The sequence below is a fragment of the Cnephaeus nilssonii genome, assembly GCF_951640355.1.
Source record: "Cnephaeus nilssonii genome assembly, chromosome: 4".
NCBI classification, from domain to species: domain Eukaryota; kingdom Metazoa; phylum Chordata; class Mammalia; order Chiroptera; family Vespertilionidae; genus Cnephaeus; species Cnephaeus nilssonii.
In genome coordinates this window covers 31,905,837-31,967,739 of record NC_137075.1, presented here as the reverse complement: position 1 = coordinate 31,967,739, position 61,903 = coordinate 31,905,837, and the positions used below count along the sequence as shown (strand labels likewise).

The window sequence follows — 61,903 nt, the reverse complement described above, 5'->3', positions numbered from 1 at the left end:
GATGTTGGGACATTAACGTAGGCTGTTTCCCAGCTCCCGCTGGGGCCCCCATGCCCAGCTCTTCTGGGAAAGCAGTTGCCAGCTGATGTTGGGTCACTTCCCCTTTGAGGCTGCTCTAGTCAGTCACCGTGAGACTGTTCGTGGCTCTGTGGGAGGCGTGAACTTCTGAGGGATCCTGGACATCCTCAGAGCTGCCTTAATATCACCCTTTGAAGGGTGTTTTGGAAACTCTTTGGGAAGTCTCTACTGACAAGCTTGTGATTATTTCATGGAGTGTCTGTACTGGGAGAAGACTGTGCCAGCGTCACTGAGGCACTTCCTTGTAGGGAAGAGCAGGTGGCAAAGGAAATCTAATGGGATCTGCACAAAACCTTCCCATCAGCGTAGTTAGCGGGAAAGAGGGGACTGCAAAGCCTGAGTGTGGCAGAGAAAGATTTGACAAAAGGTTCAAGGCTCTCAGTGTTCCTGGCAGAAGAGTTTACTTATGAGCTTGAGCCGCTGACCCTGGGGCCCTGGATAAATGCGAGAAAGAGCTGGAGGTGGACATATTCCCTGAGACCCTCTTCCAAAACTGCTCAGACTATCCAAGTATTCAACAATAGGAGATGGTAGTATGATATATTACAAAATATAAATCGTGGGATAAATCATGATATATTCATGGGATGAAATGCTATCCAGCTATTAAAGCTTCCAGGTTTAGAAGAATGCTTCATGGCCTGGAGCAGTTTGCTTCATCTAATATTAAGAGGAAAAAGTAGAATGTAAAATGATGTAAAGTTGATACTAATCCTGTTAAAAAAGGGCAACTACCAGAACAACTATTTTATGGGACTCTTTTTCACCTTTATATGACTAATTTTTTCTATAATGGAAATGTTAGTTTTATGAGCAGAATAATATTTAGGGCTCTTAATCTTTATAGACAGCACACACTGTTAAACACTGTAGTAGAGAAGAGGTAACAGTTTGGCAAAAACAATTTCCTTTCCTTCTAGGGGACATAGGTGAACTACATTACCCAGCGTCACTTAAAGCCAAGTGTGGCTGTGTGACTGTCATAGCAAATGGGATGTGAGTGGATAGGATGTGGACACCTTCTAGTTCTGGCCCATAACATGCTCTCGTGCCTGATTATCCCCTTCCAGTTTTTGATGCAGATGAACCTGGGGAACTTGGAAGCTATTTTAGGGTCCGTTTGCATGGGTTGACCATGTAATTTATTGTCCAACCTGGGACACTTGAAGTAAATAGGGGAACTGCTCATTTTGGACTATGTGTGAATAAGAAACAGACTTTTATTGTGTTAGTCAAGGAAATGCTAAGTTTATGTGTTAGAATCGTTAGGGCTAGCTTAACTATTATATGTACCAACTTATTTAAGTCTGCCTTTTTTGACATAGAATATTTTAATAAATAAAATTATTTTAATAATGATAAAATTTAGAGTATTTAATAAATTAAAATGTGGAAGAAAATGTCAGCTTTAATCCCACTACCCCAACTGACAGTTGTATTTCCAGGTTAGGATTTTTTTTCCATGTATATTTTTTACATACATGTGTTTACAATATATTTAGTTTTGAATCCTGTACTTTAAATCATTCAACATAAACCTTTGCCTCATTTTATTAAAATCTATTTGTGAATATCATTTTAGAATCTCATTCATATTTTACAAATAGGCATTTAAATTATCTAAATAATACATAAAAGTTGTAGAAAAATTAGGAAAATGAATATTCAGGAAAAAGAAAAAAGATTAAAAGGAAAATATGTGTATAATAAAAATTTGATTGATGATTACAATCATGAGACCCATAATGTTTTGGTCAACAACAGACTACGTATACAATGGTGGTCCTGTAAGACTATAATGGAGCTGAAAAATTCCTGTTGCCTAGTGATGTCATAGCCACACTTGCTCAAGGCATTACTCACATGTTTGTAGTGATGCCAGTGTAAACAAACCTACTGGCTGCCAGTCGTGTAAAAGTATAATACATACAATTCCCAGCACATAATCGTTGATAATGATAATAAACAAGTGTTACTGGTTTGTATATTTACTATTCTGTACTTGCTATTTTTATTTTAGTGTGTACTATTTATACTGCAAAACAGTATGCGTATTATGCAGGCAGCAACCTCATAGATCTTCTGTTTACCAAGTCTCTTGATTGCAACATTTTATCTTGTGCTTGACTTAACTTGTGTTGTTTTGTACAGTAACTTGCTATACAGGTTTGCAGTCTAGGAGCAATAGACTATGACATATGGCTTAGGTGTGTAGTAGGCTATACCATCTAGGTGTGTGTAAGTACATTCCCTGATGTTCACACAACCAATACTGATACTAATGTCCTAATGACACATTTCTCAGAATGTATCCCCATCATTAAGCTGTGCATGACTGTATATGCTCTCCAATATGCTTTTGACTTAATCATACCTGGTGAACATTCTTCTATGTGGCAAATTGTACTTCTATGTCTTAACTTTAAAAGGTTCCATAGTGTTCAATCATATGTAACATTTTAAAAGCTAATCCCCAAATTTGTGCTAGACATAGTATTGTTTCTAACTTATGTAACAGATGTATAAAAAATAATCTTGTCCAAATTTCTTGGTGTGGTTAATGGCTAGGTAAAAGACTGCCTTTTTATTTTTAGGACCTTTGTGTACAAGGTGTGAAAATGTTATTTTCTCAATGGCCATACTGAAGCTAAGTATGATTATTATTTGTAAATTCTTCTTAACCAGATAAACAAAAAATTATTGCTATTTGAAATCACATTAATTAGTAAACTTTGACTTATCCCCAAATCTTTAGTTTTTCTTATAATTTGTCTATTAATGTTCTAAGCTTAGCTTCCTTCCTTCCTTTCTTCCTCTCGCAATTTGGGACCCTTTAGGGGATGCCAGAGAGCCAGTTTCAGCCTGATCCCACAGGCCGCTCCCCTCAGGAGGGTGCCAGACACAGGGCTCATGGCTGGTGAGTGCTGCTGCGGCAGCACGAGCCTCTCCCAATTGGGACTGATTGGGTGCGAGCCTGCGGCAGGCGCAGTGGGGCTGGGATAAGTGGGAGCAGCAGGTAGGAGCTGCAGGCGGCATTGGACTGTGGGTTTTGGCCCGATCCCTGTAGGCCACCCAGAGGGGCCCCGCCCATGCATGAATTTGTGCACTGGGCTTCTAGTTATTAAATAACAGTGTGATGAATATTGTTGTGAGTAACCCTCCCACCCCACCACACACTTTAGACCTTCCATAGAATAAGGGTTCTAGAAATAAAAAATCACTACATCAAAAGAGGGAGAAATAAATGTAAACATACTTAGAAATCATTTTAAGGAAACGTGTACTGTCAAGAGCAGCCTTGTCCTCATGATGCTCAGTCATCCTGTGTCAAGTGCAGAGGAAGACACCCACCAGGCACTGTCCTTCAAGGCACACACCTTGCCCTTGGGGTTGGGTACTGGTGGACTCTCTGCTGCTGGCTCTGCCTTACACCTGGGGCCCCAGGGAGCTCCTCATGGCTGACTGTCTGGGGGCTCCATTTCTTTTGTGTGATGGTTCCTCCTGGGGGTCGTGTTTGACTGAAGTGGCCCTTTAGCTCCTGCACCATCTACCCTTCACCTGCTCATCTCACATGTGCACTCAGGTCTTCTCTCACCCGTGCTTCTACCAGGGCTGGGAGCCCCAGAGAACACTTGGCACATGGATGTAGGGAGGGTCTAGTGAAAATGAGCTTTTATTTGCTTTCCAGCTATGTTTAAACGTGCTGGGTTTTGTTCCTCATATCCTTGTGGTTCATTTGCTATTCTTTTTAAGGAAATTGTTTTTCCTTTCGATGTGGGTCCCACTTGACTCCTTGTTTGTGCAGCTGTTGTGAATTCATTGTGTTCTGTCACACCAGCCACGGGTGGTGCTGTTTGGAGGATACAGGACTCTGAAATAGGGTCGTCTGGGTCACAATGAACTGCCTTGCACTTGAAATGTGGCATTTTGTGAGTTTGCGGTCTGAGTCTAATGTCCCCTACATGTTCTGTAAGTAAAGATAAGGCTCCCCTTTGCTTGCTTTTTTCTCGATTCCTTTATTCTAATGCAGTGATGGCGAACCTATGACACGCGTGTCAGCCATTTCTGATGACACGCGGCCGCATGCCGAGGATGAAACATTTGCGACTAGAGTCTTGGAGTTAGTTTTTTCCTCAAAGTGACACACTACCCGAGTTATGCTCAGTTTTTTGGCGAAGTTTGACACACCAAGCTCAAAAGGTTGCCCATCACTGTTCTAATGCTAACCGTGTCAAGTCACACTCGACATCCGAGTGCAAAAGGTTAAGTTTTCCCCCCATAATTTCAAAATTATTATTTCTTGTCTTGTGTTTCAATTTGCACGTCAACTTTTTCTCCGAGCCTTTGAACCCGAAAGCCACGCTGGCTGTGGCTTTTCACACTCAGGTCACTCCTGTCCTCCATCCCAAAGTAATCTGGTGCCTCAGTGAAGACTGTAATGTATTCAGAGATTCTGTCCCCGAGGCTCCTTGTCCCTGGTGAGGAACTGGGCCTTGTTGCTCACACAGTTTTCCTCACAGAGCTACTTGAGGGCTTTTGGAGGGCAAAGTTTCAAGGACTGATTCTACTTTTAATACAAGCAGTCAGCCTAAGAGTTTGGATGACTTCTCTTTGTTCTTTTATAAAATGGATAGAAGAAGACTTCTGAAATCTTATCTCCGACTGGACAAAATGCTTCTGCTGCTTCGGCATCTTTCGGACAGTCTTCCCCAGAGGTGGAACACGTGAAGTGTCTTCTCATTTTCTTTCTCTATACCATGCATGACAGTTCCTTTGAGGGTCTGTCATTGCTCTCTTACCTTTGATTATTTATGCCCCCTCCCCACCTTCAATTTGGAAACCACAAGTATGTTCTGCAATGTTGTAGTGATTTATTAAATAAGTGTGGGATATCAAGTACCTATTAAATAATATTTGTGAAGTTCTGGAAGCATAGAATATCAAAGATGAGAGGATGTACCTTTGGCCCAAAGCAAATGTTTATTTGAGTGAATCTTGTCACATAGAACGATGAGTTCTAGCAATTTCCGTAGCTAATTTCTTGTACATTTGCCTATGATATCACATTTTTCTGATAGATTATTTCCTCTGAGCTATTGGGATGCTCCTTTGGGCTATACTTCCCCGTCCCCGGACATGGCTCAGGCCCCCATTCTCCCAGGTTTCCCCACGGATCCAGTTAATATTGGCAGACAGTTGTCTCTATCTGGTCTCCCTCCTCCCCACTTTACCTCTATCTCACCTGACCTCACACCTGCTGATCACAATTCTGTTTCTGTGACCAAGGGCAGAAGGCATCGGTGCCTCAGCTTAGCCATGTGTTGGGACAGAAGCTTGGCTGCTTTTGTGAGGTTGTTATGAATGAGTTTGTGATTTGTTATTGCTTTTAGTGTCATGCTCACAGGAGGAAAATGCTGGGATGGAGCTACTTCTGGGGTCTGTGATGTTAGCTAGATGTGGGGCCTCTTCTTCTTGACTCAGACACCCGAGAACTCAGAAGGGAAAAGTAGCTCCAGCATTGCTGGTCATGGCAGAGGAGGTTGCTGCCCACTTCTTCCAAACAAGTCTACTATCATTAGAGATTTGTCCCTTTTGTATCACAATTTACTTTTTAAATTGTGGTAAAGTATACATAACATCAAAATTTACCTATTAACCATTTTTTAGGTGTACAGTTCAGTGGCATTAAATACATTCCCATTGTTTTGCAACCATCACCAATGCCCTTATATTTCCACTGCACCGACCATTCTTCTCAGGACAGTGAGTGAAAGGTTTGCGAAGCAGGAAACAAGACACAGAGTCCAGGCCATGAAAAGGGGGGGAGGTTTCAATCTTGCGCTCCCGGGCGAAAGGTCCGAGAGTGGGCCAGGGGAGTTCGCGCCAAAACGGGGCTTAGGTACTTCCTTTATACAGCTGTTTAGTGAGGGGAGGGTGGAGGGCATGAGAGGTGTGGAATTCCTGCCTCAGGCAGGGGTCTGGGAAGGCTGGCAAGGGTCTGGGAAGGCGCCAGTTATCTTTGTCACCATCTACCTTGTGGGTGCTTGCATGGCTGTGGTCTTTCCCCCCTGCCTCGACCTAACAGTGAGTTTTGTAGAAAAGGCAGAGGAGGAAATGTCCAGGCCTCTCTGTTCCATTTGAACACATCCCCCAAAGCTGTGTGGGGAGGAGAGATGGGGAATGGGTGGCTGGGAAGTAGCTCATCCTGTCCGCCAGGATGGATTGTGGGAGGTTCCTTTGCCCTGAGGAAAAGACCCCATTTTCCTGAAGGAGCTCAGACCCAGTCCTGGATACATTTGTTTTGTACAGAATGATGCAAAGTCAGTTATTTTGACTCTAGATATGGTCATTTATTAAGTTATGCCAACCCCGGCTGTCCCAGAGAAGAAAGTCAGTCATAGGGGGTCTCAGTTTGATTCCCCTGCTGTGTGAAGCGTCTCATAGTTCTATTTATCCAGGACAGGAAGCTGGAAACCCTGGTGAAGACTCCTGGAGGAGTCCCATTATTACTTCCATAGGAGACAATGCCCTGGGCCACATTGTTGCACACCATCGGGCCTCCGGAGTCCCCCTGTGGGTGATAAGAGGGAGGGTCACTAAGCCAGGCCCCTGAACTTCATACCTCCCATGCTTGGGGCCCTAAGGTCTGGCCCTCAGAGGAGGGGGGCTGGTGCAGGTGCAGAAGTCAAGCTCCTGGGTCTCTCATTGGTTAGGCTTCAACCTGACTGTGGTGAGTGTCTCTAGCTCAACCCAAGTTAAGGTACCTTGCCCTTTCCCATGAAAACGCTGCATGTGTATCCATTGTGTGTCCCTTGCTCCTCCCCTCCCCTCAGAGACTGGGTTGATGGGAACCTCTCCACCCACACTTTACTCTGGTCTGGCCCCCAGACAGGCTGTGGGGATATAGTCTGTTCCCACTGCCCTGTTCTGCCCAGCCCCCCTGTCTCAGGTAGTGTTGCAGATGCCAGTGGCCTTACCAGGAAGGCAGACTTCTGCTCCCTCCGGTTGCCTACACAAATTTGTGTTTGGCCGTTGAAGGGCTCAAAGCGACGGCTGCATTCCTGATCCCTCTGCACTCTCAGCTGCACATCCTGAAGTGTGTCTGTTCTCCTGTGCTGGCTGACCAGGCCCCAGCCAGCCACAGTGCACAAGGACCCAGGACTCAGTCTGATCTGGGACTGAGGCAGAGCCACTGGCCTCACAAATCGATTTCGTCTGGCTCTATTTTCCAGCTGGCAGGAAGAGGGCAGGCACTCAGGGAAGGTCTATGCAGCCCTCACCCACCACCCCTGGGACTCTGCCCCTGCTTCCTCCTCCACGAAACCCCCATGCTGGGGAAGGAGCCAGCTCAGGTGGAGGACCAGAGGGTCAGGCAGGTGGTACCTGCAGTAACATGATGTCATTCAGGAGTCTCTGCTCACTATATCCAGGGTGGCGGATAGCTCTGAGCACAGACAAGCGCTGTTGGGTCCTTTCCTGTCTCCTGATGTTGTGGGCCCCCAGGATGACATTTATAGTTCTGCAAAGAAATGGTGGCTTAGGGGTAGGTATGAGCTGCATGTGCTAAAGTCCACCAGCTGTGCAGGGCAGGTGAGAGCCCAGGGCAGCAAAACTGCAGCTGAAGGAAGTGAGGGGACAGGAAGTCTCTGGGGTTGAGATCTCTGTGTCCTCTGCTTCTCCAAAGCCTTAAACTGGGGGTAGTAGGGGACACAGGAAACTCAAGGATAACTTGATAAATAAGATAAATTAAGAAATAGCTTGAAGTCATATTTTGAGTTTTAATGCATGCTTTTTGTGTCATTTTCTCCTCCAGAATTTATACTAGCCTGTTACCCATCCCCCAGGACTTCCCCAACCTCTTCTCACCCTCCCCCGCCCCCCCCCCCCCCCCCCCCCCCCCCGCCATTGCTAGAACCTTGCTTTCAGCCTTATGTTCTCATGAACACTAATTCCTGAGCCTGCCTAATGGCCGCTGGAGAGCTCCTTAGTTAGTTGCTCACCTTCCCCAGCAGTGAGCTGCTGTCATCACAAAGTCTTCTCGTACCAGGAACCCCCCACAAGTGCTCACTCTCCCTGGAGATTGTATCACGAGGAATGCCATGTAGGGGCGGGAATGGGGCCGGGCCTCTTGGCCTCCGATGATCTCCCCTGGAAGGAAGTATTCAGCACTTATCTCTGTGCTCGCTGAACCAGGGGTGAGGGCACTAGTGTGGTGACTTCAGAAAGGCTAGATTTGAGGAGGCTACAGAGATGATGCAGGGAAAGGAAGATTAGGATTATATATTGAGAATTGGGGGGTTTGCAGGGTACCACATTATGGGAGAGGCTTCAGGGTTTTACAGGAAACATTGCTGGGTCCCCATCCCAGAACTTAGCTCCCCTCCTTTCCAAAATAAGAACAACCCTTGCTCCAGGAAAGGCCAGTTGAGCCTCTCAGGTGGGGGAGAGCTTGCTGTCTGCAACCAGAGCCCTCTGGAGTGGCTTCTCCCTGAGGTTCCCTGGTATTTTCTCTTCTTGGTCCTTCTAAGTCCAGCTCATGACCAGCTCAGACTGCTTTTTAGGAATCTAGATATGACCTGAGGGGACTGTTATTGTGTATCCTTCTCTCCTTGGCTTTGGCATATGGGCTGCAGAAAAATTGATAGAGCAGAGTTACAGAGCACATTCTACATGCCAGGGGCAATTCCAAGAGTTCCATGTACACTAACTAACGTAACCATCTTACAACTCCATGAGGTGGCATTGCTGTTATTTCTATTTATAGATGAAATACCTGGGAACTGTGAATGCAGACACTGTGCCCAATGACACACAGTGAGGAAGTGCTGAGGCAGTGTGGGCCCAGAGTCTACGGGATGGGATTGGGCCTCTGGGGTTTGGACGGTCACTCACCTGCCCCAGCCCCTGCGGGTAGGAGAAAGGCCACCAGGAGCAGGAGTTGCTGCATCTTCCCAGGAAGGCTGACCAGTCAGTTGCTGCTGGTGCTTCCTCCTGCCAGGCTTTAAATCCCCAAGAGAGGAAGGAAGGGTAGGGTGGGGACTTAAGGGTTCCCATTCCAATTTTTCTGTTGGTGTAATAGATTTCATCACCCTTGGCTGGCCACGAGGTTGGTCTACAAACCATCAGTGACCTGGGGGAAGGCAACACTGGATCTCCCACAGCCGCTGAGTCATGTTCAGCAGAAATGGGAACCAGGGCACAAGGAGAGAAGCTTTGGGCATGGCGCCCCAGGACCCTAAACCCATCTAATTCAATAATATCCCAATATGCTAGCTGCCTACTACCTCATTTCCTATCCCTCTGGGATGAAGCCTGCCTGAACTCACCCTTCGGGCCCTGGCCACCTGCTGAAACCCTGGCTGCTCCCACCTCTTTTTAGAAGCTGTCAAGGCAGATTGAGTAGCTCTCTCTGCTGGGTGGGTGGAGGGTGCTGGCAGGGAAGGAAAATGGCAGAACAAGGCTGTGCCCCTGATGGCAACTTTCTTAGGTCACTTGAGCCTGAAGGAACTCTCAGTAAGAGTTAGGACAGTTGAGGTCTTCTGTTTGCCGCTTCCTCCTCAAGGTGAGAGAACCTTTGTGTCTCAGAGGGTTCTCTGTATGCAGGCAAGGCCTGGTGGGTGGATTCTGTTGAGAACTGTCAGAAGCTGGCTTGAAACTTATAAGATCCTATTTCATCCAGGATATGAGACCCATCATCCAAATCCCCATTCTCTATCCAGGGATGGGGATGATTTAGAAGGTACATCCTTGCTGTGCTCCCTATAATAACATAAATCCAAAGAACTGAAGTCACTCATTCAACACTGAGAATGAGACCCGGTAGAGTATTGCAGAATAATATAGTGGGTTAAGTCGGGTTGGAGAGCAGAGAGGGCATTTTGACTAGGGGGAGACATATGAGCGATTTCTGGAATGTTACATCATCTATTTGACATTAATTGTAGTGATTGCCTTATAATTATTCTTTAAACTGTACCTTTATGTTTTGTGCACTTTCATATCTGTATATTTTGCAATGAATTTTTTTAAAATAAAAAGTCTGTTTGTCCAAGAATGGAGATAGAGAAAATATTGGATGGGAGGAGCAGTATGAGAGCAGATGGGGCAAGCAAGTTTTTAATGTTTCTATTTTTATTTTAATAAAATTGTAATATTTGTACTAGTAAGACTGTGATATGCTTCACAATACCCATAGCTGGTCACACCTACTTTGGACTAATTCATTACATTTCTGTCAGTTACAATTTTTTTCTCCTCTGGGATGTTGGGACATTAACATAGGCCGTTTCCCACCTCCTCCCTGGGGCCCCCATGCCACCAACAATGCAGCTCTTCTGGGAAAGCAGTTGCCAGCTGATGCTGGGTCACTTCCCCTTTGATGCTGCTCTAGTCAGTCACCATGTAGCTGCCCTTGGCTCAGTGGGATGCCGTGTACTTCTGAGGGATCCTGGACATCCTCAGAGCTGCCTTAATGTCACTCTTTGAAGGACATTTTGGAAGCTCTGGATAGTCATATTTTTTGAGTGTGCTCTTTCTACCTTAAAAAAAAGTTTGCTATAAAACAGTATGCATGTTAGGCCCACAGCCTTATACATCTCACATGTACCATGTCTCTTGACTGCATCCTTTTTTCTGGTGCTTTATTCAGTCTTGTGTTTTGTGAGGTGTGTGGTGGGCAAGGTTTGTGTAAGTGCACCTATGATCACAAAATCTCAGAATGTATCCCTGTCATTGAGTGACATATGACTGTATACTGATGTCTAACCTGCTTTTGCCTTAAATATACCATTCTTCCCTATGACAAAATGTAATTTATGTCATAACTTTATAGGTCCCATAGTGCTTGATCATATGTAATTTAAAAAAAGGTTTTAATTGATTTTCAGAGAGAGGAAGGGAGAGGGATAGAGAGATAGAAACATCAATGATGAAAGAGAATCATCCATCGGCTGCCTCCTGCACACCCCCTACTGGGGACCGAGCCAGCAACCTGGGCATGTGCTCTGACTGGGAATTGAACTGTGGCCTCCTGGTTCATGGGTTGACACTCAACCACTGAGCAACACTGACTGGGTTCATATGTAACTTTTTAAGCGAATCCCCAAATTAGTGCTAGACATTGGCATTATTTCTAAGATTTGATTTTTAAACAAATCTATAAGAAATAATCTAAATTTCTTGGTGTGGTTGATAGCTAGGTAAAAGACTCCTTTATATTTTTTTTAAAAAGGAGATTTATGTACAAGGTATGGAAATGCCATTTTCTCAATGTCCAACTGAATTTGAGTGTAATTACTTTTGTAAATTCTTCCTAATCAGAAAAGTAAAAATTTATTACTATCTTAATTTGCTTTGATTAGTTGGTGTGCTTTGTCTTTTCCAATGTTTATTTAGTTTTTCTTTAGTTAATATTCTTAGCCTGGTTTTATTTCTTTTTAAAATTCCCTTAGCCTAGTTCTCTAGAGCAGTGGATAATACAGCTGTGAATGGCTTGCATAATCCTATCTAATAAAGAAGGAATATGCTAATTGATTGCCCTGGCCTCAAAGATGGCGGTGCCCATAGCCACAAGATGGCGGCGCCCTGTCCCCTCAGCCGCTCTGGGCGCCTGCCTCCGGAGTCCCCAGTCCCCTCAGCTTCCCAGCTGCCCATGGCCGGCCTGAGGCACGGGCAAGCCTTGGATGGCCACTGCCCAGCTGACACCCAAGGCTCAGGCAAGCCTTGGTTGGCAGCTGCCCAGCTGCTCAGGGCCAGCCCGAGACTCAGATAACCAGGGCTGGCTGAGGCTTGTGCTGCTGGCAGTGGCAGCAGCAGAAGTGTGATGGGGCATTCCCTCCCCTGATCACCGGATTGCCTCCCACCCCTGAGGGCTCCAGGACTGTGAGAGGGGGCAGGCCGGCTGAGGGACGCCCCCCTCCAGTGCATGCATTTTCATGCACCGGGCCTCTAGTACATACATAATATGATGTGCCTCATTTTACCAATTCCCTATATTGATTCCAATTTGGAGTCTATTATTAAATAACTAGAGGCCCAGTGCACGAAATTCATGCATGGGTGGGGCCTGAGGTGGGTGGGGGAGGCTGGGACACAATCGGCCCTCTGGGCAGGTGGTGGGATGCCCTTGCAGGCCTGGGATCCGGATCCATCCTGTTGACATTCGCCCTGGTTGTTGGGAGCCACCTGGCAGCCACTTTTATATCCTTTCTTCCTTGGGAGCATCTAAGGAGGGGAAGTGGCTGTGGTGCCCGAGGCCGACTTCCAGGAGGCTGGCGGCACTGCTGTTGGGATTGTGCTGGTGGCGCCGGTCCGTAGGTGCCTGGCCTGTTCTTCAGAGATTGGACCTGCAGGATTACTGAGGGAATGGCTGCTACCAGGCCTGTGGGCTGCTGGGATGGGTCTGTCAGCTGAGCGGCACTCCTGCTGTGGGAGCGCAGTGACCACCAGGGGGCAGCTCCTGCATTGAGCGTCTGCCCCCTGGGAGTCAGTGTGCATCACAGTGACCTGTCATTCCGGTGGTTCTGGTTGTTCCGGTTGTTTGGTTGCTTAGGCTTTTATATATATAGATCATGTGATAAGTACCTTTATGAATAACTCCCTCCATATGCATGTGCACACACACACACACACACACACACACACACACACACACACACTTTAGATCTTCCATAGAATAAGGGTTCTAGAAATAAAAATCATTACATCAAACAAGGAGGAATAAATTCAAACATACTTAGAAATCATTTTAAGGAAACATGTACTGTCAAGAGCAGCCCTGTCCTCATGCTCAGTCATAATAGTTTTTCTTCCAAATGTACATCATCCTGTGTCAAGTACTCTCATCAGGTGTCAGGGGAAGGCAGACCCACCAGGTGCTGTCCTTCAAGGCACATACCTTGCCCTTGGGGTTGGATACCCGTGGACTCTCTGCTGCTGGCTCTGCCTTACACCTGGGGCCCCAGGGAGCTCCTCATGGCTGACTGTCTGGGGGCTCCATTTCTTTTGTGTGATGGTTCCTCCTGGGGATCTTGTTTGACTGAAGTGGCCCCTTAACTCCTGCACCATCTACCCTTCACCTGCTCATCTCACATGTGCATTCAGCTCTTCTCTCACCTGTGCTTCTGCCAGGGCTGGGAGCCCCAGAGAACACTTGGCACATGGATGTAGGGACGGTCTAGTGTGAAAAATGAGCTTTTATTTGCTTTCCAGCTACGTTTAAACGTGCTGGGTTTTGTTCCTCATATCCTTGAGATTTATTTATTATTCTTTTTAAAGAAGTTGTTTTTCCTTTCGATGTGGGTCCCACTTGACTCCTTGTTTGTGCAGCTGTTTGGAGGATACAGGACTCTGAAATAGGGTCATCTGGGTCACAATGAACTGCGTTGCACTTGAAATGTGGCATTTTGTGGGTTTGCGGGCTGAGTCTAATGCCCCCTACATGTTCTGTAAGTAAAGATAAGGCTGCCCTGGCTGCCTCCTCCCTCACCTCTGGACATGGACTCCACTGAGTGGACTGGAAAACTCAGGACAGGTAGGTGTCCATTTCACACTGTCATTCTGGAATCAAACACGATCAGGCATGTGAAATTGTGTGTGCAATAAAGAAAAAAACACTGAGAGTTTAACTCCTTTTAAGACAAAATTTCCTGTGGATTCCAAGTACAGACCTATCTGTGTTAAACCGATCTGCCTGGTGGAGGAGAGGAACCAGGAAAATTTAGAGGAAATTTCTCATCACGGCAACTGCCCCAACGGCAGGGACAGAGCCTGTTTGTTCCTGCCACAAAGATAGAAGGACATTTGATCTATTGTTGGATGGCAAAGTGGTACTTTGCAACCATGCAGCTTGGAGTCCTCTGGCTCACAAAGGTGCCATAACCCAGGTTGCCAGCAGGGGGAAGCAGGACCTGTGGCCAGGCCAGGCTGAAAGGGCTGAGCTCTTGGGGGATGCTGGGCTGGAAGGCGCTGAGCTGGTCCTGACCAGATGGGAAGTAGATTCTGTCTCTTCTGATAGGTATCAGGTGGGCTGGCAGTTCAGGTCTGGTGAGGAAGCAATAGAGGAGAATTCACGCTGGATATTCAGAACTGTGGTAGGTAGGTGTGAGAGAGGCTTGCTCAAAATAGGTGGTCTGGGTGGGGGGTGGTGGTGGGAGAAGAATCTGGTGTCCGGGCACTCGGATGGAAAACAGGGCTGGGAAGGTCAGCCAGGGAGGAAGGAGGCTGACTGAGCTCAGTGCTGTCCCAGGGCAGGGCAGGGAAATGGGACCTGAGTATGCTGAAGGCCATCATAGGAGCATCTGAGCCTCCTGAGAATCCTGCTCCCACTGGAGAGAGAGGCCCTGGAAACAGGAAACAGTGCCCATGGCATGGCCCTTTGGCCTCTAGGTCCTGAAGTTATTCTCCTTCAGCCAACTTGCATGGGGTTTAGGGAGGATGGGGGCTGCAGGGAGAAAGGAGGAAGCAAGTCCAGAATTGCCAGCAGAGGGCGCGTGGAGCAGTGTTGTTGCCTATTGAAAGGGGTTCACTGAGTAAGACTTCTGTGGCATTGGCTCTAGAGATGTGTTTATTTTGGCCCTGTACTCCACACTGCCCACCCCATGGGATTCTTGCCTCTGCCCCCAGATGGATGGTCAAGCCAAGAGGAAGGCCAGTCTCACGCCTGCTGTTAGGAGGCCCTTCATTGTTCTCTGTATCCAGGGGAGGAAATCTGAGATGTTCATGAAGACTCCTGGAGGTTTCTTTTCTCCACAGGAGAAAATACCCTGGGCCTGTTGTTACACGTGAGAGGGCCCTGGAGTCTCCCTGTGAGCCAAAAGAGTCTCCCTCTGGACTCCTCGGGGTCCTGCCCTTCCAAACGCACAGGGGCGGGTGGTCTGTGTTTGGGGCTGTGGGGGGATCTGGGCCAGGGCCGGCATTGTTGCCTCCTTTGGTCCCCGGGCTCCAGCTTGACGTTGACTGTTCTTTCCAGCTTGACCCATGCCAAGATTTTCTCTCCAATACCCAGGGACACTCTGGGGATAACACTGCTGTGGGGTGACTGATTCTTCCTCACCTCCACCCCTGATCCAACCAGGTGAAAACATCAAAGACTGGGCTGTCCAAACTCTCAGGATGAGGCATGAAGAGATGGCTACTCCTCAAGTTCCATCTCCTGGGACCTGTCAAGGTAAATGTTGGAAACCTGATCCCAAAGCCAGTCTTTCTCTTCTCTGGATGTCCTTCCCAAATCTGGTGACCCTGCTGTAGTATCTGGGGAAGCATGACATTCATTGCCCATCACTGTGTATGGTCACTTCCACCTCCTGCAGAGTGGTTGGTAGAGTGCCATCTCCATGGGCCCTCAGCTGGCCACAGTGCCCTTCTGTCCTGGCTTCACCGATCCTCGCCCCTGAGCAGGCTGAAGGGCTTCACAGACAGTGGCATCTGGGCCGGGGCACCGAGGGATACCTGAATCACTGGGACTGGTTTGTGGCCAGGATGGAAAGGAAGGAAGGGAAATGCTTCATTCAGTTGAGGGGAAACAATATGGACTCATAAGAGTAAGAGCAGCAGGAGTTTTTGTCCCCTGTAGTAACATGATGTCATTGGAGAAGTTCTTAGGATTATAGTGAGGGTGGAGGATGGCTCTTTTCGCCAGGATGACCTGCTGGGTCTTCCCCTGCTCCTTGATGGTGTGGGCCCCTAGGGAGACACTGACTGACCTGCACAGAGAGCATAGTGATGAGTGGGCAGGAGGGAGAGTCATAGGAGATATAGCCCTGGAGTCATGAAGGCAGGTGACAGCTGAGGGAGGGCTGCGGCTGGGGGAAATGGAGGCCGCAGGAAGACAGTGGCTGAGCGTCTCAGCTTCTCAACGACACTGAGGTTAGGGAGCTGGGAGCTCACTCTCATGCACTTAGGAAATATCACAAAATTGCTTGAATTTGCATTTTGACCCGAATGCATGCATCCCTGGTTCACCGTTGCTTCATTTGCCCAGTGTGGTCCCTCCCTCTCTTCTTAACTATGTCACTTTGCTGTCACCTCTGAGCCCAAATCTTACCTGTCTATTTCCCAGCCTCTCATTGCCCCAGTCATGATATCAGAGGGCTTCTCTGATGAGCTCTCATTGGCTTGAGTTACCAGGAGCTTGGGGAGCTGCCTTGGGCTGCAGCCTGTGAGGAAAGGATAGGGTCCCTGTAGTGGTCTCAGGAGTGACGAGCTGTCAGGACCAAGTTCACTCACCCAAGGACACACCACATCTGGTCTCCTTCTCATCTTGAATGTGAATGAAGGCCATGTAGGAATGGGGCTTGGCTTCTTGTCCCCCAGTGATCTCCCCTGAAGATTAAGGCTTGAAGGTGGGTGACTGGCAGTGTCTGTGGTCAGGAGGGAAGGCTTAGAAAGGAGATGATTGAAGTGGGTGGACTAGGTGCCCTAAAGACAATGGAGGGAGGGTCTCTTAGATCCTCCTTTACCCCAGGAACTTTCTCTGAACCTCGGGCCTCAGACTCTCCCCGCCCCCCCCCCTAAAAATGAGGGTACAGTGCCTTTCTCCAAGTCCTCCTAAGACACAAGGCCTATCTTGCAGATGGTGGAGCCCCAAGGGGTGAAACAGGACGCAGTCTCCCTGATGCTATGAGCCTGTGTTGACACCTGATTTGTGCTGTTTCTAATGATCTACCCATGAGCTCATGGAGTTGGATTTTCTAAAATCCTCTTGTCCTAGTGCTTAATACATCCTAGGTTCTCAGAAAACATTTGTTGGCTGCATGAATGATGGACTCCAATTAGCTTTTGCCTGATGTCTGGTGGGATTCAAGGCCACAGGGATGGGGAGAGGACACAGCCAGAGAGAGTGGAGCAGCCGAGGGCCTGGGAAGCAGGGGAGGTGGGGCTGGACATGGGCGGCTCAGGCTGAGCAGAGCCAAGGCAGCCAGGGAGCTTCTGTGCAGTCATCCCGCCACATCTCAGGTCAGTCACACCTGGCTTCTCTCCTGGGCATGGCGTGAATTCACTTTCAAGATGAGCAGGAGACCAGGTGTGGTGAGGAATTTTAATAACTTGTCTTTTGTATTCTCTATCGGCTAGCCGGTTTGGCTCAGTGGATAGATAGAGTGTCAACCCATGGTCTGAAGGGTCCCGGATTTAATTCTGGTCAAGTGCACTTATCTCGGTTGCAGGCTCCATCCCTGGCCCTGGTTGGGCACATGCAGGAGGCAACCAATTGATGTGTCTCTCTAACATCAATGTTTTTCTCTCTCTGCCTCTCCCTCTCCCTTCCACTCTTTCTAAAAAAATCAATGGAAAAATAACCTCAGGTGAGGATTAACAAAAAAAATCCTCAAAACAAAACAAAAACAAAAAAGGAAAACTTGTCTTTTGTAGCTTCACATCTTTTGCCAAATGCCTTTCTCTGGAAAACTCATTTTCTAGGTGATAAGAGAGCGGCTAACAACTGCTAGACCTTTTAGTGCACACCTTCCTCACAGCCATCCTTGTTGTGTGTCTATCCAGCATCAAACTTGTTAATCTGTGGGATGGGACCAGGCATTCAGGAAGTTCCTGGGTGCAAATGGAGGAAAAGTCCCTGCCAATGCAGGGCAGAAGGGACAGGAGTACAGGGGGTTTGATGGGGGTGGGCTCAGGCCTCTGGAATGGGGATGGTCACTTACCAGTCGTACCTAGGAGGCGGGAGGGGGGCAGAAGAAAGACCAACAAGAGAAGGAGTGGCTGCATCTTCCCCAGAGGCCTGCCCAGGTCAGAGCTGCTGGTGTTTCTTGTGTTTAGACACAAACCCCTGAGAGGAGCAGGGGAGTGTGGCTCAGTGACTTCTCGCACCTCCTGGACCGCGCCCCTCTAGTTTTGCTGGGTGTCATCACACCAGGTGTTTGTGGAAGTTCTCAGGCTTGGTTCGGTGACAATGGCACTGCCACCACATTTGCACTCCCACTGCTAAGCCACAAGGTGCAACAAGGAGTAAGAACGTGAGGGCCTTGGCTGCAGCCAGCAGGGGGCTGGAACCTCAGAAGTCCCTCAGTGACTGAACCAAGCCTGTTTCCATGTCTGGGCTCCTGGCTCTTTCCATGCTGATGAAATCGTGAATAATCATTTAACAGTCCAGTTCCAGGCATATGGGAGATGTGGCTCCTGCCCTTGAGAAGCTGACATCGGCTGCAGTCTACTGAGAATCTGTGGCTGGGGTACGAGAAGGGAAGGGCTTTGGGGAGGGGCTTGCTCAGTGGTGTGAGGTAGAGGGTGAACGCGCCTGAGGACCAGGTGGCCTGCACACACCCAAATACCCCAAACGGTAGTTCCCATTCCTCTTTTACCACCACTCCAAACTCTTATTTTTGGAATATTTAGCATCTCCTTTGTAAATGTAAATATTGTATGACACACCGGGCTTTTATTACCGCACAATTTTGAACAGAAGTCCTGGACTCTTGTTCATTGGCTCCAGTGTCCAGAGAACCCTGTCTCTGATGTCCCTGGCCTAGCAGTTACATACATTTGCAAACACATTATCCCAACACTCTCACCAGTGTGACCACAGAAGGAAGAGCAATGGGAAGGGAGGCACCAGGAGTTCTCAACAGCCCAACCCCAGTTCTGTGCAAGGAGCAGCACCTAATGAGCACATAGAGGAACTTGCTGAAGGATCACTGATGATGATTTCTGCGTGGTGGAGGTCTCGGTAGTTTTCATTTTCTTATCTACATGTTCCACATTTAACTATTTTCTGTGATGAATATGTACTACTTTTTTATACCCAAAAGACATTTTCCCATAGTCAAAGCACCCCTATCAATGGCAGATGTTTAGCAAAGTACTTCCTTTTAGCCTGCCCTTCTGAAGTTGTATGTTTTAATATGAGATTCCTGTTCTTAATTTAGTCATAAAATAAAGATTTGGGTTTTCGTTCCATACAGAGAGACAGACAGACAGACACACACACACAATGGGAGGTGGAGAGAGGCTGGCTGAGACCGAGATGAAAGGGCACCTTCAAGGTCGGTGTTGGCTGCCAATGGATGGGCTGCCAGGACACCAGGGGCTGCACTGGGCTCTGGGCTCAAGACAGGGCTGTGGACGGCACTTGAGCTGGGCCTGGGAGTAATGAAAGGCCTCCTGACAGTCTCAATCTGCTCTGATTAGTGGGGGGAGTGCTGCATGGGGTGAGCTATACCTTTCCATAACGTTCCCACCCATTGCTCTTTGGGTGGAGAAGTGGCCCCTTACCCAAGAGCTTCTTACAGGACCCTCCATCTAATTTCCGGATTATTTTATGCTGCATATTGGCATTGGGGCTTCGTGGGGAAGGGTGTAAGTGCGGCTTGAAGTAGGAGGGCAATGTGGATGAGATAAGAGGGTCCTCTAGAAGAGGGTCACTTTTGGGGGGGCAGATGTCTCCCCTTTCCCGATGGAGCTTACCTTAGGCCTGGCAGGGAGCTGGCACTGGGAGGAGTATGGGGAAGGAGCTAGGTAGCGGGGCAGCAGGAATTTTATTCTAGAGGTGGAAGGTGCGGTTCCATGAAGGAGGAAGCTCTAACAGATGGGAAATGTGAACAGATGGTTGCCGCACACACAGCAGGTAACTAACACATGTTTTGGTGAGTACAGGAGGAATCAGTGACTTCCACTCTAGAGATGCAAGTTTATTACGTGTCTGGCAGCCTCCCCTCAACCCCTCTGCATAGTGCAGTTCTAGCCTGCGCCCCAGAGGAGACGGATAGATCAGTTCCGGGGCGCCTCAGTCTGGTCTCTGCAGTTGGAAACGTCTCATTGTTCTTTCTATCCAAGGCAGAAAGCTGGAAATCTTAGTTTCAACACGAGGAGGTTTCCCCCCTTTTTTCCCAAAGGCGACAATGCCCTGGGCCATGTTGTCACACACGAGGGGGCCCCCAGAGTCGCCCTGTGGGCAGAGAGAAGAAACACTGAGCTGGGCCTTCTCCTGGCCCTGTCCTCCTTGCTGCCCTGGGGGTGTCTGGTCCCTGTTAGGAGCTGCATGGGAGATCAGGGTCAGGGCAGGCCTTGTCCCCTCCCTAGGTCTGGTGTTTTCCATTTGATTCTGAATGTCTCTTTTCCCCCCTCTAGGAAGCCTTTGCCCAACCGTGGCTGCGCGACAGCCTCTCTGCTCCCCGGAGAGACAGGACCAGAGATTGGACGGTGGAAAGGCAGAGGTCATAGGGCTATGGCTAGTTCCCACTGCCTCAGGTTACCTGCAAGCTTGGTTGTGCCCAGGGCTGGGCCTGGACAATGTTGGAGATCTCACCTTAAAAGTAGACTGACTCTTTCCTGGGTCCCCCACACAGATCTCTGTGGCTCTGTTGTAACGGCGTCTGTAGCAAGAGACACACTGCTTGTCCTCCTGGATTTCCAGCTCTACCTCGTGCAGTGTGGCTGTGGAGGTGTTCAGGTCGAGTCGCCCCCAGCCGGCCACTCTGCACACCATCCCTGGCTTCACCTGCTCTCCCCTCCTGGGCAGCCTGAGGAGGCTCACAGCGGCAGTCAGGGTGGCCTTCCTCTGCAGCTGAAGGCAGAGGACAGGAATTCTCATTGAGCTGGGGCCCAGGACTCCAGGACAGTCATAGTCCTGGGACAAGGAAAGGGCTCACACTGGGAGGGACGACAGGAAGGAGGTCACAGGAGATGAGAAACCCCAGGCTGAAGGTGTGCAAGAGCCAGTGGAAGGATGAGCCCTACCTGCAGCAACATGATGTCATTGACTTTGGGATGATAGTTTGGGTGGCGGATGGCTGTTTTCACCGGGATGACCTGCTGGGTTCTTTCACGCTTCTTGATGTTGTGGGCGCCCAGGATGACTGTGATGGACCTGCACAGAGACAGCCAGGGACATGGAGGCACAGCAGATACAGCCCAGGGGCCAGGAAGAGAAAAGGGCAGCTGGGGGCAGTGCAGGATTGGAGTGGAGAGGAATTCTAGGGGGTGGGGTGGGGGACTGAGCATGCCTGTGCCCTGTGCATGTTGGCAGCTCAGACTAGGTGTCATTTCCTGGAGCAGAGCTTGGGTGCTCAGTCGCACCCTGAGCTTGTCTGTCTCTAAGCAAAACCGTGAATTTCTCACATTTGTACCCTGGTCTTCAGGGCACAACCTTGGCCTCCTTCCTAAGTCCCTTTGATCAGTCCCTCCAGTCTTCAACAGGCCACTTGCATTGACCTGTCCCTCTCCCCAAAGCTGACCTGTCCTCTGAAGTTCCCCTCAGTGACCCTAGGTCTGCAGCCCCTGAGAGGTGGGTTCCCTGTGAGGTGTCTGCAGAAGGGTGGGCCCCAGGCTGCGCTCCTCACCTTCCCCAGCAGTGAGCTGCTGTCAGCACAAAGTCCTCACGCACAAGGAAACCCCCACATCGTTTTCTGTCTGAAATCCTGATCCGAAGAAATGCCATGTAGGGACGAGAGTGAGGCTTGACCTCATGACCCCCGATGATTTTCACTGCAAGAAAAATTCTACTCTGCCTGCTGTGCCCATGGAGCCAGAGGCTGGAGAGGGGGAGACTGGGATAGACAGGGGCGGGCGGGGAGAACTTGGGTGGCAGATAGTGATGTCTGTAGTCATCAGCCATAACCAGGAAGACGTCCTGCAGGTTTCTTGGGCAACATTCCTGGCTTGCTATGTGACCTGACCCACAACTGAGATACTCCCTCTGACAAAGAGAAGAGCAATCCTTCCTTCATTCCTGTTGCAGCTGTGCACACGGGCAATGGGATTTGTGTCTGGAACAAGAAATTTCGTGCCTGTAGATCCTGGAAAATCCTTCCTGCCACGCTCCTTGGGCCTCTCTCCCTTCTTTTTCCCAAATTCAGAGCCATTGCTGGTTTGTACTATTCTGAATATTGGGACTGAAAAATTACCAGAGAGAATTTGAGATCAAACCAGACTCAGGGGACCAGGATGCCACCAACTCTGGGATCAACTTGATCCCCAGGTTCTTTACAAAGCTTGGGGAAGGGGGTGGAGATTGAGGGAGATTTTAAGACACTGAGTTAGAACGTTAGTGGGCCTTGCTTTGATTATGGAAGCCTGCCCCCTTCACCTAGCTGCGATTTACTGTGGAATTATTTCTCATTTCAAGCGTCCAACCTTCTTTCAAATGCCTTTGAAAAAAAGCCCAGTTTCCAGATGGCAAGGGACGGGGAGAGCACCCATGTGTCCTCCTCAGGAGCAGCCGTCTGCCCTGCTATTCCTGTTGAGTTTTCCTTCAGCATCAGTCTTGCTGGTCTTTGAGAGAGGTGGGATCTAGAGTTGAGAAAGCACCTGGGGATGGACCAGGGCCAGGATGTGTCTGAGTGTAGCATGTGAGCTGGGCTGTGCCAGTGCCGCGTGGCATTGGGCTTCTGGTGGGGGTCAGTCACTCACCTGCCTGCGCCTTGGGGGCCAGAAGAAAGGCCATCAGGAGCAGAAGTGGCTGCATCTCCTCAGGAAGCTGCCAGGTCAGAACTGCTGGTGCTTCGTCCTGGTCTTCTGAGCCCAGGGTTCTCTAGTGTTGTGGCCTTTATCACACACAGCTCTCTCAGTAACCACATAAGCACTGGCAGCCATTGACTCAGTGGTGACTATGCCAGCTGAAAACAGGAACCACAGGCTACAGATAGGGCGGTTCATGATGCTGCATCAGCCAGTAGGAGGTGCCTGAGCCCCCAGAAACCCGAATGTCATAACACATGCAAGGACCCCTCGTTTCCTTGGCTCTCTCTTGACAGTTGGGGTGATTGTTTATTGAGGTCCCCTTTTTGTGAGGGTCAGCAGTATTGGAGATGAGATTTCTTGCTTCTGCTGGAGGAGACAAAAGCATCAGTGATCAGATAATGATGGTGAGGGCTGTGGGTGGAGGGATGGACAAATGGTGTGGCAGTGATGCCGAAGAGGACTTGTTCTAGTGACAGAAGAGCTGATGGCTTAACAAAACCAACAAAAACATTTATTTTACTCAGGAATCTGCATTTGGGATGGGTTTAGTGTGGATATCTCCCCTCAGCTCCCCTTGATGGCAGAGGAGGCTTGAAGCCTGGAGCCTGCCCAGTGGTTGGTGCCAGATGTCTGTGGGCATGCCCGTTCCTCTCTGTGAGGGCCTGTCATGTAGTCTCTGCATAGGATTGTTCAGTCTTCTTTGCAGCATGATGGTGGCTTCCACAGAGTGAGCCTCTCTTCCAAATTGACCCTGGCAGACATATCCTTTTTCTTTCCTAGGCTTTGTAGCCATATGGTAACCTTTCTACCTTATTCTACTCCTTGGGGGCAATCAAAAGCCCTCACCCACATTAAAAAAGGAAAGAGCATTGCAGTCATGTAATAGAGCCTGTGGGATGGGAGATACATGGTGGCAGTCAAAGCAGCGCACAATCTGCCCCCTGCTGAGGCACATGTAGAGTCAGTGAGAGGAGCTGAAACCACGGACCCCTGTAAGCCGCGGTCACAGCCTTTGGAGAGATTGGGGTCTGCTCTGTCCAAACCACGTGTATGAGGATGGAAGAGGGTTGACTCTCCCAACAGTTACTCTTTTCTTAAGTGGGAATGAATACCAGGAAGCCAAATAGTATTTTCCCAGCACTGTCCAGAGGACTATTACATTTCAGATATCTTTATACCAAGCTAATATATGCATTTAATTTGATTCCAATAAAAATATCATTTTTTTCTTCCAGTGTTACACAGTAAGGGAGAGGGTAAGCCTTATTAGATATTAAAAACATTATATAAAACCTCTTTCCTTAATCCTATATAATAAAAGGCTAATATGCAAATTGTCCCCTTGGGTGGGAGTTTGACTGACCGGGAGTTTGACCAGGGGGTAGGGCTGGACAGCCACCCTCCCATGTCCCCTCCCCGTGGCTGGCCCGGCCCAATCGTCCCAATCAGGGTAGGCCGGCTGGACCCCACCCATGCACAAATTCATGCACCAGGCCTCTAGTACTATAATAACTATGTGCAGTGACAGATGGGTATTAGACTTGTGGCGATCACTTCATAAGGTATACAAATGTTGAATCACTATATTGTGTACCTGAAACTAATATAATATTGCAGTATTTCAATATGTCAACTATAGTTAAAAAATAAATTTAAAAAACAAAAGATAAAGGAGAAAAAAAGAACACATTGTAAAGGCCATAATACATGTGTGAAATAAATTTAAATGGTAAATGACAAAACCCCCCCCCCCCCAAAACGAACAAATAAACAAAAAAACACACCTCTTTCCTGATTCATGAGTAGACAAAGGCCCATTAAATAGAATAGAAAACCTAGAAACATTCCCAAGTACATAAAGGTATGTAATTTATAATAAGGTGGCATTTCAAATCATTGGGAAAAAGATAGACTTTCTAATAAATGATATTGGAACAATTAGAAAATATTTTTTTCTTTGTTTTATTTTCCAATCAGAGTTGACAAAGTCACTTTTAAAAGATATTAAGTTGGAGTCATATTTCATATAAACCACCAGAATGAAATGCAAATAGATAAAGACACTTATATATCCTATATAATAAAGAGTTAATATTCTATTTAGACTGAACAGCAAAACTACCATCCAGAGGACATTCTGGATGAAGCTGGGGCTGCGAGGGCCGAGTCCCTTGCATGAATTTTGTGCTTTGGGCTTCTAGTACAAAATAAAACCATACATGCACAATGAATAAACATGGATGAATTTCTTTATAAACTTAGAAGGAGTAAAGCCTTTCTAGCAATGACTCTAAATACAAAAACTTTAGAAGAAGTGATTGATAAATACATTTTGATATGCAAAAATTAATTTGTACAAGTTTCCACTTTCCTGACCACGTGAGCCTCCCTAATTTGAATTGGATTGTGCACAGGCAGGAGCTTTTGGTAATGATAGGGACCATGTGATCGTCTGTCCAATTGGATGGGTGTTCAGAGGCAGATTCTAACTGCCATTAGCAAATACATTGTAGGATTGTCCTACCATTTGATTATGTACAACTGAATTGGTGAAAATGGGGTGCCCAATGGCGGAAGTGGGGGATGCCTTTCCCAACTGGGTGCTGGGGGTAGGGTTCTTATGATAGCTTTAGAAAAGGAATTTTCTAAAGCTATCATAAGTGAATGGGTGAATTTTATTTGCATGGAGTTATATCCCTCAGTTGCAAAGTTCTCATTTCCTTTAAACTGGACCTGGAAAAGGTGCAGCTGGGGATTCAGCAGAGCTAGAAGCAAAGCCAGTGCCCGAGGTTGCATTCCACGGTGGAGTTAAGTCCCGCAGAGCATCAGGCTAGTTGTAACCCATTAGTTCACTGTGTGTGGGCCGTGTGGGCCATGCAGGGGAGCAGGCCCTCTGCCACAAGAGAGCCAGGAGCGCAAGAGGGCGAGGGAGGGAACTCTGTTTTTCCGGGAGCTTATGTAGCTCAGATTTGGTGCCATCGCATGGGCCACGTCTATTCTGGCCAATGACCTGCTCCCAGGTGTGACTGACAAGTAACCACCTTTCCTGTGGCATTCAGACCTTACTGGGCATGCTTCTATTCATTCTTTGTCCAGTCCCTTCCCCCAGGATCTGTGGGGAACAGACCTGGAGAGTGTGAAACTGCAGCTTTCTGGCACACGTGGCATGCCTATATTATCAGGCCTTCCCTTTGCTCCATCCCTGTCAATTAATTAACAACTGGGATAATTATAACAGTATCACAATAACATTCATGCCTGCTACTTTTACTGTACTTTAAATTTTATTTTCCAATTACAGTCCACTTTCAATATTATTTTGCATTAGTTTCAGGTATACAGCATAGTGATTAGATAAATTATATACTGTACAAAGGGTTCCTTCCAATATTTCCAGTACCCACCTGGCACCATACATAGTTATGACAATATTATTGGCTGTATTCCCTATGCTGTACTTTGCATCCTAGTCACTATTTTCTAACTACCAATTTGTACTTCTTAATCTTTTCACTTTTTTTCCCCAGTCCCCTAAGCCCCTTCTCCTCTGGCAACCATCAGTCTGTTCTTTTTATTTATGAGTCTGTTCCAATTTTGTTTGCTCATTAACTTGTTCTTTAGATTCTACATATGAGTGAGATCATATGGTTTGGTCTTTCTCAGTCTGACTTATTTCCCTGAGCATAATACCCCTAGGCCCACCCATGCTGTCACCAATTATATCTGCTATTTCATGGCTCATGGAAATGAGGCTGCCGTCCTGCCTGCTCCCCACCTGCTGCTCTCTCCCCGAGGTGAACAGGAGGCGCCAGTGAACAGTTTGGGGGCTGCACGTCTAGAAACGAAAGATATAAAGTCATTTCCAAACCCCATATGCTGCTTGCTGTTCTAGAGACCCAACTGATTAAAACAATTAAAACAGAGTGTAATGAGCAATAAAAATAAAACACAAATACTCCTGTGGGATCCGGGCCTTGTGGGTTCATGTGAGGGAGGGAGAGGAAATTCCATTCAGATCAAAGTCAACACTGTCAGTTTCACTTGTGTTCAGGTGTCAGAACCTGTATTATGTTCACTGTACATTCCCAATGCCTGGCACTTAGTAGGTGCACAATCAGCATCTGTTCACTGATTGCTGGAAAAACTGTGCTTTCCAGTCCTACTGCAGAGAGCAGCCCTTTCTAACTCAAAAGGCAGGTAGAGCCCATGTGGCGTCCCTCCCCACAGCCTGAGCCTTGAGGCCAGCAGTGAGGAACAGGCTGCAGGGACAAAGGCTCCTGAGTGACCAGCAGTCAGTGGACTCTGAGCACATGGTGGGGACACTGGGCTGCATGTGAGTGTGGAGCTGGCTCTGCCCAGTGAGAGATGGGGCCAGGTGTTCTGCAGACACCCTGCCGCCCTGTCCTTCAGGGCCCTACAGGGGGCCAGCACAGGCCTGGTCCCCCGGTCACCCTGTGCCAGGCATAAGCTGGGTGGCAACTCAGTGAGTAGGCCCTGCTGGAACCTGGGCACTCTGGGTGTCCTAGGTGGGAGGGATATGGGGGAGCAATGAGCTCAGATCAATGTGGTCTGTGGGGCGCAGGGGTTGGTGGACTCTGAGGAGGCTCAGTGGTCAGCAGGGATGAGAAGAAGGGGCAGCCAGGAGACTGGAGGCCAAGCTAGGCCCTGAGCTCAGAGGAGGGCAGAAAAGGGGAGGGAGAGAAATTCAGTCCAGGAGGGAATGAGGAGCTTCTCAGGACTTCCCTCACTCCTCCACCCCCGTCTCTCCTCACCAGCCCCCAGGACCCCAAAACCTGCCACTCCCTGGTTGTGGTAGAACAATGTCCTGCTCAGGAAGGCCCTCCTCTTCCCAGTGTGGTGGGGCCTCCTGAGCTGCAGCCCAGGCTGTGCCTGCTTGGTGCCCAGCACCCACGGTGCTAGACCTTCACACTGAGCCCAGCACCTGAGAGATTCGTTTTCTCCTAATGGTGCTCCTCTCTGCCCTGGCAGAAGGGCAGGCCCTGCAGGTGCAGGTTTGGCCAAGAAGGAGCTGGTAACAGCTCAGCATGAGGTTTGGGGGTTGGAGGGGGGAGGGGAAGAGGAGGAAGTAGAACAGAAAAGAATTGTGCTATTGGCCTTCTGAGCACAGAGCTGGTGCCTGTGAATGAGGGTCAAAGAATAAACAAAAACCCAGCTCTTCCCATCAGCTGAGAGATGTTTATTCAGTTGTTGGCACCACCTCCCTCCCCGCAGTGTGATCCTGGATTAGCTCCAGAGAAGATAGTCTGGGTCCTGCAGTTGGAGGCTTTTCATGGTTTCTCTTATCCAGGGAAGGAAACTGGCGACCTTGGTATAGACTCGTGGTGGTTTCCCATCATTGCTTCCATAGGAGACAATGCCCTGGATCTCATTTTTACACAGGAACGGTCCCCCGGAGTCCCCCTGTGGACAGAGAGAGGGAAGAACTGAGCCAGTTCTTCTGGCCCTGCCCTTGACCCCTCACCCCCAAGCCCCTCTCAGAGAAGGCTGCCTTGCATGGATTCCACCTTGGAGATAAGCGGACAGGCAGGTCCCTGTGGTCCCCTCAGCTTGGACATTGTCACTGCTTCACTTCACCCCAGGTGGCGGCTCCCTCTGCTCTCCCAGGTCCCAGATCCTCTGGCTACGAAGGGGCTGTGACTGCTGTCTACTGTGTAAGGACCCGAGAGCCGGCAGGTGGGGCTGACACCATTAACCAGCTCTGAGGAGCCACCAGGTATAAATTCTGCACACCCAGGGAATAGTTATCTAACTGCATTGCCCCAGCTTTGCCAGAGTGTTGTTTGCACTCCCGCCCCCCGCCCCCTCCCACCCCTTGGGGGAGAATCGTGTTTGGAGTGACCAGAGGCCTTTGTATGCTCTTGGAGACCCTATTTCTCTCTGCTCTGGTGGCTCCCCTCTTTTCTTTCCAGGGAGAAAGATCACAACCTAGAGGGTGAAGGATTTCACTGCCCTGCCTGGGTCCCCAGGTCCTACTCTCTACCCAAACACCCTTCTCCCCAGAACCAAGCTAGGCAGATGTTCAGTGTCACCTTAAAGGAAGCCTTAGGTTCTCTTGGGTTCCCCACACACAGTTGAATGTTCTTGTTGTAATGGTTAAAGCGCCTTTTACACTTCAAATCGTCCTGCAGGGTCAGCTCTACCTCCTGCAGAGTGTCTGAGCAAGGGCCCTTCCTTGTGACCCGCCCCCAGCCGGCCACAGTGCAGTTATCTCCTGGACTTGGCAGGTCCTTGCCCCTGGGCAGTCGGAGGGGCTTCACAGCACCAGTTTGCTTGATGTTTCTCTCCAGCTGATGGGGAAGAGGCAAGGGAGTCCAGGTCAGCTAGTGGTCTCTGAATCTGGACACTGAGCGACCCTTGAGTCACTAGGACTGGTCAGGTGGCCAGAATGGGAGGAAAGGAAGGGACAGTTCACAGTGAGAGGAGATACAATGAGATCCCAGAACTGCAAGAGCAGCAGGAGGTTTCCTCACCTGCAGTAACATGATGTCATTGGAGATTTTCCTCTTATTATAGTCTGGGTGCGGGATGGCTCTTTTCACCAGGATGACCTGTTGGGTCTTCTCCTGCTTTTGGATGTTGTGGGCCCCCAGGGTGACACTGATTGACCTGTAAAGAGAGCAGAGTGGATGAGTATGTGTGTGTGTGTGTGTGTGTGGGGGGGGGGGGTGCGGGATAGGTGGAGTCACAGCAGGTACATCCCAGCAGCCATGAAGGGCAAGTGACAGCTGGGGCAGAGCAGGGCTACAGACTAAGGATATCAGTTCATAGGGTCCAGGGGCTGAGTGACTCTGGTTCCCACTGACACGGAGTGTAGGGCTTGTGGGAGCTCTCTCTTGCCCTCAGGAAATATCATGAAATTGCTTGCGTTTCCATGTTGACCCTAATGCATGTGTTCATGATCCACCGCTGCTTTATTTGCCGAGTGTGGTACTTCTCTTTTCCACGGTGTTACTTGCTGTCACTTCTGACTCTCAGGGCCCAAAGCTTACCTGTCCTATTTCTCAGGCTCTCATTGCTCCATCATGATCTCTGATGGCTCCTCTGATGAGTTCTCATGGGCTTGAGTTACCAGGAAACTGGGGAGCTGCCCTGGGTCTCAGGAGGTGTAGCCTGGCTGCAGCCTCTCACCTTCCATGGCAGTGAGCAGCTGTCAGAACAAAGTTTTCTCCCACAAGGACACCGCCACACCTGGATGACTCCTCATCTTTAATGTGAAGGTAGGCCATATAGGGTCGGGAGTGAGGCCTGGCTTCATGTCCCCCGATGATCACCCCTGAAGGAAAATTCTGTTGTGCTTGTGTGCTCCCCCGAGTCCATCAGGCAAGCATCGGCTTGATGCTCATGCGCTGGGCACTTGGGAGCCTAGGGTGGCATAGAGCTGGGAGGGAGTTCGGGGATGGGGGAACTCAACTTTCTCTTCTGGAAAAGGGAAGAGTAACAGGCTGGGTCTGTGACTTGGCCTGCCACATAGTTGCAGGTGAGAATATGGTCTTAGTGATAGAGAAGACCTGGAGGCTCCTGAAAATTCCTCTCCTGACTTCGCTTGGTGTTGGGTGAGCTTCTGAATCCCCTGAGGTGCTGTGATGTCCAGGGCAGTGCGCTTTGCAGTGTCCAAGACAGGTTTAGGAATCTAGATGTTGCAGAGCTGTCCTAGGGCCTGACAGGTGGGGAGTTCCCGGTGTTTGTTAACTGCCTGAGGGGTTGGCCCCCAATGAGCCTCTGGAGGAGGGTTGGTAAGGCCAGTGCTGTGGGATTCTGGAAAACAGAGAAATTTGGGGCTGCCAACCTCACTGGCTAATCCTTTAAGGAGTGGACCTGCTAAAGGCCTGGGAAGCAAAGCAGAGTTTGAGAAAGGGACTGAGGGGCCTTGAGATGGAGAAGAGGAAGCAGTCTTCTGGGGATGGTGACCCCACCAACTGTGGGGTGCTGAGCTCTGGGCTTCTCTCCTACGCAGACCCTGAGGACAGCACCTATGTCATCACAGGCATGGAAGCCAGGACTGTCTGCCCTCTGCAGTTTCCCAGCCTCTGCCATGCACTTCTAGGAAGTTCCACTCTCCAAATGGCACAGGTAGGGCCTGGGGAGGGCATCGTGCCCACTGGATTTTCTTGAGAATAGGCTTCTGCCCTGTCATTTATTTCTGCCTGTGGCTCATCCAGCATCATGTGTGGGGGTCTGAGATGGGATGGGAGCTGGGGTTCAGAGCATTCCTGGTGGAGAGCTGGATCAGGGATGTGCAGAAGGGCCAGCAGGTCTGTGCCCACTGTGGGATGGGTTGGGCCTGTGAGGGTGGGGAGGGTCACTCACCTGCCTCCGCCCCGGGGAGTAGGAAAAAGGCCAGCAGGAGCACGAGCAGGGGTGGCTGCATCTTCCCAGGAAGGCTGCTCAGGTCGGAGCTGCTGGTGTTTCTCTGTGCTCTCCGTTAGCGCCCAGAAGAGGAAGGAGGTGTGGGTGGGCTCTGTGACCTGAGTCCCCCTCTGGTTTTATAGTGCTTCATCCCGGAAGGCTTTTTATGAAGCATCCCCAACACCACGCCTCCTGCCTGATGATGGTCTCTGGGTGGTTGTGTGAGAAGTATGCAGCAACCACATCAGTACCCACAGCTGATGATTCAGAGCAGATATTAGAGCCGACTCCAGCCCTGAGCAGGAACCCAAGGGTACAAGGTGGGGCCTGTGGCATGTGGTATTGATCAGTGGAGGTACTGGAGCCCAGAAACCTGAGTCCTCAGTGAGAGAACCCCCAGTGCCTCATCTCCATGCAACTAAGTCCATCAGGGTAATTTCTTTTGCTTGTGTCTGTTTAGGTCCTTCTCTTTCCTATGGACAAACATAGTGGAGATGTGTCTCCTGTTTTTAGAGCAGTGTTTTTCAAGCTTTTTCTTCTCATGGCACATAAACTACTAAAATCCTGTGGCACACTAAAAAATATATATTTTGTATATGTTACAAAAAATAGGTATTCTTTTGGTTGTTTTGCAAAAAAAAAAAAAAGTGTTTAGCTACCCTTTTTGCTCCAAAGTGACTTAAAAAAATATTAGGTGCCTATACTTGTATATAAGTACTTCTGGTACCAAGAATTAAACAATCAGACACAACTATATTACACACTGTGACCAATAAACTGCAATTCTATTATATGACCTATATATTTATGGTTCCACAAAGGGCATTCACACCAGATGTGTATTGTTGTGTTGGCTGTTGTAATTTTTTAAAATATAATTTTTATTGATTTCAGAGAGGAAAGAAGATAGAGAAATGAAACAGTAATGATGAGAAAGAATTCTTGATTGGCTGTCTCCTGCATGTTCAACACTGGGGATCAAGCCTGATACCTAGGTATGTGCCCTGACCGGGAATTGAACTGTGGCCTCTTGGTTCATAGGTCTATGCTCAGTCACTGAGCCACACCAGCTGGGTTGTTGTCATTTTTTTTATTTGCTGACCTAAGGGAAAATAGGTTAGTGCTCCTGACTAAATAGTCTGGTATTGATGTTTTAAAAGTTCTTGTGGGGCACTGGTTGAAAACCGCTGCTTTAGAAAGAGCTGACCATCTGATGGGGGAGACAGAAACATCAGGGAGCAGAGTACTGAGTGGGAAGGGCCATGGTAGAGTGATGCACAGGGGAGGTACAGAGCATCATCACCATCCACTAAACCGACATAGCAACCCATTCATCATCACAGTGTCCTCCCGAGGGGTTTTATTTACAAACTAGAGGCGCGGTGCATGAAATTCATGCTTGCGGGGGGGGGGGGGGGGAAGGGAAGTTCCCTCAGCCCAGCCTGCACCCTCTCACAATCCTGGACAGCTGGCTCCTAATCACTCTTTCTGCAGGCCTGGTCATTACTAATTGCCTCCCCCCACAGGTCTGGTCACCCCAAACTACCCCCCTCTGCAGGCCTGATCACCCCTAACTGTCCCCACCTGCTGGCCTGATTGCCCCCAACTGCCCCCCGGCCTAGTTGCCCCTCACTGCCACCCCTGCCAGCCTAATTGCCCCAACTGCCTCCCCTGCTGGCCTGGTTGCCCCCAACTGCCCCCCCCCCCCCCCTTGCTGGCCTGGTTGCCCCATGCAGCCTGAGTTCAGTTGTTTGGTTGTCCCTCACTAACCCCCCTGCCAGTCTGGTTGCCCCATGCAGCCTGCTTGTTCAGTCATTTGGTCGTCCCTCACTAACCCCCCTGCTGGCCTGGTTACCCCCAACTGCCCTCCTCTGCTGGCCTGGTCACCCCCAACTGTCCTCTCCTGCTGCCTGGTTGCCCCCAACTGCTCTCCCATGCTGGCCTGATTGCCCACAACTACCCTCCCCTGCCAGCCATCTTGTGGTGGCCATCTTTGACGGCATAGGGGTGGCCATCTTGTGCAAGGGTGTGAGGGTCAATTTGCATATTACATCTTTATTACACAGTACTAGAGGCCCGATGCATGAAATTTGTGCAAGGGGCTCGGCCCTTGCAGCTGTGGTGGCTGCCTTGGCCCTTGCAGCCCTGGCTTCATCCAGAAGGTCCTCCAGGTCATTGGGCTGTCTGGTCTAATTAGCATATCATGCTTTTATTATTATAGATTGATGTTCATATAATATAAAATGACTAATTTTATAAAGCAGTACTTTGATTTGAAAAACAAGGAAACTTTGGAAAGTAAAAAAGAAAAATGTCACTCATTTGCCCAACCCCATCTCCCTCATAGAGTGTTACCATAAGAAGTGCATTTTAAGTACTTGAGATCATGTTATATATAAACTGTTATATTTATATTATATATACAATACCACTTTCTTTTATCTTAACCCTATGATGTAAGAATTTTCCCCATGTTTTAAAAAATCTATTATTCAATTCCACTGTAGCTTCTGCTTCCTAGTTATTAAAAATTTTAACATGCAGTTAACTTTTGAAGTTATTGGAAAATTTTAAAAACAATTTAATCATAGAGAAAACAATCAAAATGACCTGATTTCAGATTCTTCATTGATAATCATCTTTACTGTATTGAGTTATGAACTAACATACTAGTACTTTTCTCTCATGTATATCTGCATTTTTAAAAACTAAGAGGATTATGTCAAACATATTATGTTTATTAAATATTGAGGTGAACTTCACATAACATAAAATTAACTATTTGAAAGTGTACAATTCAGTGGCATTTAAATGTGCAACCACCACCTCTCTCTAGTGTCAAAGCTTTCTCATCACCCAAGCAGAACATTTTATTTATACCCATTAAGTTGTGTGTACCCACAAATTAATTGGTACTTAATCACTTTCCATTCTCCCTCTACCAGCAACACCCCACCCTGACCTCTGGCAACTACTAGTCTCATTCCTGTCTCTGATGGATTTGCTTATTCTGGATATTTCATATGAAAGGGATCATGTAATATGTGAGGTGTTGTGTTTGGCTTCTTTCACTTAGCATCATGGTTTTGAGGTTCATCCAAGTTGTAGCACTTATCAGTATTATTTTATGGCTAAATAATATTCCTTGTGTTTGTGTGTATATATCCCAATTTATCTCTTTATCTTCAACAGATATTTGGTTGTTACCACCTTTTGGCTGTAGTGACTAATGCTGCTATACATATTTGTGTAAAAACTTCAGTGTTGAGGAAATGTTTTCATTTCTCTTGGCTATATACCTAGGCGTAGAATTGCTGAGTCAGATGGTAATCCTAGGTTTAAGTATTCGAGGAATCACTAAACTGTTTATTGCAATGGTTGCACCATTTTACATTCCCACCAGCAACATATAAATACTTTCATTTCTTTACTTCCTGCCAACACTGGTTATTATTATTTATTATAGCCGTCTTAGTGGGTATGGAATGGTATTTCATTATAGTTTCGGTTTACATATTTTTAATAACTAATGAGGTTTAGCATCTTCCCTGTGTTTGCTAAGCATCTATGTATCTCCTTTGGACCTTTCTCACCATTCTCATTCCTGCCTCCCTAACTATTTGGGTTTGTTTTTCAAGAGTTGGTCTGGGATCTTGAACATAGCCACCTTGACATGCTATGCTGATTAGGCTGAAAATGAAAGGGCAGCCTTTTCTTTTAACTCCAATGGCTAGCACATGGCCAGGGCCATGTAGGAAAGTTCTCTCAAGTCCAGAAGTAGAAATATGAATTAAAGGAGGGGAAAGCTTGCTGAGGTGGCAGACATGTGGAAAAGAGTGTGAAACAGGTACCTTCCTAAGAAAGAACCCCACCTGGGGAAAGCCTCACTGGAGAGACTAAACTTCTTTCTAGATATGATCAAAGTTGAATCAAACTAAGAGACAGTGAAATTCATTTGGGACTTGTAATTTTAAAGAATCTGTGTCTAAGTATAAATTATTAATAAACATATCTGGAAAATAAGATATGATTAGTCAGATAAAATGATGTGATTACTGTAAATGAGAAGATAATATCTAACATCTTAATGCTGGCTAATATTTATTGATCTCTGACCATAGATCCTAACTTCACTCCTTGAGTTAGCTATTGATATTTCTTACATTTCACAAATGAGCAATTTAAGGCCCTGAGGAAGTAGGGGGCCTGCTCTATATCACCCAGCTTATAAGAGGGGAAGAGGGGGGACAGTGCAGAGATGTGGTTTCATAGTCTGTGGTCTTATCCACAGCTCTACAAACATCATCATTTATGATATTGTCCCAAGAATCTGGGGAAAAATTAAAGAGGTGTTGAAGAATAAAAGTTTCTGTCTATATGTTTAATCTGGGATTCTTGTTCTCTTAGAAGAGGAAGGTATCTCAGTGGCTACCATATTGTGATGGAAAAGTTCCTTTGGATCATGTATTCCCTTTGATCTTATCCTTTATTCCCTGACGTTCTTCCCCAACATGCAGCAGAATGTCATGCCTGGCCCATGATGGGCAATCAATCCCCTTGGGCCTTAGCCTCTCACCAAATTACATCTAGTGCTCATTGCAAGTGGGCAGGGCCATTCCTTGTAGGAAATGACAATGTCACAATGACATGACATTCCCACACTCACACATGGCATTTGAGACTCCTGTTATAAACCAATTTCTCTGAGCCTGGTCATTCTCAAGTTATGCCACCATTAGAACCTACAGGTATAATGGGCCAGAACTTGGCTGATCTGATCTGTCCATGAGACTCCTCTGTGTTGTTGAAAAGAGATTCCTCCCTCAGTTAGGAGTTACCTCTACATCACTATTAGGAGAGTGGAATGTCATTCAGAATTTCTGGAGTGTTTACATGACATCAAAAACAGTTTTGAGGGAGAGACCAGTCAGAGAAGGAGAACCTGGGTTATATGTTGGTGTGGGGAAGATTGTGCTCCCATCTGGCCTCTGTAGTAGTAAGGATGGGGAGAGAGGGCAGGGATGGGGAGAGAAAAATGTCTACAGGACAGATGCACATCTATGAGATTTCCAGACTTTTGGCATCCACTAGAACACTCTAATTTTTCCTATGGCCAGCCAGCAACAAAGAGCAAGGCTTGGATGTTGGGTTGGGGATAATTCAGTAAAACTCTGGAGTGAGCAAATGTCTGGGGTGATGAGTAGAGAGGACTACAAAGAAAAGGGAAGGAGAAGTGAGCTTGGGTGAAGACAGTGTGCTCATCCTCACCAAACTGGAGTGAGTATAACAATAGAGAGCCCTCCCCGCTAATCAATTGGTGCTGACTGTTTTTCTGGGCGGGAGAGAGTTGGAATGGAGCCATGTTCTGAGTTGTGATGTTGCCTTTGATGTGACCTTGGATAGCAACACCTACCCCCTCCAACCTCTTTGCCCCACCTGAGGACCTTTATCTCCCCAGGAACTTTGCCCACCAAGGCCATTTCGTTTCCCGAAAGCATTTAGTTCCCTCAAGGCTTGAAGGTCATACCTCACCCTTCTGGAGTGAATGGGTTCTTTGTCTTCCCATCTCACTCAGGGTGTGCACTTTCTTGCCATGTCTATGTGTGATGTGACCAAAAGTTTGGTTTGGGATAGGGAAGAGGGATGCTACTGAGTCATTTACCAGAACCTCTAATATATGACTGAAAACCTGGTGGGTCTTTCTTTCTGTCTATTTCTCAGTTCCGGGCAGATGTAGCAAAGTGTCCTGTTTGGAAAATCTAATTCACACCTACAGATGCTTGTGTCACAGCCCCATCTGTCCCCGAGTTTTGGTATGACATCTCCTAGGTGTAGATATTCCCCTGCTGGTAAGTTCCTCTGTTTCTGACCAAATACCAGGAAGCAACACTGGAGCCATATGTGAACAAAGCAGAAGATCTGGAGCATCCCAGCCAGCCCTTCAGAGTCCTCCCAGAACTCAGGTATTGCAGTGAACCTCTCTCTCTCTGCAGGTGAGGCAGATCCCTGCCCGCCGGCCCCCTGCTCCGACCCGAGCCCCACTGGGCCTCTGAGAGCCTTTTACCAGTGGAACTGTGGCAGGAAGATATACTATGCTAGTAGAGAAGTCAGTGGAAGATAGAATAAGAGGTAGAAGAAGTTAATGAAGTAAGTAAACATACAACAGAGAGTTTTAATAAAGCAAAGATTATTTGAAAAGGCTAATAAAATGGACAAACGTCTGGAGGATATAATAAAAAAAGAGAGAAGGTGCAAATATTTATTATGAGGAACTAATAAGGGAATATTTTTTATAAATACTATAGGCCATTAAAAGCTAAGCCAAGAATATTATAAAAACTTATACTAATACATTTAAAATTTAGTCAAAAACAGAAACATCACTGACTAACACCTACACAGGAAAAATTTGCAAACTTAGGTAACACTAGAACCATCAATGAAATTGCATCAGCAATCCATAATTTTCCACATAGAGAACAGACCTTGATGGCTTTACTGTAATTTCTACTGAAATTCAAGAAAGGAAAACTTTTCAGCTACAACATTTTGCAGAAAAGAGAAAAAGAAGGAACACTATCTCATTTTATAAGGATAGTGTAACCTTGATACAAGCAACAGAATAAGAAAGGAAATTTACAGCCCAATCTCATCACAATTTATAATCACAAACAGCCTACAAGAGTATCAACTGTCAAAATTAGCCCATCAATATATAAAAAGTTAATACAATATGAGCAAGTTAGGTTTATACTAAGGATGTAGATATCATTTGACATTAGAAAGGTCAAGTACCATAATTTGCTACACAAATTGGAGAAAAATCTTATTATCTCAATAAGGGAAATATAAGAGAGAAAACTTATCTCAATAAACATTTGAGATGTTTATTCAACATTCACTGGGGGGATAAGGACACATATGTAATACTTTAATCAATAAAGAAAAAAAATTCAACATTCACACATGATAACGAACATAACCTTTTGGCAGATCAAAAGGAGAAGTAATTTCCTTAATATAATAAACATTTTCTATATAACCCTGGCAGGGTTGCACAGTTGGTTAGAGCGTCGACTCATACATCAAAGGGTGGTGGGTTCCATTCCTGGTCAGGACCCAAACCTAGTTTGGGGGTTCCATCTTCCCGACACATCACAGAGGCAACTGATACGTGTTTTTCTCTCTCTCTCCCCTCACCCCATTCATCTCTCTCTAAAACCATTAACATACTAATGGCCTGGTGCACGAAATTCATGCACAGAGGGGGCGTGTCCCTCAGCCTGGTCTACACCCTCTCCAATCTGGGACCCCTCGGTGGATGTCCGACTGCCTGTTTAGGCCCGATCCTTGGGATCGGGCCTAAACAGGCAGTCAGACATCCCTCTCACAATCCGGGACCGCTGGCTCCTAACCGCTTGCCTGCCTGCCTGATTGCCCCCTAACTGCTCCCTTGCCAGCCTGATTGACACCTAACTTCTCCTCTGCCAGCCTGATTGCCCCCAACTACCCTCCCCTGCTGGCCTGATCACCCCCAAGGCTTTTATTAGTATAGATATGACTCCTCACAGAAAATTTCACTAACCCTGCTTTACAATAAGGGCTTGAAGATGGAATCATTGGGGCCAGACACCAAGATTTCCTTTCTTTGAATAATGGGGGGAATAATTATCTTGTCTTTAAGTTGCCTGAATTTCAAATGAGATAATGACTTAGAAAAGTATAAAAGCAGCATATAAAGACAACTGTCTTTTTCATGTACTGAAAAGACAATACAGTGGTAAAATGAAAAACACTATTTTTATTTTCCCCCACCCTTCCTTTACAGCCTGTATTTAAACTTTGAAGTTTATAAAAATTTCACTCCTATTTTCATTTCTTTACATTCAATATTATTTTGTATTAAGTTCAGGTTTTATATTAGTTACAGAATAGTGGTTAGACAATCATATACTTTACAAAGTGTTCCCTGATATTTCCAGTACCCACCTGGCATCATACCATCATTACAACACTATTGACTATATTCCTTATTTAAGTGACAATGGGTTTACAGGTTCCTTCCAGTCTTTCTTCTGTTGTTCGCCTTTTCTTTCTCACTTCTTCCCTCATTTTCTTTATATAGTATCTCAATTGGCCATCAAAGCTCAGTGAAGGCACTGAGACATGCTTAATCTATTTTATAGACCAGGAAACTGAGGCCAATTCAAGTTGGGAGCCCTCAGAGCCATGCTCTCTGCCCTTCCTAAGGGGCAGCCATCGGGCAAACAGAACAAACCTTCCAGTCAGGCATCCGAGCCTCTTTCTCAAGCACCTCTTCATCTTGGACGCTCCACATTCTTTCCTCTCCCTGGTCCCCCACCCCCATTCTTTGCTGCCCCCCCTTCTCCGGAGCAGGTGGTAGGCGTGCACTTGCTTTTCGGCCAAGGTGGGAGCAGGAGTCACCATCTCTGTAGTGTGAAGGCCGCCTGGGCGAGGCTCGGTTAGCGGGTTAGCGCCTGGAGCTTCTCTGAATCATGTCAGTCAGTCAGTTACCCTGCAGTGCGGCACCCCTCCACTGAGGTGGCGCCACCCCTCAACCCCCGCCTCAGGGCTGCGGGTCCTTGCCCCTCTGCCTGGGTGTTCTTCCATGCCCCTTGATTCCCCGCCAAGCCCACCCGCATCTTGGGGCCACTGCAGAACCTCTCTCTCTCTGCAGGTGAGGCAGATCCCTGCCCGCCGGCCCCCTGCTCCGGCCCGAGCCCCATCCGTTGCACCCTGCCTTGCCAGGGTTTTGCCTGTGATCTATGGCATTGGTGACAGCACACTCCTAGCAAGCCTGGTACCCAGAGGGGCACAGGGTCAGTTCTTTGCCCAGAATGTTAGAGGTTGCAGTAGCATTTGCAGATGTCGCCCAGAGCCTGCTGGCGAAGGCAGCGCCTGTGTGGGGTGTACTCATAGAGGGATGGTGTGGCGCTGCTCTGCGCCCCTTGGAACACCCGCCTCCTCGCCAAAGCCTTGGTGTTTGTCCTGGAGCCGCCCCTCAGGTGGCCCCGCAGTCGGGCTTCGTGCCTCTGCTAGTTCTCCACCCTCACCTGGGTCATCCACATCCCATTCTTTGGATTTCCTCCCGCACCTCCTCTCTGTGTCACATCTTGAACAAGCACCCTGCGGCCCAGCCACATGGCCTCCTGGCGGCCTGGTAGAGTCCGTCTCCATGAAGCTGTGGATCTGGGGCCAGAGGCCCGGCCTGGGTCTCAGCAACCCCATGCCTGCAATGGTCCCAGGACCCTGTGGGTGGGGCTTGGCACCTCCGTCTTCGCCTCCCCAGGCAGCGATGGTCCTTGGAGGCTGCGGGCTTGGCGCCCATCCCCCAGCCGCTTGGTGCCTGCATATGCAAATTAACCTGCCACCTTTGTTGGGTTAATTTGCATACTCACTCCTGATTGGCTGGTGGACATGGCAGAGGTATGGTCAATTTGCATCTTTCTCCTTTATTAGTGTAGATTCTTAGGTGAGGATTAAAAAAAAAAGACTGCATTAGCTACAAAAATGATTTAACGAAGCCCTCATCTAGAAAGAAAACCAAGGTTTCCATTTTTTCCAGGAGTTATAAATCCCTTCTCTCCAGGTGCCTTACACACGAAGTGTGTGATACAGATAGTCTTCTCCCAGCTCTGCTCCTGGGGAGGCTTGTGTTTGGAAATGATCCAAAATGGGATCCTTTCAGGGACGTCTACACAGATGAAAGGGGGAGGTGATGAGGAGTAGATCCGAGGGGAACCCAGGGCTGGGCAGAGATGGAGAGGGTGTGCAGGTCTATGGGCACTTTTCTACCTTTAATCCCAGGTCCCTGGACAAGGTCCTCTAACTCTGATGTCTGCCCTGTGTTTGGGGCCCTAGGGTTCCCTTGTCCAGGGGAGATCATCAGGGCACAGAGGCCAAGCTGCAGTTTTGCTCTGATAGGCTCTCCTGCCAATTGCTGTTCTGTGGGGGGTCCAGGTGTGAGACAAGTTGTTGTGATGACCCCTCAGTGAGCTGGATGGTGAAAAAGCTTTGGTTTCTTCCCCATGTTTTAGACAACCAGAATCAGAAATTTATGAGGACAGCATGGGGGTAACTGTTTGGGCTCAAGGGATCTATTTATTTTTTAAGCAAAACTGAAAAGGAAGATGCTATTCTGGGATGTTACCTGTTGATAATTTCTTCTTGGTCCTCTCACTAGGAAGAGTTTGTGCTGTATCCTTACTGTGCAGAGCCAGGCTCTCCAGGTCACCCCTCCAACCCTTCCCACACTTTTTTTTTGGTTAATCCTCATCCAAGGATATTTTTCATTGATTTTCAGAGAGAGTGGAAGGGAAGGAGGGAGGGAGGAGAGAGAGAGAGAGAGAGAGAGAGAGAGAGAGAGAGAGAGAGAGAGAGAAGCAAGGAGAGAAACATTGATGTGAGAGAGATACATTGATTGGTTGCCTCCTGCACCCATGCTGACAAGAAATGGGGATCAAACCTGCAACTCAAATACTGTCCTTACCTGCTCTTGACTGGGAATTGAACCCATGACCCTTTGGTGCAGTGTGGACTCACTAACCACTCAGCACATAGGTCAGAACTACATGTCCCTTTTGAAAGTCCTGAAGGATATATTTAGTGATTTGAGAGAGAAAGAGGAATAAGGAGGGAAGAAGGGAAGGAAGAAGACACACACACACACACACACACACACAGAGAGAGAGAGAGAGAGAGAGAGAGAGAGAGAGAGAGAGAGAGAGAGAGATATGGATGTGAAAGAAAAACATCAATCGATTGCCTCCCTTACATGCTCCTACTGAGGACTGAACTAGCAACTTACATGTCCCCTGACCAGGAATCCAACCCACAAACATTTTGGTGTATCAGGCGACACTTCAACCAACTGAGCCACCTGCCGGGGCTCCAAATCCCTTTTTTATGATTAAACAAGTTGGGCTACTTCTCTCTCTCTCTCTCTCTCTCTCTCTCTCTCTCTCTCTCCCTCTCTCCCAGCTATTCTAGTTGCCCCTTCATTGGGAGGTAAGAAGACAGCAGCCAAACAGCTATGATTTCCCATAATCCCACAGCTAAAATTCAGCCAATCCCTAAACATTCCTATTTCTGAATGTCCATGAAATTCTGGATTTCCCAATTCCCAGAACCTATATACGTTTAGATCTTGCTGGGTTCAGAGACACTCTTCTTCACAAGTACTACTCTCTCCTACTTAGCAAGCAATACATTCAGATTTTTGTCTCAGACACCAAATGCTCTCTCCTTCCTGTGACACTCCTCACAATGGCTCTGGAGAAGTCCCATAGGCTGAGTGACCAAGCTTGCTGAGCCACTTACCTTGTTTCTTAGCAACTTGCTGTGAAGTAGTGGCCAGCTGGGGTAATATCACTATCTTAGGCACTGCATCTGACCTTGACCCTTTCTCTGTCCTCCCTGTCACTGCCTGGGCTTGCACCTCCTAAATAAATCATTGCCACTGCAATCCCTGCTTGAGGCTCTGTTTCTATAGGGGAAAGAACAGGTCAGAGCAGGCAAGTAGGATTTTGGATATTTTTCTTCTTGTATCTCAGGCTAGAAGTTATGCTCAGAGAGTCTTCTTAGAAATTACAAACAAGATAACCTTCCTGGATATCTGTCCATTGAAATATTTTCTTCTCATAGTATTCCCTCCTGGCCACCTTTAGATATTTCTCCCTCGGTTTAATTAGGGTTTATGATGCCTTTCCTTCTTTCTCTTTACAATGAGTTTCTGGGGGAATGACCAGAAATTTCACTTAAATACTTTCTGTTGGTAAAGCCGGCATGGCAGCCTTATAAAGAGCAATCTGAGATTCTCAGCCCCCCTGAGGGTAGGAGGCTTACCTGTGCTTCTGAAGGCAAAGCACCTCATGGGGAAAATGAGATGTGCACATGGCAAACACTTTAGTAACAAAGGAAGAGCTGGGCTCAGTTCTACAAAGTCCCCGGGAAAAACTGCTGGCCTCAGCAGAGGTGGTCTTTTCCTTCACTCTTCCACATACGCCATTCTTCCTGTTTTACAGTTGCGTGGTGATCTAACCAGACAGTGACACGGCCAAAGAAGAATTGAATGTGCGCTATTGTGTGCTCAATGACAGCCTTGGGGACAATGCACACACATACCTTCATTTAACACTGTCAGGGAATGATGGGGATGATAAGACATGGTGCAAAATAGAGAAAGTGTGACCTTTAGGGCAAGAATGAACATGGAGGTATAAGGAGAGACATATTGAGATATTATCCTCTCTAATAAAATGGTAATATGCAAATTAACCATCACTCCGCTACATAAGCCACGCCCACCAGCCAAGCCACACCCACCAGCCAATCAGGGCGAGTATGCAAATTAACCCCAATCCAAGATGGCTACAGCCACAGAGAGCAAGGTTTCCCAGGTAACAGAGTAAGCCAAGCTTTCCATAGCCGTTGCAGGCCTAAGCCTCCACTCAAGCTACAAAGTTTCAATTATAGAAGGTAAACAAATTCAAACAAATGGCGGCAGAATGGAGCTTGAGAGAGCAGGCCAGGGTTGCAAAGCTTCAGGGGAAGCAAAGGGGAAGCAAAGCTTCTCGCACACCCTGGCTGGGCTCACCCGCTTAAGGCTACAAAGTTTCAATTGTAGAAGGTGAATTAACTGCCACAGAAATGGCTGCCGGAGCCCCAGGCTTGGCTCCGCTCCAGGCTACAAAGTTTCAATTGTAGAAGGAAAATAAATTCCAGATACCAGGGCCTCCCCTTGGGTTGCCAGGGGGCGTGGCCAGCCTGCAAACCACCACAGGCCCCTCGCTCAGGCCGCCCCACACCCCAAGGGAACCCCCACCTGATCCGGGACACCCTTCAGGGCAAACCAGCTGGCCCCTAACCGTGCACCAGGCCTCTATCCTATCTAATAAAAGAATACTATACAGATTGATCATCACTGCAACACACAATATAGCTGCCCTCATGTGGTCAAAGATCCTGCCCCCATGTGGACACAAGATGGCCACCACAAGATGGCCAGCAGGAGAGGGCAGTTGTGAGGCACCCGGCCTGCAAGGGAGGGCAGTTGTGAGGGACCAGGCCTGCAAGGAAGGGCAGTTGAGAGGGACCAGGCTTGCAAGGGAGGGCAGTTGTAGGTAATCAACCCTGCAGGAGAGGGCAGTTAGGGGTGACCAGGCTGGCAGAGGAGGGAAGTTGGGGGCAAACAGGCTGGCAGGGGAGCAGTTAAGCATCAACTAGGCTGGCAGCAGAGTGGTTAGGGGGTGATCAGGCTGGCAGGCAGAAGCAGTTAGGGGCAATCAGGAAGTCAGGCAGGCAAGCAGTTGGGAGCCAGCAGTCCTGGATTGTGAGAGGGATGTCCGACTGCCCGTTTAGGCCCGATCCTGAATCGGGCCTAAATGGGCAGTCGGACATCCCTCCAGGAGTCCCAGATTGGAGAGGGTACAGGCTGGGCTGAGGGACAACCCCCCGCCATGCATGAATTTCATGCACTGGGCTTCTAGTAACTCATAAATTCCTTAGTAGATAGGAGACTGTTGAAGAATCAAGGATAGAAAAGAGAATGGCTGTTCAGTAGCTTTTTGGGATCCCCAGGGAATGGGGCTTGGAGGAATTTTTTAGCACTGATCAGTTGTCACCAAGTACATTTTTGTCAATCCAATGAAAAGCTTTATCTCCCTTTTTCTGTCTCTGTATTTCATTTCTGGCCTTTGATCTCATCCCCTTTGCCATTTAAAAATTACTTTTAAGTGCTGTTACGTGCAGCCCCCTTCCTGAATATCACTACCTTCCCCCCATTAAGTAACCTTTCTAGGAATATGATATTCTAAAAGTGGACAATAAATGAGTAGTTACATTGTTGCCTTTTAATATGAAGAATGAATTTCACCTTTAGGAATCTCATTAGACTCTCTCTAGGATTTGCATTTAGTTTTCTGTCATTGTATAAAACTAGTGGCCCAGTGCATGAAATTCGCACACGGGGGTGTCTTCAGCCCAGCCTGCATCCTCTCCAATCTGGAACCCCTTGGGATATGTCCAACTGCTGGTTTAGGCCCGATCCAACAGGGATCAGGCCTAAACCGGTAGTCGGACATTCCTCTTGCAATCCGGGACTGCTGGCTCCTAACAGCTCACCTGCCTGCTTGTCTGATCACCCCTAACCACTCTACCTGGCAGCCTGCTTGCCCCCAACTGTCCCCCACTGGTCTTCTCACCCCCAACTGCTCTTCTTGCTGACCTGATTGCCCACAAATGCCCCCCGCCAGCCTGATCACCCCCAACTGCCCCCCCCACTGGCCTGATAACCCCTACCTGCACCCTCCTGCTGACCTGCTCACCCCCTATTGCCCCCTGCCAGTCTGATCGCTCTCTACTGCCCCCCCCACCAGCCTATTCAGCCCCAACTGCTCCCCCTACCGACCTGCTCTCCCCCAATTGCCCCTCCTGCAGGTCTGCTCACCTTCTACTGCGCACCCCCCCTTCAGCCTGCTTGGCCCTAACTGACACCCCCTTGCTGGCCTGCTCACCCCCAACTGCCCCCCCCCTTGCTGGCCTGATTGCCCCTAACTGCCCCCCCCTCTGCTCACCCCCAACTTCTCCCACCACCAGCCTGATCACCCCCAACTGTCCTCCCCTCCTGGCCTGATTGCCCCTAACCGCCTCTGCCTTGTCCCTGCTACTATGGCTTTGTCTGGGTGGCGGCCACGGAGCCCACTGGGGCGACCAAGGAAGCCAAGCCTCCCACCCGCTCTGGCTGGCTCCATGGCTCCAGCCGGCACAGCCATCTTTGTCATGTCCATTTGCATATTCTCTCCTTTTTGGCTGTGGGCACCACCATCTTTATTGTGAAGTGACAGTTAATTTGCATATTACTCTTTTATTAGATAGGATGATAGTGAACCACATACCTGATGCTCCACACCAATATTATCATCTCACATCTCACCTCCAACTTAAACAGCAGTCAGACTGAGAGGAGGAGGGTACCCATGATGTACTCAGGGAAACCTGGGACAGGCAAACAATGGGAGTACTAGGGGTGGATCCAATGTGATAACCCTGTGCCATGGCTTCCTGATGGGAAGTAGACATTCCAACTTGACTTTGTCATAGTATAACCTTGACAGTCCTTTCATTGCCTTAAATTGAATAAAAATGAAATAGTCTGTCATAGAAAAAAGAAGCAAAATGCTTGGGGGATGAGTTAAGGCTGAGAACTCATTTTGATGAGTCAATAACCGCAGCCTTGCAATTAACTGCTCTCACCACAAACCAACTTTCCATGGTTCACTGTTTCTCAAGAGCAGTTGACTCCTTAGTCATTTTAGCCACGTAAGAACCTCATTGAGAGATGACTGTGCACCTGAGATCAAAGTCAGAAATGTTATTTTCTGCAAATTCTGAGACTCTTCATTGTTTGAACTGACATGAGGGAGCCAAATCATAGGAACACTAGAGAAAGAGTCCCCAAGGGAAGGATTTTTACATGATACAGATGTAAGAGACGGAGATGGAATGTCCATGCCTGGGCAATTGCTTCATTCAGAAAGGATGATTAAGTACTTTCTCTGTGTGTGACATTCTACCAAATAAATAGTAGCAATAACAGATTTAGTTTCTAATCTTGAGGCGTGAGACATACATTAGCCAAATAAACACATGTACATGATTATGAATGGTATCACGTTTTACTGTAGGAGAAAAATTATGAGAGGATGTGACCAGTTAACCTGACCTTTTATAGGGTTTGGGGAAGACTTTTCTGAGGAGGCAACACTTGCCAGTCTTGCAAACCTACAGGTGAAGATGGAAATGTTCCCTGATATGTTCCCAAGGTAATCACATACCTGGAGGTTCTGGAGTTCCTAAGCATTATGAGAAATAGTGAGAAATTTTGCCAATAATTAGTTTCTTCTACTTTTCAGAAAATATGTAGAATTCCAAGACAATAGGCAGAAATGAGTAATTTGGAGTTTTTAAAAATTTAAAGCTTCTATTTAACCAAAGGCCTCATAACAGTAATGCAAAAAACGTGGATTGGTAGATGCTATTTACAATAACCTGCTGAAAAACTGGCATCTGAAATATATAAAGAAGTCTTTGAAAATCTTAAGGAAAATAAATCAATTGTAAATGTACAAGGAATGTGGCAGATTTTCTCAGAAGAGCAATCTCAAATGGCTAATAAATATCTGAAAAGATAAAGGACCTCTCCAGTAGTTAGGGAAATGGTAATAAAAAGCACTATGATTTACCACTTCACACCAAGTAGACTGACCAAAATTATTAAGCTTTGCAATACTAAGTATTGTTGGGAGTATTAATTGGAACAATAACTTTCTGAAAAATTAGACAATATCAAAGACAACTGAAGGCACATATATTCTATAACCTGGCCATTCCACTTTAAGGATATACCCAAGCAACATTCCTGTACAAGTAAACATGGAAGCATGATAAAGAATGCTCACTAAAATTGTTTTTTATTATAAAAAATGGGAACAACCTAAATTTCCTGCGAATGGATAAACTGTATTACTTGCATACATTGGGATATTGTGTATCCATTAAAATGAATGAACTACCACTGTACTTACATGTATTAACATAGATAAATTTCAAAAATATATCATTGACTTGTTTCTTCTAGGAAGGGAAACAGGATGATTAGGAGTTAGAATCGAGAGGAGTATTTTTTTTTTAATGCTTTTGGAACCTAAATTTTGCATCAAGTAAACATATTAAAAAACACAATTTTTAAAATGTTGAATAATAAATGGTGAATAATAAAAATGTTGCAGAGGGCTGGTATAGAATTCTTTATAAGTTTTAATGCAGACCAGATAAAAAGCTTCCACATCACTACTGCTCCCCTCATCGTTTATACCACCAAACTCTCCTAGTTTAACTCAGATAGAATCCAGACTCCTCCCATGGCTTCTCAGCCTGGCCACTGCACTGCCTGGGAAACAAAGCTCTTGGTTTCATCCATTATTTGCTTCTGACAACAAAGACAACAGGGAAGAATAATACAGCAAGGAGCAGTGGGTATTAAGACCTATATAGCTGGGGGAGCTGTGGGCACTGAAGTCTCACTCTCCTTCCACCTCTGGGGATAAACCCGCATGTGCAGAGCAGCTCCTGCCCTGGGCAGCCTTCTTGGGGAGCCCAGCTCCTATCTCTGATCCTGTCAGCTGTTCTTCCTTCATCAAAATAGTTTTCTTCCTTCTGTCAGAAAATTATCACACTGTGTGAGTTAAGTTAGATCAAGGTGCTTTGCTGAGATCTGTTGTGTACATTGTCAGAATAAATACAAACCTGGCTGATGTCTACAATGTGAGCCGCTCAGATCTCTAAGTCCTGGTGACTCTGAGTGCAGCTCTCTGATGAGGGAGAGCTGACCCTTCCCTTGTTCCCCTTCAGCTGGATGCTAAGGACTAAGCTTTAATGCTCAGTTGACATTGTGTCAGATCACAAGCTCAACCTCTTCTCTTTATTAAGTCCTCATATTTTGCCTCCTACTAGCATAGATTTTCCCTTACTTTGGATGCAATTTTCAAACTTCTTAGAGAAGCTGATGGAGAAGAAAATTGTTCTTTTTTTTAAAAATTTATTTTATTGTTTAAAGTATTACACACAGTAGTACATATATCTCATTTTCCCCCGATTGACCTTCCCCCAGCCTTCCCTAACCCCTGTGACATGCCCTCATCCCACTCACCCCCCCTCCGCCCCCGCCAGTGTCTGTGTCCATTGGTTGTGCTTATATGCATGCATACAAGTCCTTCGGTTGATGTCTTTCCCCCTCTCCCCAACACTCCGCATCCTTCCTGCTGTAATTTGACAGTCTGTTCGATGCTTTACTGCCTCTGTATCTATCTTTTTGTTCATCTTACCTTATAATAGAGAAACATGCAAATTGACCGCACCTCCGCTATGCCCACGATTGGGCCAGCAGAAGGCTGGGGGCGGGACTCCGGGTGGCATATCCGCCGTTGAGAAGATCAAGATGGCGGTGCCCAGTGGCCGGGCCCATGCCGCCACTCCCGGGGGTGCCTGGGGCCATCGGTACCCCGGGGGGGCGTGGCCGGGCCCATGCCGCCACTCCCCAGGGTGCCTGGGGCGATCGGCACCCCGGGGGGCATGGCCGGGCCCATGCCACTGCTCCCAGGGGTGCCTGGGGCGATCGGCACCCCGGGGGGTGTGGCCGGGCCCATCGGCTCCCCGGGGGGGCCTAGCCGGGCCCATTCAGCCGCTCCCTGGGGTGCCTGGGGCGATCAGAACCCCGGGTGGGCGTGGCCGGCCCCTCCCGCCCCTCCCGGAGGCGATCGGCCACCAGGGGGGGCGTGGCCCGGCCCCTCCCGCCCCTCCCGGGGGTCCGGGGGTCGATCGGCCACCTGGGGGGGCGTGGCCCGGCCCCTCCCGCCGCTCCCGGGGGTCCCAGGGGCCGAGGCTTTCCGGGCCTAGGGCACTTGCGGGGAGCCTGCACCGATCGCAGGAAACCACTGGGGGTCGGCTCCTGTGATAGGTAGCAGGGACGCTGGGTGCGGCGAGCCCAAGGCCAGGAAAGCCTGGGGCGGAGGCTTTCCCGGCCTTGGGCACCAGTGGGCAGCCTGCATGGATCGCAGGAAACCACTGGGGGTCGGCTCCTGCGATCCTTAGCAAGGATGTTGGGTGCCGCTGAGCCCAAGGCCACCGCCCGGGGCCAAGCCCCAACCCTGAAAAAGGCAGAAGGCGGTGGCCACAGCCAAGGCCTGGGTCCCTGGTGCCGGCAGAAAACTGGTGCAGGCAGCCAGGTGAATGAAGGTCTATTGCACGAATCTTCGTGCAAACAGGCTACTAGTCAGGTTATAATGATCTTTATTGTCCATAAATGAGTGAGATCATGTGGTATTTTTCTTTCATTGCCTGGCTTATTTCACTTAGCATAATGCTCTCCAGTTCCATCCATGCTGCTGCAACTGGTAGGAATTCCTTCTTTTTTATAGCAGCGTAGTACTCCATTGTGTAGATGTACCATAGTTTTCTAATCCACTCACCTGCTGATGGACATTTAGGATGTTTCCAAATCTTAGTTATGGTGAATTGTGCAGCTGTGAACATAGGGGTGCATATATCCTTTCTGATTGGTGTTTCTAGTTTCTTGGGATATATTCCTAGAAGTGGGATTATTGGGTCAAATGGGAGTCCTATTTTTAGTTTTTTGAGGAAACAACATACTGTTCTCCACAGTGGCTGCACCAGTCTGCATTCCCACCAGCAGGAGGGTTCCTTTTTCTCCGCATCCTCGCCAGCACTTGTCATTTGTTGATGATAGGCATTCTGACAGGTGTGAGATGGTACTGCATTGTCGTTTTGATTTGCATATTTCGTATAATTAGTGACTTTGAGCATGTTTTCATATGTCTCTTGGCCTTCCTTCTGTCTTCTTTTGAAAAAGTTCTATTTAGGTCTGTTGCCCAATTTTTATTGGATCATTTATCTTCCTTTTATTAAGTTGTATGAGTTCCCTGTAAATGTTGGAGAGTAAATCTTTATCAGTGATAACATTTGAAAATATGTTCTCCCATACAGTGGGCTTTCTTGTTGTTTTGTTGATGGTTTCTTTTGCTGTGCAAAAGCTTTTGATTTTGATGTAGTCCCATTTGTTTATTTTCCCTTTAGTTTCCACTGCCCTAGGAGCAGTATTGGTGAAGAAATTGCTTCGGCATATGTCTGAGATTTCGCCTCCTGTGGATTCCTCTAGTATTTTTATGGTTTCCTGTCTTATGTTTAAGCCCTTTATCCATTTTTGAGTTTATTTTTGTGTATGGTGTAAGTTGGTGGTCTAGTTTCAATTTTTTGCATGTGTCTGTCCAATTTTCCCAAGACCATTTATTGAAGAGACTGTCTTGACTCCATTGTATGTTCATGCCTCCTTTGTCAAATATTAATTGAGCATAGTGGTTTGGGTCGATATCTGGGTTCTCTATTCTATTCCATTAGTCTATATGTCTATTCTTATGCCAGTACCAGGTTGTTTTGAGAACAGTGGCTTTGTAATACAGCTTGAAATCTGGTATTGAGATTCCACCTACTTTGTTCTTCTTTCTCAGGATTGCTGTGGCTATTCAGGGTCTTTTAAAAAATTTATTCCAGATGAATTTTTGGAGAATTCTTTCTAGATCTGTGAAATATGCTGTTGGTATTTTAATGGGGAGTGCATTGAATCTATAGATTGCTTTGGGTAGTATGGACATTTTAATGATGTTGATTCTACCAATCCATGAACATGGTATGTTCTTCCATTTGTTTACATCTTCCTCTATCTCTTTTTTCAGTGTCCTATAGTTTTCCACGTATAGGTCTTTTACTTCCTTAGTTAAGTTTATTCCTAGGTATCTTAATTTTTTTTGGTGCAATAGTAAATGGGATTGCTTTTTCAGTCTCTCTTTCTGTAAGTTCACTATTGGTGTATAGAAATGCCATAGATTTCTTGGCATTAATTTTGTATACTGCTACATTGCTGAATTCATTTATTAAGTCTAATATTTTTTTGATGGAGTCTTTAGGGTTTTTTATGTACTATAATCATGTCATCTGCAAATAAGGACAGTTTTACTTCTTCTTTTCCAATTTGGATGCCTTTTTTCCCTTTTTCTTGTCTAATAGCAATGGCTAATGCTTCCAGCACTATGTCGAACAGGAGTGGTGAGAGTGGGCATCCCCGTCTTGTTCCTGTTTTTTTGGGAAATGGTTTTAGTTTTTGCCCATTGAGTATGATGTTGGCTGTGGGTTTGTCACATATGGCTTTTATTATGTTGAGGTATGATCCTTCTGTTCCCACCTTGCTGAGAGTTTTTATCAAAAATGGGTGTTGGATTTTGTCAAATGCTTTTTCTGCATCAATTTATATGACTATGTGGTTTTTATCTCTCAATTGGTTTATGTGATGTATCATGTTTATTGATTTGCAGATATTGTACCATCCTTACATCCCTGGGATAAATCTTACTTGGTCATGGTGTATGATCTTTCTGATGTACTGTTGGATCTGATTTGTTAGAATTTTGTTGAGGATTTTGGCATCTATGTTCATGAGGGATATTGGCCTGTAATTCTCTTTCATTGTGTTGTCTTTATCTGGTTTTGGTATTAGTGTGATGCTGGCTTCATAGAAGGAGCTTGGAAGTGTTCCTTCCTCTTGATTTTTTTGAAATAGTCTAAAGAGGATAGGTTTTAGTTCTTCCTTGAATGTTTGGGAAAACTCCCCTGTGAAGGTGTCTGGCCCCAGGCTTTTGTTTGCTGGAGGCTTTTTGATGACTGCTTCAATTTCTTTCATAGTTATTAGCCTATTGAGATTTTTAGATTCTTCCAGATTGAGTTTTGGAAGGTTGTATTTTTCTAGGAATATGTCCATTTCCTCCATGTGTCCAGTTTGTTGGAATAGAGTTGTTCATAGTATTTTTCAACAATCCTTTGTATTTTGGTGGAGTTTGTTGTTATTTCTCCTGTTTCATTTCTGATTTTGTTTATTTGGGTCCTCTCTCTTTGCTTCTTGGTGAGTCTGGCTAGAGGTTCATCAATCTTGTTTATCCTTTCAAAGAACCAGCTCTTAGTTTTGTTAATATTTTGTATTGTTTGTGTTTTTTTTTTTTTTGTCTCTATGGCATTTATCTCTGCTCTGATCTTTATTACTTCCTTCCTTCTGCTTACATCGGGCTTTTCTTGTTGCTCTCTTTCTAACTCTTTGAGTTGTAGGGTTAGGTAATTTATTACCATTGTTTCTTGTTTTTTTTTGCAGTAGGCTTGTATAGCTATGAACTTCCCTCTCAAGACTGCTTTTACTGTGTCCCATAGATTTTGGATTGTTTTGTTTTCATTGTTGTTTGTTGCCATGATGTTTTTTTTATTTCTTCCTTTCTCTCTCTGGTAACTTAGTCATTGTTTAATAGCATTCTATTTAATCTCCATGTGTTTGATTTTTTTGGATTGTTTTTCATTGTAGTTGATTTCCAGTTTTATGCCATTGTGATCTGAGAAGATGCGTGATATTTCTATCTTCTTGAATTTGAAGAGACCCAATATATGGTCTATCTTAGAAAATGACCCATGTGCACTTGAGACGAATGTATATTCTGTGGCTTTGGGGTGAAATGTTCTGAAGATGTCAATTAATTCCATCTGGTCTAGTGAGTCATTTAGGATTGATTTTTCTTTGCTGATTTTTTGTTTAGAGCATTTTTCCATTGGTGATAGTGGGGTATTAAAGTCCCCTGCTATGATTGTATTACTGGCAATCTTTCCCTTGATATCCTCCAGAAGTTTTTTTATGTTTTTGGGTGTTCCTGTATTGAGTGTATATATATTTACCAGAGTTATTTCTTCTTGTTGGATTGCTGCCTTTAGTATTATGAAGTGGCCTTCTTTATCTCTTGTTATGTCCTTCACTTTGAGATCTAATTTGTCAGATATAAGTATTGCTACCCCAGCTTTTTTCATTTCCATTTGCCTGAAAAACCTTTTTCCATCCCTTCACCCTCAGACGGTGTGTGTCTCTTTTTCTGAGGTGGGTTTCTTGTAGACAGCAAATATATGGGTCATTTTTTTTTTTTTATCTACTCAGTTACCCTATGTCTTTTGAATGGGACATTTAATCCATTTACATTTAAAGTTATTATTGATATGTACTTGTTTGTTGCAATTTTTATTCTTTACCCTTGTGTTCGTTCTTCACTTCCTATTTCTTCTTCTTTTTTTTTTTTTTACAGCAGACCCTTTAGCATTTATTGCATTGCTGGTTTTGGGTAATAAACTCCCTTAGTCCTTTTTTTTTTCTGTGATGCTCCTGATTTCACCTTCAATTTTGATTGATAGCCTTGCTGGGTACAGTGTTCATGGATTCAGACCCTTCCTTTGCATGACTTTGTATATTTCATTCCATTCCCGTCTGGCCTGATGAGTTTCTATTGAGAAATCAGTCGCTAGTCTGATGGGTTTCCTTTGTAGGTAACCTTCTGTCTCTCTCTGGCCGCTTTTAAGATTCTTACTTTGTCATTGGTGTTTGACAATTTAATTATAATGTGCCTTGGCATCGGTCTTTTGAGGTTCATTTTGTTTGGGACTCTGTGAGCTTTTTGGATTTGTGTGAGTTTTTTCTTCCCTATATCAGGGAAGTTTTCTGTCATTATTTCTTCAAACAGGTTTTCTATTCCTTGCACAGTTTCCTCTCATTCTGGCACCCCTATTATGCAGATGTTGTTTTGTTTCATGTTGTCCCAAAGTTCCCTTAGGCTCTCCTTCTGCTTTTTAATTATTTTTTCTAGAAGCTGCTCTGCTTGGGTAGTTTTTCCTACCTTGTCTTCTAGCTCACTGATGTAGTCCTCTGCTTCTTCTAGTTTACTGTTGATGCTTTCTATTGAGGTTTTTTTTAAAAGTAGGTATGTAATTTTTCATTTCTTCTTGGTTCTTCTTCATTTCCTCTTGGTTCATATACATATTGTTGAATTTGTTTCCCATTCTTTTCATCCACCTTATGACCATTTCTCTGAATTCTTTCTCTGACAGGTTACTTGCCTCCTTTTTGTTTACTTCTTTTTCTGATGATGCCTGCTTTTCTTTCATATGTGGGCTGTTTCTTTTTCTCCCAATGATCTCTCCTCGCCGATGTCTGGTTATGTAGTTCTCTCTCTCCTGCATTGATATAAAGGCACAACATACAACACAACAAGGCATAACGCACAAGACACTGAACACAAATGTATTCATGATACTAATAACCCCAAATAAAGGTGACCACCAGAGAAAAGAGAATTAGGGGATAAGAAAGAAAGAATAAGAAAAGAAGGGAAAAAAAATAGTGCAAAAAGGAAATTGGGAAAAGGATAAAAATGTAAGGGAGAAAAAAAGAAGAGGGGAAAGAACTATTTATAAGGGAGAAAACTCCAATAAAACAGCCACTTATCCCAACAAATGCCAGAAACAAATACCTAGAAATTAATGCAAACTACAAACAACAACTAATATCAAGCGAGGTGAGGGAAAACAGAAGCAAGAAACAAACAAAAACAAAACAAAAACAAAAAGAAAAAGCGAAACAATCTACAAACAAGCATAAAAAATCAATATAATGAACAATAAAGCAAACAACAAAAGGACAGAGAGAAAAAAAATTTGGATAGTGAAGAAAGAGAAGAGAGAGGTGTATATGGACTTAGCGCAGGGGGGTTGGAAATTAGATATATAAGTAGGGTAAAATTTTAACAGGGGGTAAAAAGGAGGAATAGGGAAAATCTAAAGCAGGACAACAAAAGGGGAAAAGTGAGGAAGAGAGTGTTGGCATAAAGGTAAAGTTGAGATAGAGTAAAATGATGCTTAAGGAAAGATGAAAATAGAATGTAGAACACTAATCCCAAAATAAAATAAAGAGAAAATAAAATGACACTCTTTAAAAAAAGGTAAAATAGTAGTAGTAGTAGTAATACTGATTAAAAAATAGAAATGTAATAGTTAAAAAGGTAAAATCAGGTGAGGAGAAAAGAAAAAAATAGTTTTTTAAGAAAAGGTGAAATAAAAATAAATATAAACATGTTCAGTAGTGAAGGTCATTCACTTCCTCTACTGTTCTTTTTGGCTCGCCAGTTTCCTAGTCAGGACAATATTGAAGGTCCCTGCGTTCCACTGCTCCTCAGTATTGTAGGCCACAATCCTGATTTTCAAGCAGTCAGTACTTTGTTTCTTGTACTCCTTTACTTGTGTTTACACAAGAGCCAATTTGTGCTTCAACCCCTGGGTGGCAGTGTTTCTGGACTGACCTCTGGGTCTATAGGTCCTCTTTAGCTAGTGTTTAGATTTTGTGTTCCCTGTGGCGCTTAATACCGGTTTAGGGGAATGGGCTGCCCTAGAGTTGGTTCTCTGATCTTCATTCCCCTCTCTGATCCCCAGGTTCCATGAAAACAACTATCCCCTGCAGTCTCTTAGAGTGTCCCCAATAGGGTTATCCTAAGCATTGGGCCAAGTAATCAAAAACAAGGATTTAAAGAGGAAAAAAAAGAAAAAAAGGAACAAGAGCCAGAGTAAGTGTGTGAACTCGATGTTGTGGCGCAAGTCTTTGCAGTCTTTTTACCCCTTGGGTCTAAGCAGCTGGCAGACTGTTAAAATTTTTAGGCTGGTCTTTTGCCCCCAGTTCAGCTATGGGTTGCTTTTTAGAGTTCCCTTCTGTTAGCAGCCTTGCAGATCCCCTTCCACATTCGCAGATCACGCCAGCCCCAACAGCAGTGGACTTTTCTGGGTGGAGACTTCCCCGGATCCTGCAGCTCCAGCCTGCGTATTTCCTTCTCCTGTCCTGACCACAGACCTCTCCTTATCCCAGGCAAAATCTGTCCTTTTTGTGAGGGGGTGTAGAGCTCCTCTGAATCCGCATGCTCACAACACTTGGGACCAGTGTTCCCGGGTTCGCAGCTATTCGGTGGGTGCAGTTGTTGTATATTCCCAGGCATTTCAGGCTTCCCACAACATCCACTTTCCCCTTCAAGATGGCGTGTCTTCGCGTCAGAGCCGGTTACTCCAGGAGGGATCCCAGCAGCAGTGGAGGCTGCCTGGTCAGGGGAACCCTGTCCAGTGAACCGCACAGTCCCCTGGAGTATAGCTGTCCCTCAACTCACAAACAAACACTCCCCTGGGTCCACACACTGTCCCTTCGTTCTCTCACTCACACACCATCTTGCAGTCTGCCTCCCCGTCGGCAGCCATCTTCCTTCCCCAGAAAATTGTTCTTTTCTTAACTCACTGAAAGCCTGTTGGATGTCTTGACCTTCTGCTGATATCTGGTGATTCCTAAGGCCTGGGGCCACACTATCCTGACCTCCCAGGTCAGACAGGTGAGCATTGTTCTTAGGTTCCCCTTGGCCTACTCATAGTTCTTCCTGCTCAGGATCTTGTTTTTCCTTCTATCAAGGTCTATGTTTCTTCTAATTGGGCTGATGTTTATGTTATCTGAGATTCTGATTGATTTTGAACCCAATACAGATAAGGACAAATGTCTGAGGAGGGAGATATCCCAAACTCAACTCTTCTGGTGACCTTCTAACTCTAAAGGCAGGTAGATCCCATGTGTCCTCTCTCCCCGCAGCCTGAGCCTTGAGGCCAGCAGTGAGCAACAGGCTGCAGGGGACTAAGGCTCCTGAGTGACCAGCAGTCAGTGGATTCTGAGCACATGGTGGGGACACTGGGCTGCATGTGAGGGTGGAGCTGGCTCTGCCCAGTGGGAGATGGGGCCAGGTGTTCTGCAGACACCCTGCCGCCCTGTCCTCCAGGGCCCTGCATGGGGCCAGCACAGGCCTGGTCCCCCAGTCACCCTGTGCCAGGGCATAAGCTGGGTGGCAACTCAGTGATGAGGCCCTCCTGGAACCTGGGCACTCTGGGTGTCCTAGGTGGGAGGGATATGGGGGAGCAAGGAGCTCAGATCAATGTGGTCTGTGGGGCGCAGGTGTTGGTGGACTCTGAGGATGCTCAGTGGTCAGCAGGGATGAGAAGAAGGGGCAGCCAGGAGACTGGAGGCCAAGCTAGGCCCTGAGCTCAGAGGAGGGCAGAAAAGGGAGGGAGAGAATTTCAGCCCAGGAGGGAATGAGGAGCTTCTCAGGACTTCCCTCACTCCTCCAACCCCCATCTCTCCTCACCAGCCCCCAGGACCCCAAAACCTGCCACTCCCTGGTTGTGGGAGGACAATGTCCTGCTCAGGAAGGCCCTCCTCTCCCCAGTGTTGTGGGGCCTCCTGAGCTGCAGCCCAGGCTGTGCGTGCTTGGTGCCCAGTACCCAATGTGCTAGTCCTTTCCTCTCAGCATGTAACAGAGGAAGAACTAAGACCTTTACACTGAGCCCTGGAACAGAGAGATTCATGTTTTCTCCTAATGGTGCTCCTCTCTCCTTGGCAGAAGGGTGGGCCCTGCAGGTGCAGGTGTGGCTAAGAAGGAGATGGTAACAGCTTTACATGGGATTTGGTGGTGGTGGTGGTGGGGTGGGTGACAGGGAAGCGGAGGAAGTAGAACAGAAAAGAATTGTGCTATTGGCCTTCTGAGCACAGAGCTGGTGCCTGTGAATGAGGGTCAAAGAATAAACAACAAACTCGCTCTTCTCATCAGCTAAGAGACATTTATTCAGTTGCTGGCACCACCTCCCTCCCCGCAGTGTATTCTGGATTAGCTCCAGAGAAGATAGTCTGGGTTCTACAGTTGGAGTTTTTTCATGGTTTTCTTTATCCAGAAAAGGAAACTGGCGACTTTGGTGTAGACCTTTGGAGGTTCCCAACAACAACCATTTCCATAGGAGACAATGCCCTGGATCTCATTTTTACACAGGAAAGGTCCCCCGGAGTCCCCCTGTGGACAGAGAGAGGGAAGAACTGAGTCACTTCTCCTGGCCCTGCCCTCGACCCCTCACCCCCAAGCCCCTCTCAGAGAAGGCTGCCTTGCATGGTTTCCACCTTGGATATAAGCGGACAGGCAGGTCACTGTGGTCCCCTCAGCCTGGACATTGTCACTGATTCACTTCACCTCAGGTGGCGGCTCCCTCTGCTCCCCCAGATCTCTGATTTTCTGGGTATGAAGGTGCTGCGGGGCTGTGACTGCAATCAACTGTGTAAGGACCCGAGAGCAGGCAGGTGGGGCTGACACTTAGCATGGAGAAGGAGCCACCAGGTATAACTACTGCACACCCAGAGAATAGTTATCTAACTGATGTGTCCCAGTGTGGGCCAGTATTGCAAATTCACCGTCTGGAGAAGCACCATGTTTAGAGTGACCATAGGCCCTTGTAGCCTCTCAGAGGGCCTATTCCTCCCAGCTCTGGCAGCTCCTCACTTTTCCTCTTGGGGAGAAAGATCATAGCCTAGAGGGTGAAGGATTCCCCTCCTTTCTCACATCCCAGTGTATATCCAAACATCCCTCTTCCCATAGCCAAGCTAGGCAGATGTTCAGTATCACCTTAAAGGAAGCCTTAGGTTCTCTTGGGTTCCCCACACACAGTTGAATGGTCCTGTTGTAATCCTTAAAGCGCCTTTCACACTCCGAATCCTTCTGCAGGGTCAGCTCTACCTCCTGCAGAGTGTCTGATGAAGAGCAATTCATTGAGAACCGTCCCCAGCCGGCCACAGTGCAGTTATCTCCTGGACTTGGCAGGTCATTGCCCCTGGGCAGTCGGAGGGGCTTCACAGCATCAGTTTGCTTGATGTTTCTCTCCAGCTGATGGGGAAGAGACAAGGGAGCCCAGGTCAGCCAGTGCATCTAGGCCTGGAGACCATGATGGGACACCTGAGTTACTGGGACTAGTCAGGTGACCAGAGTGGGAGGAATGGAAAGGACAGGTCAGAGTCAGAAGAGAAACAATAAGATCTCAGAACTGCAAGAGCAGCAGGAGGTTTCCTACCTGCAGTAACATGATGTCATTGGTGAGTTTATTCTCATTATAGTCTGGGTGTGGGATGGCTCTTTTCACTGGGATGATCTGCCGGGTTTTCTCCTGCTTTTTGATATTGTGGGCCCCCAGGATGACATTGATTGACCTTCACAGAGAAAAGAGGGGGTGAGTTTGGGGGGGGAGGTAGAGTCACAGGAGATACATGCCAGGGATTATGAATGGCAGGTGACAGCTGGTGCAGGGCATAGGAGCCAGGGACTCGGTGATTCTGCTTCACACTGAGGTCAGAGATAGGGAGCTCTCTATTGCCCTCAGGAAATGTCATGAAATTACTTGCATTTGCATTTTGACCCTAATGCATGTGTTCATTGTCCACAGCAGCTTTTTTTGGCCAGTGTGGTTGTTCTCTTCTCAATTGTGTTCCTTGCTTTCACCTCTGACTCTCTGAGCCCAAATCTTAGCTGTCCTATTTCTCAGGCTCTCCTTGCTCTGTCATGATCTCAGAGGGCTCCTCTGATGATGTCTCATGGACTTGAGTTTCCAGGAGCCTCAGGATCTGCCCTGAGCTGTAGCTCCTGGGATGAAGGTCAGGGTCCCTGTAGGGGTCTCAGGAGGTGTAGCCTGGCTGCAGCCTCTCACCTTCCATTGCAGTGAGCAGCTGTCAGAACAATGTTGTCTCCCACAAGGACACCGCCACACATGGATTCCCCCTTCTCCCTTTTAACGTGAAGGTAGGCCATGTAGGGTCGGGAGTGGGGCTTGGCTTCATGTCCCCCGATGATCTCACCTGTAGAAAAAATCCTGTTGTACTTTTGTGCCCCCCCCTACCCCTCACCACCCCACGAGTGTACCAGGCTGGCATTGGATTGATGACTCATGTGGCTGGGCACTTGGTAGCCTAGGGTGGTGTAGAGCTGGGAGTAGGTAGTGACAGGCCTCAACTTTCTCTTCTGGAAAAGGGAACAGCAACAGGCTGGGTCTGTGAATTTGCCTGCCACATTGTTGCAGGTAAGAATAGGAGTCTTAGTAACAGGGAAGGCCTGGAGGCTCCTGATAATTCCTTTCCTGACTTTGCTTGGTGTTGGGTGAGCTTCTGAGGCCCCTGTGGTGCTGTGATGTCCAGGGCAGTGTGCGTTACAGTGTCCAGGACTTAAGTTTAGGGATCTAGATGCTGACACGTGGGGAGGTGCCATGTAAGTGTTTGTTGGCTGCTTGGAGGGATGGCTCCCAATGGGCCTCTGGAGGAGGGTGGGTAAGGCCAGTGCTGTGGGATTCTGGAAAACAGAGAAGTTTGGGGTTTCCAATCTCAGTGGCTCATCCTTTAAGGAGTGGACCTGCTAAGGCCTGGGAATAAAAGCCGAGCTGGAGAAAGGGACTGAGATGGAGCAGAGGAAGCAGCAGTCTTCTGGGGACGGTGACTCCACCAACTGTGGGGTCTGCTGAGCTCTAGGCTTCTCTCCTACGCAGACCCTGAGGACAGCACCTGTCTCATCAGAGACATGGAAGCCAGGACTGCTCTGCCCTCTGCAGTTTCCCAGCCTCTGCCATACACTTCTAGGAAGTTCCACTCTCCACATGGCATAGGTAGGGTCTGGGGAGGGCATTGTGCCCACTGGCTTTTCTTGAGAATAGGCTTCTTCCCTGTCTTTTCTGCCTGTGGCTCATCCAGCATCATGTGTGTGGGTCTGAGATGGGATGGGAGCTGGGGTTCAGAGCATTCCTGGTGGAGAGCTGGATCAGGGATGTGCAGAAGGGCCAGCAGGTCTGTGCCCACTGTGGGATGAGTTGGGCCTGTGAGGGTGGGGATGGTCACTCACCTGCCTCCTCCCCGGGGAGTAGGAAAAAGGCCAGTAGGAGCACGAGCAGGGGTGGCTGCATCTTCCCAGGAAGGCTGCTCAGGTCGGAGCTGCTGGTGTTTCTCTGTGCTCTCCGTTAGCGCCCAGAAGAGGAAGGAGGTATGGGTGGGCTCTGTGACCTGAGTCCCTCTCTGGTTTTATAGTGCTTCATCCCAGAATGCTTTTTATGAAGCATCTCTGCCCCCACATCTCCTTCCTGATGATGGTCTCTGTCTGGGTGGTTGTGTAAGAAATATGCAGTGACCATATCAGTACCCACAGCTGATAACTCAGAGCAGATATTACAGCAGACTCCAGCCCTGAGCAGGAACCCAAGGGTACAAGTTGGGGCCTGTGGCATGTGGTACTGGAGCCCAGAAATCTGAGTCCCCAGTGAGGGAACCCCCATTGCCTCATCTTCATGCAACTAAGTCCATCAGGGTAATTTCTTTTGCTTGTGTCTGTTTAGGTCCTTCTCTGTTCAATGGCCAAACCTAGTAGAGATGTGTCTCTTTCCTCTATAGCAGCAATTTTCAACTTTTTAATCTCATAGCACATGAACTAATTACTAAAATCCTGTGGCACACTAAATATATATTTTTTACAGATTTCACAATAAATAGTTATACTTTTGATTGATTTATTAAAAGTAATTAAGTACCCTTTTTGCTGCAAAGTGACTTAAAAAAATATCAGGTGCCTATCCTTGTGTATAAGAATTTCTGGTACCAAACATTAACTAATCACACACAACCATATTATGCAATGTGACCAACAGAATGCAACTCTATTATATGACCCATATGTTTATAGGGCAA

General features: G+C 47.1%; 1 protein-coding gene and 1 pseudogene across 2 annotated transcripts; both read right to left on the bottom strand.

The window, feature by feature from the left end:
* Positions 1-6,469: 6,469 nt before the first annotated feature.
* LOC307097643 (cathepsin G-like) lies at positions 6,470-22,489 on the bottom strand (the record flags this gene model as incomplete). Its single annotated transcript, XM_079767718.1, has 10 exons — positions 6,470-6,649; positions 7,056-7,310; positions 7,462-7,597; positions 8,079-8,226; positions 17,742-17,857; positions 18,474-18,553; positions 20,333-20,590; positions 20,764-20,893; positions 21,366-21,510; positions 22,435-22,489. 10 exons carry the CDS (start codon positions 22,487-22,489, stop codon positions 6,470-6,472), a joined length of 1,503 nt encoding a protein of 500 aa, XP_079623844.1.
* Positions 22,490-27,729: 5,240 nt separating this feature from the next.
* On the bottom strand, positions 27,730-61,257 carry LOC307097642 (annotated as a pseudogene). Its single transcript has 9 exons — positions 61,068-61,257; positions 59,890-60,037; positions 59,260-59,395; positions 58,858-59,075; positions 30,814-31,061; positions 29,635-29,779; positions 28,977-29,112; positions 28,536-28,793; positions 27,730-27,906 (listed from the first exon to the last, which is right to left on the bottom strand). The product of its transcript is annotated as an uncharacterized misc_RNA (transcript).
* Positions 61,258-61,903: the final 646 nt, after the last annotated feature.